We start from the raw sequence: 60,948 nt of genomic DNA on the forward strand, positions 1-60,948 counted from the left end.
TTAAATGCTTGTAAACATTTCTGTTCTTTAAAAATTCCCTGCTGGCCAATTTTTTTTGGAGGGGGGAAGTGGGAGGTGAGAATTGGAGTCAAGTGTCACTGGTGGTCATGTGGCAGCAAAGCTAGGGGTCACAGGGGTCAGATGTCACGACCTAGGTGGGATGTGACCCAAGGCCAAATACTATACCATCAAGGGAAGCAAAGGTTGGGTGGGATGGGTAGGTCGAGGCTCAAAGTCGGTGGCCAGCCACTACATCATCAGGAAAAACAAACAGGCCAGATGAGGGCAGGGAGGCTACAGCTGGAAATGCACCAGGCAGATGCGGGGAGCTCTGCAAACAGGCTGAGATTCCCAGGTACCCTGTTTAGCAAGAAAAAGTGCTGAAAATCAGAATTTTTTGACAATAATCGAGGGGAAAATACCCAAAGTTTAGGTAAAAGAAACAAAATAGCAGGTAGACCTGAGCAACTCGTGCCACAATGTCACGAGCAGCGGGAGGCCTGTAACTACAGCCTTGTGCCACAGCACCACCTAGTGGCTAGAGACTTTGGAAATACAGTGTGACAAATAGTTTTTTCAATTATACAATGTTATTGGCCCAGAAATTCGGGTCGGGGGCTTCCCACGTGTGTAAGCCCCCGACCTGCACTTACCTTGCAGTTGAGCTGTAGGGCCCCGTGGAATTCCGCTCCGGGGCTTGGCCCAGCTGCCGGCGCGCTGTGCTTGCGTGTCCCAGGGGCGTAGTTAGTGCGATGCGTCCACTGGGATCACGTGAGCCATGGGCAGCCAACCGGAGGAGGGAAAAGCCCATTCATAAGATTGACAGGAAGACCTGTCAAAGCTTATGAATACTACGGCCCCAAAATAGCAGTAAACCTTCAAATAAATTTTTTAAAAATCACACTTTTTAAATAAACTATAAATTACATTAAATAACTATTTTAAACAATAATTTAAATTTTTGAAAAAAATAATTTTTTATTCTAACGGGGCTAAAAATAAGCTTACCTTGCTTTAAAGTATTTAAAATAATAAACCTGTGGAAAAAATGTTTTAATTTTAATTAATTGACCACTTACCTTGTAAAAAGCAGGCCTTACGCCTGCTTTTTACATTTCTAAATACTGCAGGCTTACGATACCGGGAAAAGCTGCAAAAAAAACCTAAGTTCAAAGCGCATGCGCAGCCTCTCCGGCGCGCGCATTCGACCTCTGAACCTCTTCATTCAGTGGATCGGAAGTGCCGGTTTCCCGCGCATGCGCAGTGCATGCAGAAAACCAGCACTTCCATTCGGCCTACGGGTGAGTACCCCATGCATAATCACCCGTGGAGACCCGAATTTCTGGGCCATTATATTCCTATGGGGGTTTTCCCCATTATAAATATTGACATGAAGGAGTAACATTCACACCACGCAAGTGCCAGGCAATAACTATCTCCAACAAGAGAAAGTCTAACCACCTCCCCATGACATTCAATGGCATTACCATCGTTGAATCCCGCACCATCAACATACTGGGAGTCACCATTGGCCAGAAACTTAACTGGACAAGCCACATAAATACTGTGGCTACAAGAGCAGGTCAGAGGCTGGGTATTCTGTGGCAACTGTCTCACCTCCTGACTCCCCAAAGCCTTTCCGCCATCTACAAGGCACAAGTAAGGAGTGTGATAGAATACTCTCCACTTGCCTAGATGAGTGCATATCCAACAACACTCAAGAAGCTCGACACCATCCAGGACAAAGCAGCCAGCATGATTGGCACCCCATCCACCACCATAAACATTCACTCCCTTCACCACCGGTGCACCGTGGCTGCAGTGTATACCATCTACAAGATGCACAGCAGCAACTCACCAAGGCTTCTTCGACAGCACCTCTCAAACCCGCGACCTCTACCACCTAGGAGGATAAGGGCAGCAGTCGCATGGGAACACCACCACCTCCAAGTTCCTCTCCAAGTCACACACCAACCTGACTTGGAAATATATCACCGTTCCTTCATCATCGCTGGGTCAGAATCCTGGAACTCCCTCCCTAACAGCACTGTGGAAATCACTACATGGACTGCAGCAGTTCAAGAAGGCGACTCACCACCACCTTCTCAAGGGCAATTAGGGATGGGCAATAAATGCTGGCCTTGCCAGTGACGCCCACATCCCGTGAATGAATAAAAATAAACAAAGATATGACAACAAGAAATCCGGTTGGTGGAGAGGTAATGCAGAATATACGCAAGAATTAAAATTATATATTATTTCATCTCCCACGGCATTGCACACCAGGAGACAAGACAAAAGGGTAGATTTTAACTTTAATGGTGGTAGGAAAATGAGGCGGGATGTTTAACAGGCAGTCAATGGCTACCACCAGTTTCCCACTTGGTGGTGGAAGTAAAAATCTACACCATTGTGTAGTCTTCAGATGAAGCAGGGTTCTAGGCAGGTTGGGGGGGACAGCAGCAGGCGATGGTATTTATACTGTGGCATGCTGATGTAATTCAGTCACTATTTTAAAGTCATTTTTCTGTCATTTTTATTTTTCCATAATACTGTCCATATTTACAATGGAAGCTGCCTATGTCAACTTGTCATAATGTGATCACATACACTGGGGAAGGGTATAATTACAGCTGACAAGTTTAAATATGCAATTTTCATTATAAATGTAGACATAGGAATTTATAACATAAAATGTTGATAGCATGTGAGCAGACATGAAAATATTTAATATACTAAATAGATATATCTATATCTCAATGAAGTTGTCCTTTAGTTGCCTTGTTTCCAGGCTGTGGTGCTTCAACTTTTCTAATCTTCTCAAAATGTTCAACTTCACAAATGGGATCGGTCTTGTTACTGGCTTTATTTGTAAATCAGAATGATTACATCAACTGCAAAGAGTTTTGGAAAATCTGGTTAAGGTAACAGTTCACTACTGCTCAATCACTGGATCTTTACTTTTTCCAGGTTATTTGCTGTAAAATTGGTTGGTAAAATTAGACTGTAAAGTTGCTACAGATGTTAAGTGCACGATAGGTCTTACATAGAAACATAGAAACATAGAAGATAGGAGCAGGAGTAGGCCATTCGGCTCCTCGAGCCTGCTCCGCCATTTCATGAGATCATGGCTGATCATCCAAATTCAGTACCCTGTCCCTGCTTTCTCCCCATATCCCTTGATCCCTTTAGCCTTAAGACAAATATCTAACTCCTTCTTGAATGTATTTAATGAATTGGCCTCAACTGCCTTCTATGGTAGAGAATTCCACAGGTTCACCATAGAAACATATAAGCATAGAAGATAGGAGCAGGAGTAGGCCATTCAGCCCCTCGAGCCTGCTCCGCCATTCAATGCGATCATGGCTGATCATCCAATTTCAGTACCCGGTCCCTGCTTTCTCCCCATACCCCTTGATCCCTTTAGCTTTAAGAAATATATCCAACTCCTTCTTGAATATATTTAATGAATTGGCCTCCACTGCCTTCTGCGGCAGGGAATTCCACAGGTTCACCACTCTCTGGGTGAAGAAATTCCTCCTCATTTCTGTCTTAAATGGCCTACCCCTTATCCTTAGACTGTGACCCCTGGTTCTGGACTCCACGACCGTTGGGAACATCCTTCCTGCATCTAGTCTGTCCAGTCCTGTCAGAATTTTATAAGTTTCAATAAGATCCCCTCTCATTCTTCTAAACTCCAGCGAGTACAAGCCCAATCATCCCAATCTCTCCTCATACGTCATTCCTGCCATCCCAGGTATCAGCCTGGTGAATCTTCGCTGAACTCCTTCCATGGCAAGAACATCCTTCCTCAGATAAGGTGACCAAAACTGCACACAATACTCAAGATGTGGTCTCACCAAGGCCCTGTACAACTGCAGCAAGACATCCTTGTTCCTGTACTCAAACCCTCTCGCTACGAAGGCCAACATACCATTTGCCTTCTTAACTGCCTGCTGCACCTGCAAGCTTACCTTCAGCGACTGGTGCACAAGGACACCCAGGTCTCGTTGCACTTCCCCTTCTCCCAATCTATTGCCGTTCCGATAATAATCTGTCTTCCTGTTTTTGTGGATCACCTCGCATTTATCTGTTGGATCCGTGGTTCAGTGGATATGCTGTTATTAAGTAATCACACGGATGCTGTACATTAACAATAAACAGGTCTTTACTGGAGGAGGGTAGTCTCAAGACTGGGGGTACAGAGGCATGCACAAAGCTTATATACAGGTGTGGTCACTGCCAGTACTACAGTATACAGGAGCTGTAAAAGTAGTTCTGACTTAAAGGCACATACACTACAATTCCTCCCCTTTTAGATTAGTAGTACCCCTAATATTCAAATAACAATTGACATTTCAACATGTACATTAAACAACAAAAGTCCATTTATAGATTCAGTCTTTGGGGCGGCTTCCTGACCCTTTCGGGATAGCGCCTTCCCTGAGGTTCTTGTTCTTGGTGCAGGGGCGATTCTGATCCCTTTTCATCGGGTAGTTCATCGGGTTCCACTGCTACTGGGTCTGAGGTAGATGCTACCGGTATGTCGGGTTCATCCCCAGGTACTCGAGACATGGGGTTGACTCGTTCCTGTGACGCTAAGATCTGATCGACGTGGCGTCTCACAATGTTCTCCCCGACATCCACTGTGTACATTAATGGCCCCTGCCTTGTACATATCATTCCGGGTTGCCATTTCTCTGTTTGATAGTCACGGGCCAAGACTGGTTGCCCTACATTGAAGCTCCTTGTCGGCTTCTCATTGATGTGCTGGAATTGTTTGTCCTCAACATTTCTTCGCACATTTGGTCTGAGCAAGTCCAGACGAGATCTCAACCTTCGGTTAAAGAACATCATGGCTGGGGTCTGGTTGGTAACTGCATGTGTCACGTTTCGGTAGGCTAATAAGAAATTGTCCATCTTATGCTGTAGTGGAATTTCATCGTCGCACATGGCCTTTATCGCCTTCTTAAAGGTTTGTACGAACCTCTCATTTGTGGCTGGATGTTACGGGGCGGATGTGTAATGCCTTACCCCATTCCTTCTCATAAATTTTTGGAACTCGTCGGACACAAATTGTGGTCCATTATCAGAGCAAATCTGCTCTGGCAAACCGTTTCTGGCAAATATGGTCCGTAGGACTGCAATCGTTTTCTCTGTAGTGGTGGAAGACAGTTTTATCACTTCAGGCCACTTTGAATGAGCATCCACTGCTATTAAGAACACTGAGTCCATGAATGGACCAGCAAAATCAATATGCACCCGTTGCCATGCAGAGGAGGGCCACTCCCATGGGTGTAGAGGGGCATGTGGTGGTGCATTTTGGACCTTCTGGCATCCTAAGCAGCTCTTAGTTAGGTCTTCGATTTGTTGATTGATTCCCAGCCACCACACATAAGCCCTAGCAAGGCTTTTCATTTTCACTCCCCCCAGATGACCTTCATGTAGCTAATTTAGCACTCTCTCCCTTAACTTGGGTGGAATCACCACTCTGGATCCACACATCACTGTCCCCTGGCATACTGACAGCTGTTCTCTTCTGGATGAGAATGCTGGCAACAGTGAGTCGCCATGAGTTGGCCATCCCCTCACCGTCAATTCATATACCCGAGACAGCGTCGGATCATTGCGGGTCTCCTTCTCTATATCTGCGTTCGTTACTGGCAAGCGTTCAATTATTGACGAATAAAATATCTCGATAGGGTCCACTGCTGGTGCTTCCTCCACAGTAGGCAGTGGCAGGCGCGATAGCCCATCAGCGTTCCCATGCTGTTTCGTGCCTTTATATTCCATTTCATATTGATTCGCCCCTAGAAACAGGGACCATCTTTGTAACCGTTGTGCAGTCATCACTGGAACGCCCTTCTTAGGATTAAAGATGGAGACAAGTGGTTGGTGGTCAGTCAGCAAGGTGAACTTCTGCCCATGCAGATAGTGGTTGAATTTTTTTACTCCCCATACTAGGCTGAGGGCCTCCCTGTCAACCTGGGCATAGTTGCGCTCGGCTGAGGTTAGTGACCGAGACGCAAAGGCTACTGGCCTCTCCAACCCGTCAGGGAATTTGTGCGACAGCACCGCTCCAATACCATAGGGTGATGCATCACATGCCAAACGAATTGGTAGTGCTGGGTTGAAATGGGCCAACACCTCTTTTGGTGTGATCAATTCTTTACACGTCTGGAAAGCTCGTCTACGTTCATCATCCCACTTCCATGGTACCCCTGTTTGCAGTAGGGTGTTCAGTGGGTGTAATACCATAGACAAATTTGGTAAGAACTTATGGTAGTAGTTTACCGGCCCGAGGAACGACCTCAGTTGTGACACATTTTCCGGTGCTGGAGCCTTGACTACTGCCTCAATCTTGTCAGGGGACTTATGTAACCCCTCTTCATCGATGACGTGGCCACAATACGAGATCTGTTTCTGGAAAAACTCGCACTTGTGGCGATTAGCTCGTAGCCCACACTCCTTTAATCTGGTGAGCACCTTCTCCAAGTTGGCGAGGTGATCACCGTCATTTTCGCCCGTGACCAAGATGTCGTCCAAATAACACTGGGTACTTGGAATCTCTTGCAGGACCTGATCCATCGCCCTTTGCCAGATAGCCGGAGCTGAGGCTACTCCAAACACCAGCCGGTTGTATTGAGAGAGACCTTTATGAGTGTTGATCATAAGGTATTGTTTCGAAGCTTCTTCTACCTCCATTTGCAAGTACGCCTGGGCTAGATCAATTTTGGTGAAGCGTTTACCTCCAGATAGCAAGGTGAAAATATCCTCAATTCGTGGAAGCTGATATTGTACCGTGTGAAGGACTGGGTTCACTGTCACCTTAAAATCCCCACAGATGTGGACCTTCTTTGGTTCCCCAGGCGTATTACTCAACGACCTCTTCATTACAGGAACGATGGGTGTAGCCCACTCGCTCCAGTCCACTTTGGACAGTACTCCTGAACGTTCCAATCCTTCCAGCTCTGCTTCAACAGCTGGTCTGATCGCATAAGGCACTGGTCTGGCCTTCAGAAACTTTGGGCTTGCATTTTCCTCTATTTTAATCATTGCTGTTATTCCTTTTAGTGTTCCTAGTCCCTCCTGGAACACTTCTTTTGCATCAGTTAGCATTTTTGACAGTCGTCCAGGTGTGACGTCGTCATCCTTTTTGGCCTCAACCTTCAGTGCCTGTATGGAATACCAATCTAATTATATCTTCCAGATCCATTCATGTCCTAGCAGTGGTGGTCCTGCATCTGGCAATACATATATATCCATTTTAGGTATTTCCTGGCCTTTATATGTCACTTTCACCCTTATTTTTCCTTTGGGGTAGACTTTTTGCCCCGTATACGTCTTCAAGACAATCTCTGTAGCTTTCAAGGGTATGTGTGAAAATAGCCGCTTGTAGTCTCTTTGATTTATGACTGTTAGAGCTGACCCTGTGTCCAATTCCATTTTCACTTGGACTCCGTCTATCTTGAGTGTAACCCAGATAGTCTGGTGATCCTCCATTTCTGTTACCTTCTGTAGTTTCAGACAACCCAGCTCCTTGATTCCGGAGTCTGTGTCACTTTTCTGTTCGTCGGAACCACTGTCCATCACCTGGTGTACCTTTTTGTACTTCTCCTGTGGAGATTTCTTACTGTTGGTTTTCTTCCCAGACCTGCAGACTCTTGCTATGTGTCCTGCTTTCCCGCACTGTCTGCACACTTGGTCCTTGAACCAACAATCTTTCTGGTCATGTGTTGTTCTGCCGCAGCGATAGCACTTCACTGTTCCATAGGATATTTCATTGGTGCCATATTCTTGCGGTCTCCGTTGTATCTCTGCAGCGCCCCTTGCGGCTGCTTCGTGTGATACTGCCATACTGAAAGCTTTGTCCAGCGTAAGGTCCTTTTCTGATAGAAGCCGTTTCTGGGTTCCTTCACTTTGTAGCCCACACACAAACTTGTCCCTTAACGTATCTGCTAGTCCCGCTCCAAACTGGCAGTGTTTCGATAGCTTGCGCAGTTCCGTTAGGTACTCAGCATTGCTTTCGTCTTTGTGTTGGTTCCTTTTATGGAACTTAAATCATTCTGCTATCAGCAGCGGTGTGGGGTTTAAGTGGTCCTGTAGGATTTCTACTATGCTTTCAAAATTCTTGTTTACCGGCTTCTCTGGGGCAGCACGGTGGCATAGTGGTTAGCACTGTTGCCTCACAGCGCCAGGGACCCGGGTTCGAATCCGGCCTCGGGTGACTGTCTGTGTGGAGTTTGCACATTCTCCCCGTGTTTGCGTGGGTTTCCTCCGGGTGCTCCGGTTTCCTCCCACAGTCCAAAGATGTGCGGGTTAGGTTGATTGGCCATGATAAATTGACCCCTAGTGTTAGTGGGGTTACGGGGATAGGGTGGGATATGTGTTGATGTAGGGGTTACGGGGATCGGGTGGGATATGTGTCGGTGCAGGCTCGAAGGGCCGAAATGGCCTCTATCTGCACTGTGGGGTTTCTGTGATTCTGTGATTAGATTTCGCAGTAACCCATAAGTTTTTGCACCCATGGAATTTAACAGAACCAGTGCTTTATTAGCATCTGGCACTTCATTCGCCCTGCAGTACACCTCAATACGTCCCACATATGTCACCCAATCTTCGACTTCATTGTCGAACGTAGAGATACTGCCACTCTTCGGCATCCTTGGGTGTGAGTTAACTGTCAAAAATGGCGCCTCCCGCGCTTCCCCTTCTTCTCCGCTGGCACAAAATGGCGTCTCCCGCGCTTTCCTTCCTTCCCGCGCTCGCCCTTCTTCTCCGCTGCGGCTTCTAAAAATGGCGTCTCCCGCGCTCTTTCTTCTTTTCCGCAGCTCAATGACGTCTCCCGCGCTCCCCTTTCTTTGCCCCGCGGACCCTGTTCAGCCCATGAGCCCTGGCTGTGCTCTGCGCATTCTTCTTTTTATATTTTTCGACACCGCTCAGTCCAGAACCCGGCTGTTTCTCTACCCTCTCTCTCTCCGGTTTGTTTTCTTTTTCTCGACGCCGCTCGGTGTTCAACCTCCGGCTGCGCCCTACGCTCTTCACCCTCTGTCTTACCCCGTCAACGCTGCTCGGCTTTCCCTCCGCCGTCGGTCGGCTCCAGCCGCCGCTGCTCGGGAAGGGTCTGCGCTGGACCTGTCGTCGGTCTCTTGCTGCTCATCGTGGCTGGGGAACCAAGCCCGGCTCTCCACAGCCTCCCCTGCGAAGTTCAATCTCTGCCTGACTGCTGGGCGGTTGCTCGTGGTCGACACCCGTGTTCCTGGCCTCGACTATTTTTTTTTTTATGTTGCAGGTAGATTCGAATCGACACTCGTCGCCACTGTTGGATCCGTGGTTCAGTGGATATGCTGTTATTAAATAATCACACGGATGCTGTACATTAACAATAAACAGGTCTTTACTGAAGGAGGGTAGTCTCAAGACTGGGGGTACAGAGGCATGCGCAAAGCTTATATACAGGTGTGGTCACTGCCGGTACTACAGTATACAGGAGCTGTAAAAGTAGTTCTGACTTAAAAGCACATACACTACTGATGCGCCATCAATAACTCCAGAAGACTAAGAGTTAAACTTATAACAAGTAGGCTTTTATTAACAAAAGAATACGAGCATGCCTCTGCTGGTAGACCGATCCTTAAAGCCAGGGGGACTGGAGGTCAATCACCTTTATACCTGGGCTTAGGGGTGGAGCCAGGGGCGGAGCCAGCTGAGGCATGCCCAGACATGTTCTGTACAGGCAGATTAGTGGTTTACCACAACTACATTATCCACATTATACTGCATCTGCCATGCATCTGCCCAATCACCCAACCTGTCCAAATCATACTGGAGTTTCTCGGCATCCTCCTCACAGCACACATGCCCACCCAGCTTTGTGTCATCTGCAAACTTGGAGATATTACTTCTAATTCCCTCGTCTAGATCATTAATATATATTGTGAATAGCTGGGGTCCAAGGACCGATCCCTGCGGTACCCCACTAGTCACTGCCTGCCACTCGGAAAAAGACCCGTTTATTCCAACTCTTTGCTTCCTGTCTGCCAACCAGTTCTCTATCCAAGTCAGTACCTTACCCCCCAATCCCATGTCATAGAGTCATAGAGTTTTACAGCACAGAAAGAGGCCCTTCGGCCCATCGTGTCTGCGCCGCCCATCCATCCCTGTCCAGTCTAATCCCATTTTCCAGCATTTGGTCCATAGCCTTGTATGCAATGGCATTTCAAGTGCTCATCCAAATGCTTCTTGAATGTTGTGAGGGTTCCTGCCTCTACCACCCTTTCAGGCATTGAGTTCCACATTCCAACCACCCTCTGGGTGAAAAAGTTCCTCCTCAAATCCCCTCTAAATCTCCTGCCCCTTACCCTGAATCTATGCCCCCTTGTTATTGACCCCCCTACTAAGGGGAAAAGTTCCTCTTTGTCTACCCTATCTATGCCCCTCATCATTTTGTACACCTCAATCAGGTCCCCCCTCAGCCTTCTTTGCTCCAAGGAAAACAACCCCAGCCTGTCCAGCCTCTCTTCATAGCGGAGGCGCTCCATCCCAGGTAACATCCTGGTGAATCTTCTCTGCACCCTCTCCAAAGCAATCACATCCTTCCTATAGTGAGGCGACCAGAACTGCACACAGTACTCCAGCTGTGGCCTCACCAGCGTTTTGTACAGTTCCATCATAACCTCCCTGCTCTTATATTCTATGCCTCGGCTAATGAAGGCAAGTATCCCATATGCCTTTTTAACCACCTTATCTACCTGTTCCACTGCCTTCAGGGATCTATGTACATGTACACCAAGGTCCCTCTGACCCTCTGTACTTCCTAGGGTCCTACCACTCATTGTGTATTCCCTTGCCTTATTTGTCCGTCCAAAATGCATCACCTCGCACTTTTCAGGGTTAAATTCCATTTGCCACTTTTTCGCCCATCTGACCAACCCGTTTATATCGTCCTGTAGCCTGAGGCTTTCCTCCTCACAATTTACCACCCCACCAATTTTCGTGTCATCTGCGAACTTACTGATCATACCTTTTACATTCTCATCCAAATCATTTATGTAGATCACAAACAACAAGGGACCCAGCACCGATCCCTGAGGTACCCCACTGGACACAGGCTTCCAGTCACAAAAGCAACCTTCGACCATCACCCTCTGCCTCCTGCCACTCAGCCAGTTTAGGATCCAACGCGCCAAGGCACCCTGGATCCCATGGGCTCTTACCTTCTTGACCAGTCTCCTATGCGGGACTTTGTCAAAAGCTTTACTGAAGTCCATGTAAACCACATCCACAGCATTTCCCTCATCCACCCCCCTAGTCACCCCCTCGAAAAATTCAATCAGATTTGTCAGACATGATTTACCCTTGACAAAGCCATGCTGACTATCCCCGATTAATCCTTGCCTCTCCAAGTGGAGACTAATTTTGTCCCTCAGAATTTTTTCCAATAATTTCCCTACCACAGATGTTAGGCTCACTGGCCTGTAATTCCCTGGTTTATCCCTGCTACCCTTCTTGAATAATGGTACTACGTTAGCTGTTCTCCAGTCCTCTGGTACATCCCCTGTGGCCAGAGAGGTTCTGAAAATTTGTGTCAGAGCCCCTGCAATCTCCTCCTTTGCCTCCCACAGCAGCCTGGGATACATCTCGTCTGGGCCTGGGGATTTATCCACTTTTTGGCCTGCTAAAACCGCTAGCACCTCCTCCCTCTCGATGCTAATATGTTCAAGTATGTCACAGCCCCCTTGCCCGATTTCTATGTCTGCATCGTCTTTCTCCATAGTGAACACAGATGCAAAAAATTCATTTAAAACCCCGCCTACATCATCTGGCTCTACACACAGATTGCCACTTTGGTCCCTAATGGGCCCTACCCTTTCCCTGGTTATCCTCTTGCCCTTAATATACTTATAAAACATCTTAGGATTTTCCTTTATTTTGCTCGCCAGTGTTATTTCATGGCCCCTCCTCGCCCTCCTAATTTCTTTTTTAAGTATGCCCCTGCATTTTTTATACTCCTCTAGGGCTTCTTCCGTCTTTAGTCTTTTGTAACTGCCAAAAGCCCCCCTTTTATTTCTAATGCATTTTTGTATATCCCTTGTCATCCAAGGTTCCCTTTGCTTGTTGGTCCCACCCTTGACCTTTACAGGAACATGTTGGCGTTGTACTCTCTCTATTTCCCTTCTGAAAGTCTCCCACTGTTTTGATGCGGATTTTCCTATAAGTAGCTGCTCCCAGTCCAATTTGGCCAGATCCTGCCTTATCATATTAAAATCGGCCTTCCCCCAATTTAGAACCCTTTATTAACTTTACACGCTAATCTCTTATGCGGGACCTTATCGAAAGCCTTCTGAAAGTCCAAATACACTGGTTCTCCCTTATCTATTTTATCAGTTACATCCTCAAAAAATTCCAGTAGATTAGTCAAGCACGATTTACCTTTTGTAAATCCATGTTGACTTTGTCCGATCCTGTCACTGTTTTCCAAGTGCTCTGCTATAACATCTTTTATAATGGACTCTAGCATTTTCCCCACTACCGATGTCAGGCTTATAATTCCCCGTCTTCTCTCTACCACCTTTTTTGAATAGTGGGGTAACATTAGCTACCCTCCAATCCATGGGAACTGTGCCAGAGTCTATAGAATTTTTGAAGATGACCAGCAATGCATCTACTATTTCTAGGGCCACTTCCTTAAGTACCCTAGGATGTAGATTATCATGCCCTAGGGATTTATCGGCCTTCAATCCCGTCAATTTCCCTAACACCATTTCCCTACAAATACTGATTTCATTCAATTCCTCCCTCTCATTAGACCCTATGTTCCCCGACATCACTGGGAGGTTATTTGTGTCCTCCTTTGCGAAGACAGAACCAAAGTATGTATTTAATTGGTCAGCCATTTCTTAGTTCCCCATTATAAATTCCCCTGATTCTGACTGCAAGGGACCTATGCTTGACTTCACCAATCGTTTTCTCTTCACATATCTATAGAAGCTTTTACAGTCAGTTTTTATGTTCCCTGAAAGCTTACTCTCATACTCTATTTTTCCCCTCTTAATTAACCCTTTTGTCCTCCTTTGCTGTATCCTAAACTGCTCCCAATCCTCAGGTTTGCTGCTTTTTCTGGCCAATTTATAAGTCCTCCCCTTGGATCTTATGCTATCCCTAATTTCCCTTGTTAGCCACGGTTGCGCCAGCTTTTTTGTTTTATTTTTATGCCAGACAGTGATGAACAAATTCTGTAGCTCATCCATGCAATCTTTAAATGTTTGCCATTGCCTATCCACCATCAACCCTTTAAGTAACGTTCCCCAATCCATCCTAGCCAACTCGTGCCTCATACCATCATTGTTTCCTTTATTTAAATTCAGGACCCTAGTCTCTGAGTCAACTACTTCACTCTCCATCTTAATGAAGAATTCTATCATATTATGATCGCTCCTCCCCAAGGGGCCTCACACAACAAGATTGCTAATTAATCATTTCTCATTACATAATACCCAGTCTAAGATGGCCTGATCTCTAGTTGGTTCCTCGACATATTGGTCCAGGAAACCATCTTCTTCTGCCTCTACCTCACCCACACCAGAATTAAAATTCTATTCCATGCCTTCATCACCTTCGGGTTCAACTTCTCAAATGTTCAGCCTCCCGAACTCCACCATACAAAAACATCCAACTCATCTAGAATCACACTGACTACTTCCTATCTCATGGGGGCAATTTTGCCAGCCCTGGGGAGGTGGGACAGCCGGGAAAATGGCAGAATTTAGGGGCGGGTGCCCAACCCGCCTCCATGTCATCTTCCCAGCAGGCAGGTAGCCGTCTCGCGCCAGGTCCCATCTCCTTGGAGGCAGGAAGGGATTAAAGCCTATTAACTGCCTGTTAACAAGTAGTTAACAGGCAGAAAATAGGATTATCCCCTTTTTGCCCTGTGGTAAACCACTGTTATTGTTGTTCACCGTTGTTGTTGTTGTTGCACACTGTTGTATCTATGCATGCCTCAGCTGGCTCCGCCCCTGGCTCCACCCACATGCCCAGGTATAAAGGTGACTGCTCTGCAGCCCCCTGCCTTCTTGGAAACCAGTCAACCACGAGAGACATGCTCTGTTCTTTGTTAATAAAAAGCCTTTTAGTTACTCTCCTAACTCTCCGTCTTTTATGAGTAATTGATAGCGCATCAATTGTATTAACAAAAACAAAATGTCGGCACCAAACGCTGAGCAGCAGGCGCTGCAGCAAATGACGGCACCAAACGCTGAGCAGCAGGCGCTGCTGCATGCCCTCAGACCAACATGCCTGGACCTAGACCCTCAAGAGGCGGGTTCGTCTACCAAGTTCGCACAATGGCTGCGTTGCTTCGAAGCCTACCTGGAAGCCTCAGCCGTGACACTAGATGGAAACAAACTAAAAATCCTGGCCTCCAAGGTGAGCCACCAAGTCTACACGCTCATCCAGGATGCGACTACCTACGCTGCAGCTATCGATCTGCTAAAAGGACAATACACATGCCCGGTAAATACGGTTTATGCCAGACACCTCCTGAGATCCTGCAAACAGCAGTCCGGGGAATCGGTGGAGGCATTCCTACGGGCACTACAGATACTCGGCCAAGCCTGCGATTGTAAAGAGGTATCGGCCGCGACACACACGGAGGGACTTATCCGAGATGCTTTCGTCACGGGCCTCAAGTCTGACTACTCCCGGCAGAGACTGCTGGAGAAGGGCGAAATCGACCTGAAGAAGGCAGTGTCCCTCGCGCTCTCGCTAGACGCGGCCCACCGGAATATGGACGCATTCTCCCCTAACCGCTCCGCACCGTGGACGCCGCAACCTTGGGTCATGGGACCGCCACCCCGGCACCAACTGCTGCAGCGATGTCCAAGGGCCCGAAATGTTACTTTTGTGGCCAGGCATAACACCCCAGAGCACGCTGCCCGGCGAAAAACGCTACCTGCTCTGGCTGCGGGAAGAAAGGACACTACGTCAGTGCCTGCAAAGGTAAAACCGCTAACGCCAGCAGCGCCGCGTGTGAACCGTGGGGGCAGCCATCTTGTCCGCCATCTTGGACACCTCCAGCCGCGTGGGGATCGGGATCATGGGCGCAGCCATTTTGTCCGCCATCTTGGATGCCTCCAACTCCAATCGCGGGTGACCCAGACTCAACCACCGCCTCGTCTGACGACCACAGCGACTCGCTCGACCATACACTGGCCTCCGTGACGCTGGACCAATCTCTCCCTCACCAACTGTACAGGTCCATGATGGACATTACGGTAAACAGCCGCGCCACTACCTGCCTTTTCGACAGCGGGAGCACGGAGAGCTTTATCCACCCCGACACGGTGCGCAGTTACTCTCTCCCGGTCCTGCCAACGCGCCATCGGATCTCTATGGCTTCCAAATCCCATTCAGCAGACGTCGGTGGCTATTGTGTAGTGACCCTTTCAGTAAGGGGCACAGAATACAAACATTTTAAACTTCTTGTCCTGCCCCATCTCTGCGCTGCCGTTCTACTGGGGTTGGATTTTCAGTGCCACCTTAAAAGTGTCACATTAGCGTACGGCGGACCCCTCCCCCCACTCACAGTCTGCAGCCAGCAGCTTTTAAATCGCCCGCCGCGCACCATTTGCAGCCTCTCCGCGCTTAAAGTCTCCCCCCCCCCCTTGTTCGCTAACCTCACCCGCGACTATAAGCCCATCGCTACCAAAAGCAGGCGGTACAGTGCCGGGGAGAGGAGCTTCATTAAATCCGAAGTAGCAAGACTCCTGAAGGAAGGGATTATTGAGGGTAGCACTAGCCCATGGCGAGCACAAGTGGTGGTAGTGAAGACTGGCGAAAAACAGCGCCTAGTTATTGACTACAGCCAGATGATCAATCGCTACACCCAGTTAGATGCATACCCACTCCCCCGCATATCTGACATGGTCAATCAGATAGCACAATACCGGGTGTTCTCGACGATTGATCTGAAGTCGGCATACCACCAGCTCCCCATCAGGGCTGAGGACCGCCAGTACACAGCTTTTGAAGCTGACGGTCGTCTCTACCACTTCCTCCGAGTCCCCTTCGGCGTCACCAACGGGGTTTCGGTCTTCCAAAGGGAGATGGACCGAATGGTTGACCAGAACGCGCTGCAGGCCACCTTCCCCTATCTAGACAACGTCACCATCTGTGGCCACGACCAGCAGGACCATGACGTTAACCTAGAGAAATTCCTCCGTACGGCCCAGCGGCTGAATCTAACATACAACAAGGACAAATGTATGTTTCGCACCACTCGCCTCGCCATTCTTGGCTGCGTAGTGGAGAACGGAGTCATCGGCCCCGACCCCGACAGAATGCGCCCCCTTATGGAGCTCCCCCTCCCCCACTGCCAAAAAGCACTGAAGAGATGCCTAGGGTTCTTCTCTTACTATGCTCAGTGGGTGCCCAACTATGCGGACAAAGCCAGACCCCTCATCAAGTCCACCTCCTTCCCCCTGACAGCAGAGGCATGTGCAGCCTTCACTCTCATAAAAAGAGATATTGCGAAGGCCACAATGCACGCAGTGGATGAGTCCATCCCTTTCCAAGTGGAGAGCGACGCATCCAACTTCGCCCTAGCTGCAACCCTTAACCAGGCGGGGAGACCCGTGGCCTTTTTCTCAAGGACCCTCCAGGGCCCCGAGATTCGACACTCCTCTGTCGAAAAGGAGGCCCAGGCCATTGTGGAAGCGGTGCGACATTGGAGGCATTACCTGGCCGGAAAACGATTTACCCTGCTCACTGACCAGCGTTCAGTAGCTTTTATGTTTAACAATAAGCAGAGGGGCAAAATCAAGAACAACAAGATCTTGAGGTGGAGAATTGAACTCTCCACCTACAATTACGATATCTTGTACCGGCCCAGGAAACTCAATGAGCCCCCAGATGCCCTATCACGTGGTACATGCGCCAACGCGCAGGTTGATAGACTGCAGACCCTCCACAATGACCTCTGCCACCCGGGGGTCACCAGGTTCTTCCATTTCATCAAATCCCGTAACCTGCCCTACTCCATCGAGGAGGTCAGGACCATGACCAGGAACTGCCAAATCTGTGCCGAGTGCAAACCGCATTTTTATAGGCCAGGCAGAGCAAGCCTGATCAAGGCCACTCGCCCCTTCGAGCGCCTGAGCGTCGATTTCAAAGGGCCCCTCCCCTCCTCTGACCGCAACGTGTACTTCCTCAACATAATTGATGAGTACTCCCGTTTCCCGTTTGCCATCCCTTGCCCAGACATGACCAGTACCACGGTCATTAAAGGTCTGAATGACCTTTTCGCCTTGTTCGGCTTCCCTAGCTATATCCATAGCGACCGGGGCTCATCCTTTATGAGCGATGAACTCCGTCAGTACCTGCTCACGAGAGGTATTGCTACAAGCAGAACCACCAGCTACAACCCCCGGGGGAACGGCCAGGTGGAAAGAGAGAACGCGACGGTTTGGAAGGCCATCCTCTTAAACTTAAAATCTAAGGGCCTTCCGACCTCTCGCTGGCAGGAGGTCCTCCCTGCGGCGCTCCACTCCATTCGGTCACTGCTTTGTACGGCCACCAATGCCACCCCCCATGAAAAAATGTTCACTTTCCCCAGGAAGTCCACATCGGGGACCTCGCTACCAACATGGCTGACGTCTCCAGGACCCGTCCTACTGCGGAAGCACGTGAGGTCCCATAAAACGGACCCCCTGGTCGAGAGGGTGAGCCTCCTCCACACCAACCCCCAGTATGCTTACATGGCGTACCCGGACGGGCGGGAGGACACAGTCTCCATACGAGACCTCGCACCTTCGGGTGCCCCTGAAACACTACCATCCACCACTACCCACAACCCAACCCCTGTAGACGGCATGCCGCAGCCCCAGGACCCGTCATTGACCACCCAACCACTCAATGAGACGCCAGATTCAACGTTGGATGCTGCACCATCACCGCCGCCACCACGACAATCAGGACAGCATACAAGGCCACCTGATAGACTTACTTACACGAACCTTTAGTACACTTCACCCCGCCGGACTCAATTTTAAACAAGGGGTGAATGTGGTAAACCACTGTTATTGTTGTTCACCGTTGTTGTTGTTGCACACTGTTGTATCTATGCATGCCTCAGCTGGCTCGGCCCCTGGCTCCACCCACATGCCCAGGTATAAAGGTGACTGCTCTGCAGCCCCCTGCCTTCTTGGAAACCAGTCAACCACGAGAGGCATGCTCTGTTCTTTGTTAATAAAAGCCTTTTAGTTACTCTCCTAACTCTCCGTCTTTTATGAGTAATTGATAGCGCATCAATGATAGCGCATCATGCCCTCACAAGTGCAGGCTTCCTGAAGGCTCCAAAACCCGCCAGATCAGCGAGGCGAGTACTGGGTCTGCGGGAGTCGGAGAGATGCAAAAGTGTGGTGTGAAGGTAAGTAATGGGTGCAAGAGTGTAGAGGTGAGTATCTGAAGTAAGTGCAAAGTGTTTTTAAAAGAACCTTTGTTTCTTCCTGCAGGCTTCAGTCAGTTTGTATGTGGAGACTCTCGGACCTCCCTGTTGGGATTGACAGGTGGCCGTTGCATTCACAGGTGCAACAACCATCTCAATTCTGTTAAAGAAAGAAGTTTGATGGGGTCTTGTATTCAAGACCTCATCAAACTGCAGAGAATGTCAGTGCTTGACAGCTTCACAGAGCTGTCAAACAATGACAGATGAAACATCATACATTGACGTGCTCTGCAACTGGCTTTCCCTTGATTGGCCTAGTAAGCCTGCTGGGCAATCAAGGGAAAATAGTGTGTGTTGGCCACAAATCGATGGAGGCGGGACATCGACCCAACAAGCAGCAGTCCCGCCTCCAACATGCCCCCAGTCACAAAATCACCCCCCATATTAAGTCTTCTTAGCTATCAACCCTGTTCTCAATGACCACTGTTAGATCCGGGTATCTTAATGTGGTGTCCTTCAATAATCAGACAAAGACTGCAGGGAACGATCAACAGGTGTTTACTGAATGAGGGTTCAAACTGCAACTGACTGTACAGTGCACCACTCAGGGTTTATATACAGGTGTGGTCGCTGCCGGTTCTACAGGATACAGGAGCTGTAAAAAGTAGTTCTCCCCCTTAAAGGTACATACATTACAATACCTCCCCTTTTAGATTAACAGTACCATAACACTCATTTAACAATTAAATATCAAACTAATTACAATTAATACTTTTAACATGCAACATTAACTGGAAATAGTCTATTTATAAATTCAGTCTTTGGGGAGGCTTCCTGATTCTTTCTGGATAACGCCTTTCCCGAGTGTCTCGCTCTTGGTGCGGAGGCGATTCTAACACCCTGTCGTCAGTTGATTCATCAGCTTCCAATGCTATTGTTTCTGAGGTAGATGCGACCTGTACGTCGGGTTCCTCACCAGGTACATATGGCCGAGACATGGGGTTGACTCATTCCTGTGACTCTAGGATCTAGTCAGCATGGCGTCTCACAATGTTCTCCCCAACATCCACTGTGTACATTAATGGCCCCTGCCGTGTGCATATCGTTCCTGGTTGCCATTCCTCTGTTCGGTAGTCGCGGGCCAAGACTGGTTGCCCTGCATTGAAGCTCCTTGTCGGCTTCTCATTGATGTGCTGGAATTGCTTATTCTCAACATCTCTTCGTACATTTGGTCTGAGCAAATCCAGACGAGATCTCAACCTTTGGTTAAAGAACATCATGGCCGGGGCCTGGTTGGTGACTGCATGTGTCCCATTTAACTGGTGTAATTAGAGGGATTGATTTAATTTAAATCCAATTAATGAAAGGGGATACTAGCATCTATAATCGGGCAGAGGGTGTCCATAACTAACAATAAAAAATTTAATTAATTACATAGAATGGAGCAGGTGATGTGTTGCTGTTGCGAGATGTGGGAGCCGGTGGACCCAATTGAGGCTCACGGTGATTACATCTGTGACAAGTGTCTGCTGCTACAGGAACTCCAGCTCCGTGTTGATGAGCTGGAGTCTGAGCTTCAGACACTGCGACACATCAGGGAGGGGGAGAAGTACCTGGACTCTGTGTTTCAGGAGGTGGTCACACCTATGAAGTTAATTAATTCAGATGTAGCCCATGGTCAGGGACAGGACGGTGTGACTACGAGTGAGGCAGGTATGGGGATCCAGGAGGTAGTGTTGGAGGAGCCGCAGCCCTTGCTCTTGTCCAACAGGTTCGAGGTTCTTACTCCCTGTGGGGACAGGAGCAGGGACTGCAGGGAGGATGAGCAACCTGGCCACAGCACCGTGGAATGGGGGGCCATTCAAGAGGGGGGAGTAAATAGAAATGTTGTAATGGTAGGGGATAGTATTATTAGGGGGATAGATAGAGTTCTCTGCAGCCGAGAGCGAGAGTCCTGAAGGCTGTGTTGCCTACCCAGTGCCAGGGTTAAGGACATCTCCTCTGGACTGGAAAGAAATTTGCAGTGGGAGGGGGTGGACCCAGTTGTCGTGGTCCATGTTGGTACAAACGATGTAGATAGGACTAGGAAGCCGATTCTGTTAAAGAAGCATGAGCAGCTAGGGGTCAAATTAAAAAACAGAACCTCAAGGGTTACCTGAGACACGAGCGAATTTGGTTAGGACAAATAAAATTAGAGAGTTAAATGCATGGCTCAAAGACTGGTGTGGGAGAAATGGGTTTTGCTTCCTGGGACACTGGCACCAGTACTGGGGCAGGAGGGAGCTGTTCCGTTGGGACGGGCTTCACTTGGCCAGTGCTGGGACTAGAGTCCTGGCGAATCATATAACTAGGGCTGTAGAGAGGGCTTCAAACTAACTAGTGGGGGGGAGGTTCCTAGAGAGCAAATAATAAAAATGACAACAGAGAAGGTCATAGACTTAGGTAGCAGTGGGGAAATTAAAAACCAGAGCGTGTCAGGAAGGGGCAGAAGGTATGGAGTAAAAGGTAAAGTAATAAAAAGGGCAAAAGCAGGAACTAAGTGTCACAAAACATATTTGAAAGTTCTCTATCTGAATGCACGTAGCATTCGTAGCAAAATAGACAAGTTAATGGCACAAATAACTACATATGGGTATGATCTTGCGGCCATTACAGAAACATGGCTGCAGGGTGACAATGCCTGGGAATTAAACATACCAGGTTATTTAACGATCAGGAAGGACAGGCAGGAAGGAAGGGGAGGTGGGGTGGCTATGTTAATAAAGGAAGGAATCACTGTAATACAGAGAAATGATATTGGGTCAAAAGATCAGGATAATGAAACAGTTTGGGTGGAGGTAAGGAATAATAAGGGGAAAAAAACACTAGTGGACATAGTCTATAGGCCTCCGAACAGTTGCAACTCTGTTGGACGGAGTATCAATCTGGAAATGGTTGAGGCTTGTAACAAGGGAACATCTATAATTATGGGGGATTTTAACTATCATATTAATTGGACAAATCAAATTGGGCAGGGCTGCCTTGAGGATGAGTTCATTGAGTGTATTAGGGATGGGTTTCTTGAGCAGTATGTAACTGAACCGACCAGGGGGCAAGCAACCTTAGATCTGGTCCTGTGTAATGAGACAGGATTAATTAAAAATGTCCTAGTAAAGGATCCCCTTGGAATGAGTGACCATAACATGGTTGAATTCCATATTCAATTAGAGGGTGAGAAGGTTGGATCTCAAACAAGCGTGCTAAGCTTGAATAAAGGAGACTATGAAGGTATGAGAGCGGAATTGAGTAGAGTGGATTGGGAAAATAGATTAAAGGGTAAGACGATACATGATCAGTGGTGTACATTTAAGGAGTTATTTTACAACTTCCAAAAAATATATATTCCACTGAGAAGAAAAGGGTGTAAAAGAAAAGACAGCCATCCGTGGCTAAGTAAAGAAATTAAGGATAGTATTCGACTAAAAACAAGGGCATATAAGGTAGCCAAATCTAGTGGGAGGATAGAGGATTGGGAAAACTTTAAAAGACAGCAAAAAATAACAAAAAGATTGATTAAGAAAGGGAAGATAGATTATGAAAGTAAATTAGCAAAAAATATAAAAACAGATAGTAAGAGTTTTTATAGTTATATAAATAGAGAAAGGGTGGCTAAAGTAAATGTTGGTCCCTTAGAGGATGAGACCGGGAAATTAATGGTGGGAAATATGGAGATGGCAAAAACACGGAATGAATATTTTGTATCAGTCTTTACAGTAGAGGATACTAAGAATATCCCAACACTGGACAAACAGGGGGCTAAAGGGGGGGAGGAGCTAAACACGATCAAAATCACTAAGGAAGTGGTACTTGGTAAAATAATGGGACTCAAGGCAGATAAATCACCTGGACCTGATGGCTTACATCCTAGGGTCTTGAGGGAAGTGACGGTAGGGATTGTGGATGCATTGGTAATAATATTCCAAATCTCCCTGGACTTAGCAAAGGTCCCGGCAGACTGGAAAACTGCTAATGTTACACCCTTATTTAAAAAGGGCAGTAGACAGAAGGCTGGAAACTATAGACCAGTTAGCCTAACATCTGTGGTAGGTAAAATTTTGGAGTCCATTATTAAGGAGACAGTAACAGGACATTTGGATAAACATAATTTAATAGGACAAAGTCAACATGGTTTTATGAAGGGGAAGTCATGTTTGACAAATTTGCTGGAGTTCTTTGAGGAAGTAACATATAGGGTGGATAAAGGGGAACCAGTGGGCGTAGTGTATTTAGACTTCCAAAAGGCATTTGACAAGGTGCCACACAAAAGATTATTGCTTAAGATAAAAAATCACGGGATTGGGGGTAATATTCTGGCATGGATAGAGGATTGGCTATCTAACAGAAGGCAGAGAGTTGGGGTAAATGGTTCATTCTCAGACTGGCAATCAGTAACTAGTGGTGTTCCGCAGGGGTCAGTGCTGGGTCCCTACTCTTTACAATCTATATTAACGATTTGGAGGAGGGGACCGAGTGTAACATATCAAAGTTTGCAGATGATACTAAGATGGGAGGGAAAGTAGTGAGTGAGGAGGACATAAAAAACCTGCAAGGGGACATAGACAGGCTAAGTAAATAGGCAGAGATTTGGCAGATGGAATACAATACTGGAAAGTGTGAGGTTATGCACTTTGGCAGGAAAAATCGTAGAGCAAGTTATTATCTTAATGGCAAGAAACTGGGAAGTACTGACGTGCAAAGGGATCTGGGGGTCCTGGTGCACGAAACTCAAAAGGTTAGTGTAGTGTATGTAACCTGTACCACCTTAAGAGGATACCTTAAGGTGATGGACTACTTTTTGATGGCTCCTGTACATTGTAGTGCCGGTGGTGACCACACCGGTATATAAACCCTGCGGAGCAAAGTGTATCCCAGTTCAGCCCTGACCCTCAATCACTAAAGACCTGCTTACTTACTTCTGTAGTCTGTGTCTGGTTATTGAGTATAACTGCAATTGAAACCATAGACTCAACAGTGGCGACGAGTCTGATCTTACCTTACGGCAGTTTTGCATCAAAGGAAGCTTCGTCCTCAGAAACGGGCGTCGAAAAAGGGCATCCGCCCTCAACATCCTGCATCGCATGGGAGGCCATCAGAAACCCGGGTTGGTTTGCTGACCACGAAGTCAAGCATCAGTGAGCATCCCTTCTGCGACAGCAGCGGATAAGCCCAATCGAGCGGCACGGGGGGAAGTCGGCCGAGTTGTCAGTGGGAGATGGGGAGGGAAAATGACATAAAGGGCGGAGAACACGACCGCAGCCGGTGTCAGGGGCTGGACTGCAATTGGGCAGAGACGCGCAGCAGCCAGAAAAGCGTTTGTAGCCACAAGGACCGCGGGAGCGGCGGGGGGGATCAAGAGCAGCAACGCAGGGGAAAATAAAGGACCGCTGGGAGGCGTGGACGGCAACAGCGTGGAAATCGCCATTTTGAGTCGGCGGGGGAAGAAGACAAGCGCGGGAAAAGCCGCCAAGTGTGGGAAAAGCCGCCATCTTGGAAAAAAAAAAATAATAATAATATCCAAAGGGGAAGGAGAAACTCAGCAAGGATGCCAAAAACGGGTAACATCACTGATTTTGATAATGATGTGGAAGATTGGGCCACTTATGTGGAACGCATCGAAGTTTACTGTACAACGAATGAGGTACCGGATGATAAGAAAGCACTAACCCTATTAAACTCAATGGGTGCGAAGACGTACGGGTTATTAAGGAACCTTGTAACACCAGACAAACCGATAGGAAAGAGTTTCGTGGATATTGTTACTATCCTGCAGGAGCATTTAAACCCCACGCCGCTGCTGATAGCGGAACGATTTAAATTCTACAAAAGAATTCAACTGAAAGCAGAAAGCAACGCTGAATTCCTAACAGAACTGCGCAAGTTATCAAAGTACTGCCAGTTCGGAACAGGACTAGCAGACGCACTGAGAGATAAGTTTGTGTGTGGGCTCCTCAGGGAAGGAACCCAGAAGCGACTGCTAGAGGAAAAAGACCTTACGCTGGACAAAGCTTTCAGCATTGCAGCATCCCACGAGGCAGCAGCACAGGGCGCTGCAGAGATACAGCAAAGGCCATTGGAATTCAGCACCAATGAAATGGCATTGGGCACAGTAAAGTGCTATCGTTGTGGAAGGACAACGTATGACCAGAACCAGTGCTGGTTCAAAGATAAAGAATGCAGGCAATGTGGCAAACTTGGTCACATAGCGAGAGTATGCCGGTCCGGAAAGAAGACCAGCAGCAAGAAGTCACCGCAGGAGGAGTACAAAAAAGTACACAAGGTGACAGAGAACAGTTCGGATGAACAGAAGATGGATTCAGACTCCAGCAGTAAACAACTGGGTTGTCTGAAAATACATAATGTGGGTAACACAGCAGACCACCAAACTATCTGGGTCATGCTTCGGATTGCAGGAGTCCAAGTGAAGATGGAATTGGACACTGGGTCGGCATTAACGGTCATGAATAAGCATGATTACAAAAGGTTATTCTCGCACATTCCCCTGAGGGATACGGAGATTGTATTGAAAACATACACGGGGCAAATAGTATACCCCAAAGGAAAGATAAAAGTAAACGTGGTCTACAATGGTAAGGAAAGTCAGAAAATGGACTTGTATGTGTTACCTGATGGAGGTCCGCCACTACTGGGACGGGAATGGATCCGGAGAATAAATGTGGACTGGCATTCCATACAAGCACTGACTGTAGATGCCTGTAAGGAGGACAACGTCAAACCTAAACGACTGTCCAAAATCTTAGACGATGCTAAGGAGGTGTTCCAACAGGGACTTGGAACACTGAAAGGAATTACAGCAACCATTAAGGTTGAAGAACATGCAAACCCAAAATTTCTCAAAGCCAGACCGGTGTCTTATGCGATACGACCTGCTGTGGAAGCAGAGCTGGAAGGGCTAGAACGTTCAGGGGTGCTGTCCAAGGTGGACTGGAGCGAATGGGCAACACCCATTGTTCCTGTCATGAAGCGTTCATTGAGCAACAAGCCGGGGGAACCTGGGAAGGTTCGCATCTGTGGGGATTTCAAGATCACTGTTAATCCGGTTCTTCACACGGTGCAATATCCGCTTTCGCGGATTGAAGATATCTTCGCTTCACTGTCTGGCGGGAAACACTTCACTAAGATAGACCTGGCGCAGGCGTACCTACAGATGGAAGTTGATGAAGCGTCACGGCAGTATCTCATGATCAACACGCATAAGGGCTTATATCGGTATAATAGACTGGTTTTTGGAGTGGCATCGGCTCCAGCGATTTGGCAAAGGGCCATGGAGCAGGTATTGCAGGGAATTCCAGGCACACAATGCTACCTGGATGACATCCTGATTACAGGAGATAACGATAAGGATCACCTCGCGAATTTGGAGCAGGTGCTCATCAGATTGAAAGAATATGGGCTCAGAGTTAATCGCCAGAAATGCGAGTTCTTTCAAAAGCGAATCTCGTACTGCGGCCACGTCATTGACCAGGAGGGGCTCCATAAGTCACCTGACAAGATCGAAGCTGTTGTAAAAGCTCCTGCACCGGAAAATGTATCCCAGTTGAGGTCGTTCCTCGGGTTGGTTAACTATTACCACAAGTTTCTTCCAAATTTATCCACGGTGTTACACCCGCTAAACACTCTTTTGCAAATGGGAATACCATGGAAGTGGAGCGATGATTGTAAGCGGGTTTTTCAAAAGAGCAAGGCACTGATCACCTCTAAGGAAGTGTTGGCTCACTTTAACCCAACGCTGCCTATTCGCTTAGCTTGTGATGCTTCTCCATATGGTATCGGGGCAGTGCTCTCACATAAGTTTCCAGATGGCTCGGAAAGGCCAGTCGCTTTCGCATCCAGATCATTGACCTCCGCTGAGCACAACTATGCTCAGATAGATAGGGAGGCTCTCAGCCCCGTGTGGGGAGTTAAGAAATTTAACCATTACCTGCAAGGCCAAAAGTTTACGCTGCTGACAGATCACCAGCCGTTGGTTTCCATTTTCAACCCTAAGAAGGGTGTTCCGGTAATGACGGCGCAGAGGCTTCAGAGATGGTCCCTTTTCCTAGGGGCACATCAATATGATATTGAATTCAAAGGTGCAAAGCAACATGGTAATGCTGATGGGCTGTCGCGCCTGCCACTACCTACAGCGGAAGAGACACCGGCAGTTGACCCTGTCGAGATATTTCACTCGACCATCATCGAATGCTTACCAGTCACCAATGCGGGTATTGAGAGAGAGACCCGAAATGACCCGACACTGTCTCGGGTCTACGACTTGACAGTGAAGGGATGGCCAGCACATGGCAAACCACTGTTACCAGCATTCTCAGCCAGACGAGAACAGCTGTCCGTATGTCAAGGAACATTGATGTATGGAACAAGGGTGATTATTCCTCCGAAATTAAGAGAGAGTTCTGAAAGAATTGCACGAAGGTCATCTGGGGGGAGTCAAGATGAAAAGCCTTGCTAGGGCTTATGTGTGGTGGCCAGGTATCGACAAACAAATAGAGGATCTGACTAAAAGCTGCTCAGGGTGCCAAAAAGTTCAAAACGCACCTCCAATTGCACCGCTGCATCCGTGGGAATGGCCTTCAGCCCCATGGCAACGTGTGCATATCGACTTTGCAGGTCCATTCATGGATTCCATGTTTTTGATAGCAGTAGACGCACATTCTAAATGGCCAGAAGTGATTAAGATGTCGACCACTACCTCTGAGAAGACGATCGCAGTTCTAAGAACCATATTTGCAAGGAATGGGTTGCCGGAGCAAATATGTTCAGACAACGGACCACAGTTCGTGTCAGAAGAATTCCAGAAATTCATGAAAAAGAATGGGGTGAAACACTATACATCTGCCCCATATCATCCGGCTACAAATGGGTTGGCCGAGAGATTTGTACAAACGTTCAAAAAGGCAATAAAGGCCATGAGTGAAGACCATATTCCACTACAACACAAGGTGGACAATTTCCTGATGGCGTATCGAAATGCCACGCATGCAGTGACAAATCAAAGCCCTGCCATAATGTTCTATAACAGAAGGTTGCGGTCCCGGTTGGATTTGTTAAAACTCAATGTGCGGAGGGAAGTCGAAAACAAGCAATTCCAGCATGTAAATGACAAGGCCACGCGTAGTTTCGAAATAGGACAACCAGTGTTGGCCAGGGACTATAGGGATGATAAATGGCAACCTGGAACAATTCGTGCATGACAAGACCCCTGATGTACACGGTAGACGTTGGAGAGAACGTAATACGACGTCATGCTGACCAACTTGTGGAATCGAGAACAAGGGTCGACCCCATGTCTACGGCAGAGACACCAGTTGAAGAACTTATTGAGCCTGTAGCATCTACCTCAGACTCGAACGTACCTGATGATGTTCAATCCATAGGAGATCAAGTGGATGAGTCACCCCAGCAACGAGAACCAGGGACCCCTGAAAGGCGTTATCCGGCCCGGATCAGGAGGCCTCCTCAGAGACTGAATCTTTGAACAGTTTTGTGTGTAAATTGTACATATGTTATCCATGTAATGTTTAATTTGGGGTGTACACTGTTAAGCTAAAAGGGGAGGAATTGTAGTGTATGTAACCTGTACCACCTTAAGAGGATACCTTAAGGTGATGGACTACTTTTTGATGGCTCCTGTACATTGTAGTACCGGTGGTGACCACACCGGTATATAAACCCTGCGGAGCAAAGTGTATCCCAGTTCAGCCCTGACTCTCAATCACTAAAGACCTCTTTAGTTACTTCTGTAGTCTGTGTCCGGTTATTCAGTATAACTGCAATTGAAACCACAGACTCAACAGTTAGTATGCAGGTGCAGCAAGTGATTAAGAAGGCCAATGGAATGTTGGCTTTCATTACTAGGGGGATAGAATATAAAAATAGGGAGGTATTGCTTCAGTTGTACAAGGTATTGGTGAGACCACACCTGGAATACTGCATACAGTTTTGGTGTCCATACTTAAGAAAAGACATACTTGCTCTCGAGTCAGTACAAAGAAGGTTCACTCGGTTAATCCCGGGGATGAGGGGATGGACATATGAGGAGAGGTTGAGTAGATTGGGACTCTACTCATTGGAGTTCAGAAGAATGAGAGGCGATCTTATTGAAACATATAAGATTGTGAGGGGGTTGGATCGGGTGGATGTGGGGAGGATGTTCCCAATGATGGGTGAAACTAGAACTAGGGGGCATCGTCTTAGAATAAGGGGCTGCTCTTTCAAAACTGAGATGAGGAGGAACTACTTCACTCAGAGGGTGGTAGGTCCATGGAATATGCTGCCCCAAAAAGCTGTAGAAGCTGCATCATTACATAAATTTAAAACAGAAATAGACAGTTTCCTAGAAGTAAAGGGAATTAAGGGTCACAGGGATCGGGCAGGAATTTGGACATGAGTCTAGGTTCGGATCGGACATGGCCCTGTGGGTAGCGGAGCAGGCCCAGGGGCTGTGTAGCCTGATCCTGCTCCTATTTCATGTGTCTAATTCTGTTAGATTCAGGAGATGGTTCTGTGATAGTAGATTGGCGGTTAGGATCAGATCAGCCATGATCTTATTGAATGGCGGAGCAGGCTCGAGGGGCCGATTGGCCTACTCCTGCTCTTATTTCTTATCTTCTTATGTTCTTATTTCTGTAGGCTAACAGGAAATTGTCCACCTTATGCTGCAGTGGAATGTCGTCATCGCACATGGCCTTTACTGCTTTTTTAAAGGTTTGTACGAACCTCTCAGCCAATCCATTTGTGGCTGGATGATACGGGGCGGATGTGTAATGCCTTACCCCATTCCTTTTCATAAATCTTCGAAACTCTTCGGACACAAACTGTGGTCCGTTATCAGAGCAAATCTGCTCTGGCAAGCCGTTCCTGGCAAAAATGGTCCGTAGGACTGCAATAGTTTTCTCCGTGGTGATGGAGGACATTTTGATCACCTCAGGCCATTTCGAGTGCGCATCCACGGCTATTAAAAACATTGAGTCCATGAATGGACCAGCAAAATCAATATGCACCCGTTGCCATAGAGATGAGGGCCACTCCCATGGGTGTAGAGGGGCATGTGGTGGTGCATTTTGGACCTTCTGGCATCCTGAGCAGCTCTTTGTCAGGTCCTCGATTTGCTGATCGATCCCCGGCCACCACACATAAGCCCTAGCAAGGCTTTTCATTTTCACCCCTCCCAGATGACCTTCGTGAAGCTCATTGAGCGCTCTCTCCCTTAACTTGGGTGGAATTACCACTCGGGATCCACACATCAAGGTCCCCTGGCATACTGACAGCTGTTCTCTTCTGGATGAGAATGCTGGCAACAGTGAGTCGCCATGTGCTGGCCATCCCTTCACCGTCAAATCATATACCTGAGACAGTGTCGGGTCATTTCGGGTCTCCTTCTCTATACCAGCGTCAGTTACTGGCAAGCATTCAATTATAGTCGAATGAAATATTTCGACAGGATCCACTGCTGGTGCTTCCTCCGCAGTAGGCAGTGGCAGGCGTGATAGCCCATCAGCATTTCCATGCTGTTTCGTGCCCTTATACTCGATATATTATTGGTGCGCCCCTAGAAAAAGGGACCATCTTTGTAGCCATTGTGCAGTCATCACTGGAACGCCCTTCTTTGGATTAAAGATGGAGACAAGTAGTTGGTGGTCAGTCAGCAAGGTGAACTTCTGCCCGTGCAGATAGTGATTGAACTTTTTCACTCCCCACACTAGTCTGAGGGCCTCCCTGTCAATCTGGGCGTAGTTACGCTCGGCTGAGGTTAGTGACCGAGACGCAAAGGCTACTGGCCTCTCCAAGCCGTCTGGGAATTTGTGCGACAGCACCGCTCCAATGCCATATGGTGATGCATCACACGCCAACCGAATTGGTAGTGCTGGGTTGAAATGAGCCAACACCTCTTTCGATGTGATCAATGCTTTGCTCTTCTGGAAAGCTCATTTACATTCGTCACTCCACTTCCATGGTACCCCCGTTTGCAGTAGGGTGTTCAGTGGGTATAGTACGGTAGACAATTTCGGCAAGAACTTATGGTAGTAGTTCACCAGCCTGAGGAACGACCTCAGTTGTGACACATTTTCCGGTGCTGGAGCCTTGACTACTGCCTCAATCTTTTCAGGGGACTTATGTAACCCCTCTTTATCAATAACGTGGCCACAATACGAGATCTGCTCCTGGAAAAACTCGCATTTGTGGCGATTAGCTCGGAGCCCATATTCCTTCAATCTAGTGAGCACCTGCTCCAGGTTGGCGAGGTGATCACTGTCATTTTCGCCCGTGACCAGGATGTCATCCAAATAACACTGGGTCCCTGGAATCCCTTGCAGGACTTGTTCCATTGCCCTTTGCCAAATAGCCGGAGCTGATGCTACCCCGAACACCAGCCATTTGTATTGGTAGAGACCTTTATGAGTGTTGATCGTGAAGTACTGTTTCGAGGCTTCTTCTACCTCCATTTGCAAGTACGCCTGGGCCAGATCAATCTTAGTGAAGCATTTCCCTCCAGATAGCGAGGCGAAAATATCTTCAATCCGCGGAAGCGGATATTGTACAGTGTGAAGGACTGGGTTCACTGTCACCTTAAAGTCCCCACAGATGCGAACCTTCTTTGGTTCCCCAGGTGTATTACTCAACGACCTCTTCATTACAGGAACGATGGGTGTAGCCCACTCACTCCAGTCCACTTTGGACAGTACTCCTGAACGTTCCAAACCTTCCAGCTCTGCTTTGACGGCTGGGCGGATCGCATAAGGTACCGGTCTGGCCTTAAAAAACTTTGGGCTTGCATTTTCCTCTATTTTGATCACCGCTGTTATGCCTTTTAGTGTTCCGAGTCCCTCCTGGAACACTTCTTGTGCGTCAGTTAGCATTTTTGACAGTCGTCCAGGTGTGACGTCGTCATCCTTTTTGCATCTACAGTCAGTGCTTGTATGGAATGCCAATCTAGCTGTATCTTCCGGATCCATTCACGTCCTAGTAGTGGTGGTGCTCCATCTGGCAATACATATAGGTCCATTTTTGGTGTTTCCTTGCCGTTATATATAACGTTCACACTTATTTTTCCTTTGGGGTAGACTTTTTGCCCCATGTACGTCTTCAAGACAACCTTTGTATCTCTCAAGGGTATATGTGAGAATAGCCGCTTGTAGTCCCTTCGGTTTATGACTGTTAGGGCTGATCCTGTGTCCAATTCCATTTTCACTTGGACTCCTGCTATCTTGAACGTGACCCAGATAGTTTGGTGATCCTCCGTTTTGATCACATTATGTAGTTTCAGACAACCCAGCTCCTTGCTTCTGGAGTCTGTATCACTCTTCTGTTCATCTGAACTACTCTCCGTCACCTTATGTACCTTCTTGTACTTCTCCTGTGGAGATTTCTTGCTGCTGGTTTTCTTTCCCGACCTGCAGACTCTTGCTATGTGTCCTACTTTTCCACACTCTCTGCGCACTTTGTCCTTGAACCAGCAATCCTTATGGTCGTGTGTTGTTCTGCCGCAGCGATAGCACTTCACTGTTCCGTATGACATTTCATTTGTGCCATATTCTTGCGGTCTCCATTGTATCTCTGCAGCGCCCCGTGCTGCTGCTTCGTGTGATACTGCAATGCTGAAAGCCTTGTCCAGCGTAAGATCCTTTTCTGATAGAAGCCGTTTCTGGGTTCCTTCACTTTGAAGCCCACACACAAACTTGTCCCTTAAAGTATCTGCTAGTCCCGTTCCAAACTGGCAGTGTTTCGATAGCTTGCGCAGTTCCGTTAAATACTCAGCATTACTTTCATCTTTATGCTGGTTCCTTTTGTGAAACTTAAATCTTTCTGCTATCAGCAGCGGTGTGGGGTTTAAGTGGTCCTGTAGGATTGACACTATGTTTTCAAAATCCTTTTCTACTGGCTTCTCTGGGGTTACTAGGTTTCGTAGTAAGCCATACGTTTTTGCACCCATTGAATTCAACAATACCAGCGCTTTCTTGTCATCTGGGACTTCATTCGCCTTGCAGTATACTTCTATGCGTTCAACATATGTCGTCCAATCTTCAACTTCATTGTCGAACGCTGTGATACTGCCACTCTTCGGCATTTTTGGGCGTGGTTAGACTGGCTTAAAATGGCGTCTCCCGCGCTTTCCTTTCTTCCCCGCTGCGGCTTAAAATGGCGTCTCCCGCGCTTTCCTTTCTTCCCCGCTGCAGCTTAAAATGGCATCTCCCGTGCTTTCCTTTCTTCCCCCGCAGCGGCTTAAAATAGCGTCTCCCGCGCTGCTGCCAACGCCGCTCTCGGCAGTCCTCCTGGCAAATGGAGATGCCCTGTGGGCCTCGCGCGCTGCTCCTGCGCTGCTGCCAATGCCGTTCTCTGTGGTCCTCATGGCAATGGCAGCACCTCACGTTTTCCTGCGCGCCTCTCTCCCCTGTTGACGCTGCTCAGCCCCTGAACACCGGCTGCGCTCTGCTCTCTCTCATTGATGCTGCTCGGCCCTTGAACACCGGCTGCGCCCCGTGCACTCTGCCCTCTCTCTGTCCCCCGTCGATGCTGCTCGGCCCTTTCTGTGCCGCTCGATCGGCTCTAGCCGCCGCTGTCCGGGAAGGGTCTGCGCAGTACCTGTTGCCAGCCCGTTTCGCTGGACCACCGTGGCTGGAAAGCCAAGCCTGGCTCTCGACAGCCTCCCCTGCGATGCCCGTGCTTCTGGACTCGACCTCCTTCCACTGTTCTCCAGGAGCGAATCCCTGGGAGGTGATGCAGAGTTGCAGGTAGGTTTGAATCTTTCTCGTCGCCAATGTTAGATCCAGGTATCTTAATGTGGTATCCTTCAATAATCAGACAAAGACTGCAGGGAACGATCAACAGGTGTTTACTGAATGAGGGTTCAAACTGCAACTGACTGTACAGAGCACCACTCAGGGTTTATATACAGGTGTGGTCACTGCCGGTACTACAGGATACAGGAGCTGTAAAAAGTAGTTCCCCCCTTAAAGGTACAAACATTACAACCACCACTGGCTCCCTATCACTCAATTTATTGATTTCAAAATTTTCATCCTGGTTTACAAGTTTCTCCACCTTACATCTGTAACCTCCTCTAGCTCACACTCTCGTTTTTTAGGACTTCCCTCTGCTCCATCAATGGCAGACTCTTTAGACATCAATTCCTGCGCTCTGGCATTTACTTCCTAAATCTTCTTCTTGCCACATCTCTCATCACCTTCGAAAACCTTCTTAAAACTTACCTATTTGGTCACTTTCCCTAAACCTCTTCCAAATCCTGCTCGGTATTTGTTCTCACCCCCCTTGTAAAACACCTTGGTATTTACATGTTAAATAACAACAGCAAATGCTAGAAACACTCAGCAGGTCAGGCAGCATCCGTGAAGAGAGAAACAGAGTTAACGTTTCAGGTCTGTGACCCTGGTGGCTCTTCAAATGGAGTAATTCCCATTAATCTAATTTCTTTACCTTTACCCCCAACTCCCTTTTCAAGAACCTATCCATTTCCTTTTTAAATTACATTATCTTCCAGACTACCTTTCCCACTCATAATTGTTGCAATATTTATATTTATACATATTTGAGACGTGTTTATATATTTTACGTTGGCAAATGTTATGTTTACATATTTTACTCATTTGTACATAAACTTAATCCAACCACACACTCGCTCAAGCAATTTGGCCTTGAACACCTTCACTGCCACAAAGGTTCATGTGTCCGCATCCTGGAAACGCCGAATAAACCAATCACAACCGTAAAGTGTAGAAAACTTAACCAATCAGAACGAGCGCGTTAGAGCGTGGCAAAAAATCTACCTGGCAACCAATGGAAAAACGTGCTATCAGTCTCCGCCCAGACAAGTGCAGAATTAACCAATCAGGGCTGGCAATAAAGTACCGCCTCCAGCGAGGTGATTGGCTAACGCGCGAAAATAGATTTTCTTTTAAAAATCGAAAACAAACGTATTTGTGAGCGGAGCAAGTGAGAGAGAAAAACAAACATAGGCGGAGGATATAGGTGACAAGAGATAGAGTGGGCACAGCAGGATAGCAGACAGATAACAGGAGTTAGAGTGGGCACAGCAGGAGAGCAGACAGATAACAGGAGCTAGAGAGGGCACAGCAGGAGAGCAGACAGATAACAGGAGCTAGAGAGGGCACAGCAGGATAGCAGACAGATAACAGGAGCTAGAGTGGGCACAGCAGGAGAGCAGACAGATAACAGGAGTTAGAGTGGGCACAGCAGGAGAGCAGACAGATAACAGGAGTTAGAGTGGGCGCAGCAGGAGAGCAGACAGATAACAGGAGTTAGAGTGGGCGCAGCAGGAGAGCAGACAGATAACAGGAGTTAGAGTGGGCGCAGCAGGAGAGCAGACAGATAACAGGAGTTAGAGTGGGCACAGCAGGAGAGCAGACAGATAACAGGAGTTAGAGTGGGCACAGCAGGAGAGCAGACAGATAACAGGAGCTAGAGTGGGCACAGCAGGAGAGCAGACAGATAACAGGAGCTAGAGAGGGCACAGCAGGATAGCAGACAGATAACAGGAGTTAGAGAGGGCACAGCAGGAGAGCAGACAGATAACAGGAGTTAGAGTGGGCACAGCAGGAGAGCAGACAGATAACAGGAGTTAGAGAGGGCACAGCAGGAGAGCAGACAGATAACAGGAGTTAGAGTGGGCACAGCAGGAGAGCAGACAGATAACAGGAGCTAGAGAGGGCACAGCAGGATAGCAGACAGATAACAGGAGTTAGAGTGGGCACAGCAGGAGAGCAGACAGATAACAGGAGCTAGAGAGGGCACAGCAGGAGAGCAGACAGATAACAGGAGCTAGAGTGGGCACAGCAGGAGAGCAGACAGATAACAGGAGTTAGAGTGGGCACAGCAGGAGAGCAGACAGATAACAGGAGTTAGAGTGGGCACAGCAGGAGAGCAGACAGATAACAGGAGCTAGAGTGGGCACAGCAGGAGAGCAGACAGATAACAGGAGTTAGAGTGGGCACAGCAGGAGAGCAGACAGATAACAGGAGCTAGAGTGGGCACAGCAGGAGAGCAGACAGATAACAGGAGTTAGAGTGGGCACAGCAGGATAGCAGACAGATAACAGGAGTTAGAGTGGGCACAGCAGGAGAGCAGACAGATAACAGGAGTTAGAGTGGGCACAGCAGGAGAGCAGACAGATAACAGGAGTTAGAGTGGGCACAGCAGGAGAGCAGACAGATAACAGGAGTTAGAGTGGGCACAGCAGGAGAGCAGACAGATAACAGGAGTTAGAGAGGGCGCAGGGCAAAAACAGAAGAGATATAGAAGGGGCACAGCTGGAAAGACAGGGAGATAGCATGAGCACGGGAAGATAGCAGGAGAGGGGGGCACAGCAGGAGAGATGGAAGAGCAGGGAGATAACAAGAGAGTGTAGGGAGACAGCAGGAAAGAGACTCCAAGAGGTAGCGATAGTAGGATCAGAGAGCCAGTCGGATAGTGAGAGATAACAAAGGTGATAAGAAAGTAGGAGCAGAGAGAAAGATTAATCAAAAGCAGGGAAAGTGAAACATCAGAGAGAGAGAGAGAGGAATACAGCACGAGTGGGGAGAGAGAAGTCGGCGCACACAGTCCGTGTCTCCACTCCTGGTGTGTGTTTAAGAGTAGAACGACAGACAGTGACCCGCGCCAGGAGCTGCTGGTGAACCTGGTGAGTGTTGGACATCGGCCAGATGCCCTGGCTCGTGTTCTATGTGGTGGGCGATTTCAGTTACTGACTTTCACATTTTGCGGAGAAGGGTTAAGCAGTTTTCAAGCAGCGGAGAAAAAATCGCAATAGAGGAAGAGAAGCAGTGTTTTTGCTTTGCATTTTTCCCGCTATGAAATCCTGCTGTTCCTGCATTCCAATGTCATACAGCAGCACCATCTGTTCTATTAATCTTCTTCTCAACTTTTTCAGACCTAGTGGGTTGTCCTGTTAAGCTATTTATCTACAAGTATTTTTTCATGCATCTTCATTCCTTCTAAGGACTTGGGTTTACATTTTTAATTTATAGATTAGCTGATGTCCTGTGATGTTGCTTAAATCTAATCTGGGCTCTGGAACAGGATTGTAATATTTAGCTTTTAACTTGGTCTGACCCTTTAAGGCCCGTTCAGCTAACCTCTGTAGGAAAGTAGGCTAAACTCCTCCCATGGTCAATTAAAGATAGTTGTTGTTGGAAGTTTCTCTAATTGGTAGCTGTATGGCTCCTCCCACTGTTTTCTCAACAAACGCTACAGGTTATCTCAAGGTCTGAAATAATAGGGTTCATCTCTCTTTTTTGTAACCTTTTTGGACCAGTTAGTGTGGGTAACTTTTTTTGACCAGTTAGTGTGGGTAACTTTTTTTGACCAGTTAGTGTGGGTAACTTTTCTTGACCAGTTAGTGTGGGTAACTTTTTTTGACCAGTTAGTGTGGGTAACTTATTTTGACCAGTTAGTGTGGGTAACTTTTTTTGACCAGTTAGTGTGGGTAACTTATTTTGACCAGTTAGTGTGGGTAACTTTTTTTGACCAGTTAGTGTGGGTACTATCATTCCACAGAAGCAGGGTGAAACCTATAGCTTCCATGATGCACTTCTCTCATACACAGAATTTGCCAATAGGACCTGGAATTCTTCAGCACCCCAGCCCCAGGTGAAATTTCCTGGGATTGAAGCAGAAGTCAAACCCCGAGAAAGGGGTAGGTGTGTGTGTGTGTCTCGGTTGAGACATTGCTATCATTTTATATTGAGTAAGTTTGGGAGGTTTTTTCCAGAATTCTTGTTATATTAACTCCGTATACTTGATTGAAGAAAGAATGGCAGCCAAAAGCAGTTTTGGAAAAAGTTGCTTGGTCAGTTTGATTTGTTTGTTTTGTCATTGGTTCCTAATTGATGGCATGAAAAAATATGAGTGATTTGATGGGTTGTGTTTGTGCCAGTTGCTGGTTTGGGTAGCTTTTTCTTCCTGTCTACATTTGAATGAATCAGCATGGCTAACTTTACATTTTAGTCAATCTGGTGCAAGTGTGACAGACACTTAACATGTGTGAAGTGTGCTAGCTAACTTTCTACACTACAGATGTAGTAAGCTAAATGTAAAACTATTTTAATTGTAAGGATAATTAGAAGCTGTATTACTCAAGTCTGGTAGAGTGACTGATGTGACATTGAGGCTCTAAGATGATTGGTGTATTGCCTATAGAAAAAGTGTTAGGTTACAGGTGCATAAAGTCTATTCATCTGACTATGTAGCCAACTTAATTTTGAAATGTGATTTGTTTTTAAGTAGAAAGAATGAACTTGCACTTGTATAGTGTCCTTCACATCCTTAAGATATCCCAAAGTACCATGTAACCTACTTTTGAAGGGTAGTCATTGTTATGTCGGCAAATGTGGCAGCCAATTTGCACAGTGCAAGGTCCCAAAAACAGGAAATGAAATTAACGACCAGCGAATCTGTTTTTGGTGGTACTAGTTGAGAAATAAACATTGGTCAGGACAACAGGGGAAATCCCCATGTCTTCTCTGAATAACACTGAGAGATATTTTATATCCACCTGTACAAGTAGACAGGGCCTCTGTTTAACACCTCCCCTGAAGACTGCATCTGCAACAATGGAGTACTGCACTAAAATAACAGCCTAGATCATGTGCTCAATTCCATGTATGGGGCTTGAATGAACTATCTTCTGCCTCTGAGATGAAAATGCTACCAACTGATCTGTTCAGTATACATACAATCTCTTCAGATTATGTGAAGTCAAATATTAACTCTGCTGCCAACTTGACAAGTGTCCATCAGAGAAATGGTTCAAGTACTGGTCTAGCAACTCTGAGTTCAAACCCCATGGCAAGTTATGAAAGTGAATTCAGTAAATATGGTAATTCATGGGCTAATGCCAAAAAAAATACCCTGAAAGCTTTCAGACTGTCATTAAAAATCCAACAGATTAATTTATGTCCTTCAGAGTAAGATTTGCCATCCCTACCAGATCTGGCCTACAGACAGCTCCAGTCCACACTACGTGGATGATACTGAATGCCCTTGGGGCAACTAGGGATGGCCAGTAACTACCACCTTACCAGTGTCTCCCACATCCCAGGAACACATTTTAACCTCTCTGCCTCTCTACCTCTCTTTCCTCCTTAAGACACTCCTTCAAACCCACCTCTTTGACCAAGCTTTTGGTCACCTGCCCTAATTTCTCCTTCTGTGGCTCGGTGTCAGGTTTTGTTTTATAACACTCTTGTGAAGCAACTTGGAACGTTTTACTACGTTAAAGGCACTATATAAATAGTTGTTGTTGTAAAGAAGTAAGAGTAAAAAACATTAGTCAGGCCACAGTTAGAGTACTATGCGCACTTTTGGGTGCTCCATTATAGAAAGGACATTAAAGTACAGGGTAGACTTAACAGAATGATGCCAGGGTTGTGAAACTATAGTTATGAGGAGAGACTTGAGACACTGGGACAATTTTCACTACAGCAGAGAAGACTAAAATAAAATTTAATAGAAGTTTTTTTTAAATTCTGAAAGATTTTGATAAAGTGCATATTTGCTCTGGTTTGGGGTCGGTGATGAGGGGCCATTAATTTAAAATTATCACTAAAAGTGGTTAGGAGAAATTTCCATACACAGTGGATTATTGGAACAAGGAATGTTTTGCCACGGAGTGATTGAGGCAGAGACCATTGCATCTTTTGAGGGAAAACTGGATTAATTGCCAGGACTGGAGAATTTTAGCTATGAGGAAAGATTGGATAGACTGGGGTTGTTTTCTTTGGAACAGAGGAGGCTTAAGGGAGACATAATTGTTAGCTATGAGGAAAGATTGGATAGACTGGGGTTGTTTTCTTTGGAACAGAGGAGGCTTAAGGGAGACATAATTGAAGTATATAAAATTGAGGGGTCTAGATAGAGTGGATAGGAAGGACCTATTTGCCTTAGCAGAGAGGTCAATAACCAGGGGACATAGATTTAAAGTAATTGGTAGAAGGATTAGAGGGATGTTGAGAAGAACTTTTTTAACCCAGAGGGTGGTGGGGGTCTGGAACTCACTGCCTGAAAGGGTGGTAGAGGCAGAAACCCTCATTACATTTTTAAAAGTACTTGGATATGCACTTGAAATGCCATAACCTACAAGGCTACGGACCAAGAGCTGGAAAGTGGGATTAGGCTGGATAGTTCTTTTTTGGCCGGCACAGACGCGATGGGCCGAATGGCCTCCTTCTGTGCTGTAAATTTCTATGATTCTATAAATATTTGAAGCAAAGGGAGAAAGCGCAGCAGTGGGATTATTTTTGGATTGTACTAGCATAAAGCCGGCATAGGCACGGTGGTATGAATATTTGTCTTCTGTGCTGTAAATTTCTATATTTCAAAGAAAGATAGAAACCTGACTTATAGACAATGACTCCTTTCCCCTCAAGCAAGCCTCCCCCCATCAAACTACATGTTTCACCAAGAAGCCTATCCAAACAGCAGCATGGCTTTCATCATCAAACCCCACCAGGATGGGACATGATAGATCGAAGTTGATTTTTTCCAGTAGTTAAGAGGTCAAGAGCGAGGGACATGGATATAGGATTAAATGTAAGAGATTTAGAACAGAGGGCTGGAGATAATTCTTTACACCGAGTTGAGGCTTTGGAATGTCAACGTACATGATTAGATTGGAAGAAAAGGGTTTTAAGGGATATGGCGACAGGGTGGGCAAATGTGATTAGAATTATTTGTTTTCATAGAGAGTAAATGCTGACATGGACTGGTTGGGTTGAATGGCCTGTTTCCGTGTGGTAACTTCTAATATTTATGTATTTCTCCTGCAGAGGCTTTGTACCTGCTCCTTTTTCTTTTTCAAGCATCTTGCAACATTTTTCTATGTTAAGTTCTATTATTGACACTATATACATGCGTGTATTGTTGTATTAAGAGGTATGGGCAAAGAGAATAGAAATTAGATTAAAATAGAGTAATATGGTGAAAGAATCAGAACTAGCACAGGCACAGTAAGCTGACTGGTCTCCTCCTGCTCCATGTGGAAGTTGTTTTGGTAGTCTCTGTCAATGTATACCTAATAACTGAATCTGATCAAAGATATAATTTTAGATTTACCCGTAGCAGTAAATACGGCATACCATACCTACCAGAATGTGTGCCATCACAGAAAATGTTATTCTTTTACACCAGAAAATTAACGTTCAGCCCAGAGCTCAATTTTCAGCAACAGCCTCCTTGTCCGAACACTTAACTTTTATTGATGCAGTGTTCTGTATTAGAAAATAAATGAATGTAGGGAAACAAAATTGTTTTATTACAATATGCAGCATTTAAAACAATCCTGATTATACTATTGCAGGAGATCCTTTTCTGATTGAGGCATTGTGTGGTAGTGTTAGTGTGTGTGAAGTAGAAATATTTTCGTATCTTAGACAATTATTTTTTTCTATTAAGATAAACCTCATTAAATTACATTGCAGTTGACTTCTAGAAAATCATATTTTTATGTTTTTTTTAGTCTGGCACAATGAGAACAAGTGAATTTGACTCTTCAGATGAGGAATCTGAAGAAGAGCACCAATTGCCATTACAGATATCTTGGTAAGTATCTGCAGTAGATTCATTGCTCCTATTTTGCCGCTATCATCATCATCATCTTCTTCTTCTTAGGCAGTCCCTCGGAACCGAGGATGACTTCCTTCCACATTAAAAATGAGTTCGCAGGTGACTGATGAGTCCAATGCGGGACCCACAGTCTCTGTCACAGGTGGGGCAGACGGTGGTTGAAGGGGCGGGTGGGTGGGGTGCTTGGGTTGACGTGCGCTCCTTGCGCTGCCTGTGCTTGGCTTCCGCTTGCTCCTGGCGAGGAGACTCAAGGTGTTCGGCACCTTCCCAGATACTTCTCCACTTGTGCGGTCTTGGGCCAGGGATTCCCAGGTGTCGGTGGGGATGTTGCACTTTTTCAAGGAGGCTTTGAGGGTGTCCTTGAAGCGTTTCCTCTGCCCACCTGGGGCTCTCTTGCCGTGCCGGAGCTCCGAGTAGAGCGCTTGTTTTCGGAGTCTTGTATCGGGCATGTGGACAATATGACCCGTCCATCGGAGCTGATCGAGCATGGTCAAAGCTTTGATGCTGGGGATGTTGGCCTGAGCAAGAACACTGATGTTGGTGCACCTATCCTGCCAATGGATTTGCAGGATCTTGTGGAGGCAGCATTAGTGGTACCTCTCCAGTGCTTTGAGGTGCCTGCTGTACATGGTCCATGTCTCTGAGGCATACAGCAGGGTGGATATCACTGCTGCTCTGTAGATCATGAGCTTAGTGCCGGGTTTGAGGTCCTGGTCTGCAAACACTCTTCCTCAGGTGACCGAAGGCTGCACTGGCACACTGAAGGCGGTGTTGGACTTTGTCGTCAACGTCTGCCCTTGTTGACTGTAGGCTCCCGAGGTATAGAAAGTGGTCCACATTGTCCAAGGCCTTGTCGTGGATTCTGATAATTGGGGGGCAGTACTGTGTGGCGGGGGCAGGTTGGTAGAGGACCTTTGTCTTCCGGATGTTTAGTGCAAGGCCCATGCTCTCATACGCTTCGGTGAAGGTGTTGAAGATGGTTTGGAGTTCGACCTCCGAGTGAGCGCAGACATGCTTATACAGCATGAGGCGGTCTGGCCAGGTCTCCACCCCTGCAGGGAGGCAGCCAGTTTAATTGGCAGTTCTACTGACCAATTCCTGGACAAGGGAGGGGCTGGAGGACGAGCCACAAAAGGACTTCCTGTGGAGTTGGAGAACAAAAGAGTAAAACACATATTCAAATAATTTGCACAAAATGCTACTGAGTGAGGCACAGAGGAAGCAAGTCTCCTGTAAGAAGAAAGCCTTCTATAGAAACTATATTTAAATAGCTGGTTTCAGGGGAAAAAAACTGTCCAAGAAAAGTGAATATTTTTTAGTCCACTAAAAGAATGAATGTGGCATTTTTAAATTATTTGAGGGACTGAAGTTAAGTTGTATTTACTGCAACTATTATTTCATTTGTTCATTTACAGACTGTAAAATAAATGATTCATATCTGGCTTCATCCCACTAAAGTGTTAATCAGTCCGCCTTTCAGAAAATTGGAGAAGCACGTGTAGGGCACGTGTGAGGATAACAATGTACAGTTTGTATAACAAGGAAGTCTAATTGTTACTATCCTGAGACCCCCCGGGTTATGCTATTATACATTTATATATTGGGTAATACAAGTAACTTCTGATACTGAGGCCCACTTACGGGAGAGACTGGTGACAATAATCCAAGGTTAAGAATATCGAAGGCCGATCCAAAATTCATAACACTGGATGAAGGCATTCATAGAGTGGCTGTTTCCTTTTGTGACAATTGTAGTGTATGTACCTTGAAGAAGGAACTATATTCTGCAGCCCCTGTATACTGCAGTACCAGTAGTGACCACCCCTGTATATAAGCCTGTGTAGTAACTTTGTATAGTAGTTCCAGTTTTGTCTCCATTCAGTAAACACCTGTTATAACCAACTCCTGCAATCCGTGTCTCAATTACACACGGACGTTACACTGGTGACGAACAGATCCGAACTTACCTACAGTTCTGCACCACCTCACGGGGATCCATCCCTGAAGCGAAGTTGTTAGAGGTCGAGGCCAGAAGGAAGAAATCCAAAAAGAAGAAAAAAAAACAAACAGAAGAAATGGGCGTCGACCGTGGGCAACCGCCCTCTGATTCATCGAATTCGAAGATTTGCAGGAGAGGCTGTCGAGAGCTGGGCTTGGTTATCCAGTCTATGGTGTTCCAGCTAATCGGGCTGGTGGCAGGTAGTACACTGATCCTTCCTGGGCTGCGGCAGGCTAGAGCTCGATTGGGTGGCTTTTCAACAGGGCCGAACAGCATTGTCGGGAAGAGGAGAGAGAGAGAGAGGGTGGAGCACACAGGGCGCGGCCGGTGCTACGAAGCCGGGCAGCGTACAGACCCGAGAAGAGGGAGGAAAGTGTCCCATAGGGTCTGCTCTGACGACGGGAACAGTAATTAAAATTAAAGAAATTAGAAGCGCAGAAAGCCGCGAGCAGCTGCAGTTTGCCACGGTGACCGCGGAGAGCAGCGTTGGCAGCAGCGCGGGGAGGGAAGTGCGCGAAGACCATAGGGCGTCGCCATCAAGGCATAAAAACGCCTGCAACAGCGCTAGCAGCAGCGGAAAAGACAGAAAACGCGGGAGGCGCCATCTTAATCCAGCGGGGAAGAAGGCAAAGCGCGGGAGGTGCCATTTTGTTCAATCGGGGAAGAAGGCAAAGCGCGGGAGGCACCATCTTAAATCTCCAAGATGCCGAAGACTGGCAATATCACTGCCTTCGATAATGCAATAGAAGACTGGACCACGTATGTGGAAAGAGTCGAAGTATATTGCAAGGAAATGAAGTAGCCAATGAGAAAAAGGCATCGGTACTACTAAACTTAATGGGCGCAAGAACGTACGGCCTATTGCGGAACCTGATCACTCCAGTCAAACCAATGGCGAAGAGTTTTAACGAAATTGTTGATATCCTACAGGAACACCTAAATCCTACACCGCTGCTGATTGCAGAAAGATTTAAATTCCACAAGAGAAATCAGCATAAAGATGAGAGCAATGTTGATTACCTTACGGAACTACGCAAGCTATCAAAGCACTGCCAGTTCGGAGCAGGACTGGCAGATACCCTACGGGACAAATTTGTCTGTGGACTCCTGAGTGAAGGAACCCAGAAGAGGTTACTCTCAGAGAAAGAGCTGACGCTAGATAAGGCTTTCAGCATGGCAGTATCGTACGAAGCAGCAGCAAGGGGAGCTGCGGAAATACAGCAAAAGCCACAGGAATACGGCACCCATGAAATGACACGGGGATTTGAAAAATGTTATCGCTGCGGCAGAACAACCCATGACCAGAAGGACTGCTGGTCCAAGGACAAAACATGCAGGCAATGCGGAAAGATGGGACACATTGCACGAGGTTGCAGGTCCGGGAAGAAGACTAACGACAACAAAAAGACTACTAAGGAAAAGTACAGGAAAGTACAAAAGATGACGGACAGTAGTTCCGAAGACCAGAAGAGCGATAGTGAATCCGGGAACAAGAGACTAAGCTGTCTCAAACTACACAACGTAATCACAAAAGAGGATCACTGAACCATTTGGGTCACCCTCACGATAGCAGGGTCCCAAGTCAAAATGGAATTGGATACAGGATCAGCCCTGACCATCATGAATCGACGAGACTATGAGCGGCTATTCTCACACATACCCTTGAAAGACACATCCATTGTCTTGAAGACATATACGGGGCAGAAAGTATACCCCAGAGGGAAAATAAGGGTGCCTGTCGAATACAACGGCAAGGAAATACAGAAATTGTATCTGTACATATTGCAAGATGGTGGACCACCGTTATTGGGACGTGAATGGATCAGAAAGATAAGTTTAGACTGGCACTCCATTCAGGCACTGACGGTGGCTGGTAAAAAGGATGACGACGTCACACCTGGACGATTGTCAAAAATCTTGGCTAACGCTAAAGAGGTATTTCAACAAGAACTGGGAACTCTTAAAGGCGTAACCGCCTCGATAAAAATAGAAGAGAATGCAATTCCCAAGTTTTTCAAAGCAAGACCGGTACCGTATGCAATTCGCCCAGCCGTCGAGGCAGAGCTGGAGAATCTGGAGAATGCAGGCGTGTTAACTAAGGTAGACTGGAGCGAGTGGGCGACACCCATCGTTCCTGTCATGAAGAAAACGTTAAACAATAAGTCTGAGGAGCCAAGGAAGGTTCGCATCTGTGGGGACTTCAAGGTGACTGTGAACCCAGTCCTTCACACATTACAGTATCCTCTTCCGAGGATAGAAGATATTTTCGCCTCACTATCTGGAGGGAAACGTTTTACAAAAATTGACCTAGCGCAAGCATATTTGCAGATGGAGGTTGAAGAATCCTCTAGGAAATATCTCACGATAAACACTCACAAAGGTCTTTACCAGTATAATCGACTGGTATTCGGAGTTGCATCAGCTCCGGCTATATGGCAAAGAGCGATGGAACAAGTCCTGCAAGGGATTCCGGGGACTCAGTGTTACTTGGACGACATCCTAGTGACGGGTGAAAATGACAGTGAACACCTTGCCAACCTAGAGCAGGTGCTCACTAGACTAAGAGAACATGGGCTACGAGCCAATCGCCCCAAGTGCGAGTTTTTTAAGAAACAAATATCGTATTGTGGCCACGTGATTGATGAAGAGGGGTTACATAAGTCCCCTGACAAAATTGAAGCGGTAGTTAAGGCTCCAGCGCCTGAAAATGTTTCGCAACTGAGGTCATTCCTCGGATTGGTGAATTACTACCATAAGTTTTTGCCGAATTTGTCCACAATTCTGCACCCACTGAATGCCCTGCTACAAACTGGAGTAGCATGGAAATGGAGCGATGAATGTAAGCGGGCCTTTCAGAAGTGTAAAGGCCTGATCACTTCAAGAGAAGTATTGGCTCACTACAACCCATCACTACCGATAAGACTGGCGTGTGATGCGTCTCCCTACGGTGTTGGAGCGGTACTGTCACATAAATCCCTTGATGGTTCGGAGAGGCCGATAGCTTTTGCGTCACGCTCGTTAACTGCAGCCGAGCGTAACTACGCCCAGATTGACAGAGAGGCCCTCAGCCTGGTGTGGGGGGTGAAGAAGTTCAATCACTACCTGCACGGACAGAAATTTACTCTACTAACTGATCATCAACCTCTTGTCTCCATTTTCAACCCTAAGAAGGGCGTCCCGATAATGACAGCACAACGGCTACAGAGGTGGTCCTTTTTCCTAGGGGCACACCAATATGACATCGAGTACAAAGGAACTAAACAGCATGGGAATGCTGATGGATTGTCGCGCCTACCGTTGCCGATGGTGGAAGAAGCACCTGCAGTGGACCCTGTGGAGATATTCCACTCGACCATAGTCGAATGTCTACCTGTGACGAATGCAAACATAGAAAAGGAAACACGAAATGACCCGACACTCTCCAGGGTCTATGATTTAACGGTGAAGGGATGGCCAGCATTCTCGCCGAGAAGAGAACAGCTGTCAGTGTGCCGAGGAACCTTGAGGTATGGATCCAGAGTAGTAATTCCACCCAAATTGAAGGATAGAGTGCTCAATGAACTTCATGAGGGTCATCTGGGAGGGGTAAAAATGAAGAACTTAGCTAGAGCGTTTGTGTGGTGGCCGGGAATCGATAGAGAAATTGAAGAGATGACCAAGAGCTGTACAGGATGCCAGAAGGTCCAAAACGCCCCACCACAAGCCCCTCTACATCCATGGGAGTAGCCCTCATCTCCATGGCAAAGGGTACACATTGATTTTGCTGGTCCATTTATGGACTCGATGTTTTTAATTGCGGTGGATGCACATTCAAAGTGGCCAGAGGTAATAAAAATGTCCTCAACCACCACAGAAAAAACTATCACAGTCTTACGAACCATATTTGCCAGAAATGGGCTGCCTGAACAGATTTGCTCTGACAATGGACCACAGTTTGTGTCTGAAGAGTTCCGGAGATTCTTAAAGAACAATGGTGTTAAGCATTACACATCCGCCCCATATCATCCAGCCACCAATGGATTGGCTGAGAGGTTCGTTCGAACATTCAAGAAGGCTATCAAGGCAATGTGTAATGAAGACATACCCCTACAACACAAGGTGGATAAGAACATAAGAAATAGGAGCAGGAGTAGGCCAATTGGCCCCTCGAGCCTGCTCCTTGTTTGCCTACCGGAATGCGACACATGCGGTTACCAACCAAACTCCAGCCATGATGTTCTTCAATCGAAGACTAAGATGCCGCTTGGATTTGGTTAAGCCAAACATCAGAAGAGATGTGGAAAACAGGCAGTTTCAGAATATGAATGAAAGGCCAACCAGGAGTTTTAAGATAGGTCAACCAGTTTTGGCCCGGGACTACCGCACAGAGAAATGGCAGCCAGGAAAGATCTGCACACGGCAAGGACCTCTAATGTATACCGTGGACGTTGGAGAGAGCATTGTAAGACGCCATGCTGACCAGATTCTAGAGTCACTGGAAAACATCAAATCGACACCACGATCCTATACACCTGGTGATGAAACCGAAGTACCAATTGCATCTACCTCAGAATCGGTGATATTGGAAGCAGACGAACCAAACAACGACGTTGATCCCGAATCAACTTTGTCAGAAGAACCTGATACCCCAAAGAGGCGTTATCCGGACAGAATCAGGAAGCCTCCTCAAAGACTGAATTTATAATTGATTAACTTCAGCTAATATATATAGCAACTGTAATTGTAAATATGTTATTTAATTATTAATCGAATGTTATGTACTGTTTAGCTAAAAGGGGAGGAATTGTAGTGTATGTACCTTGAAGAAGGAACTATATTCTGCAGCCCCTGTATACTGCAGTACCAGTAGTGACCACCCCTGTATATAAGCCTGTGTAGTAACTTTGTATAGTAGTTCCAGTTTTGTCTCCATTCAGTAAACACCTGTTTCTGGGGGGATTGACAGTGGACAGACAATGGCAAGCATTCAAAGATAGAATGGAAGAATTCCAGAACATGTTTATACCGGTTTGGCATAAAAATAAACCTAAAAAGGTGACTCAACCGTGGATAACGAGGGAAATTAGGGACAGCATAAAATCAAAAAAAAGGGCATATCAACTGGCAAAAAAAAGCACCAGACCGGAAGATTGGGGGCAGTACAGGATACAGCAAAAGAGGACAAAGGGATTAATCAGGAAGGGGAAAATAGAATACGAAAGTAAACTTGCAGCAAACATAAAGACAGACTGCAAAAGCTTTTATCGGTATATCAGGAGGAAAAGACTGGTAAAATCCCAAGTCAGTCCCTTGCAGTCCGATTCGGGAGAATATATAATGGAGAATAAGGAAATGGCAGACCAATTAAACTCATACTTTGGCTCTGTATTCACAAAGGAGGACACAAATAACCTCCCAGGAATATCGGCAAACATAGGGACTAATGAGAGGGAGGAGCTGACAGAAATTAGTATCTCTAGGGATATGGTGTTGGGTAAGTTGAGGGGACTGAAGGCCGACAAATCCCCGGGGCCTGATAAACTACATCCTAGGGTACTTAAGGAGGTGGCCCTGGAGATAGCAGATGCTCTAAGGATCATCTTCCGGAACTCCATTGACTCGGGAACAGTACCCGTGGATTGGAGGGTAGCTAATGTTACCCCAATATTTAAAAAGGGGGGTAGAGAGAAAGCAGGGAATTATAGACCAGTAAGCCTTACATCGGTTGTGGGCAAAATGCTAGAGTCCATTATTAAGGATAAAATAGCGGAGCACTTGACAAATGGGGAAAGGATCGGACAGAGTCAACATGGATTTACAAAGGGTAAATCGTGTTTGACTAATCTGCTGGAATTTTTTGAGGAAGTAACTGGTAAAATAGATGGGGGAGAGCCAGTGGATGTGGTGTACCTTGACTTCCAGAAAGCCTTCGATAAGGTTCCACACAAAAGATTATCATGCAAAATTAAGGCTCATGGGATTGGGGGCAAAGTATTAACGTGGATAGAGAACTGGCTGGCGGATAGAAAACAGAGAGTTGGAATAAACGGCTCGTTTTCGGAGTGGCAGGCAGTGACCAGCGGGGTGCCGCAAGGATCTGTCCTGGGACCCCAGCTGTTCACAATATATATAAATGATCTGGATCAGGGAATTGGATGCAATATTTCCAAATTCGCTGACGACACTAAACTAGGAGGAGGGGTGGGCTCTGATGAGGATGTCAGGAGGCTACAGTGCGATTTGGACAGGTTGGGGGAATGGGCGGATACGTGGCAGATGCACTATAATGTGGATAAATGCGAGGTTATCCACTTTGGGGGTAAAAACAGGAGGGTAGATTATTATCTAAATGGCAATAGATTGGGAGATGGGGAAGTGCAGAGGGACCTGGGTGTTCTTGTGCACCAGTCACTGAAGGAGAGCATGCAGGTGCAACAGGTGATTAAGAAGGCAAATGGTATGTTGGCCTTCATATCAAGGGGGTTCGAGTATAGGAATAGGGATACCTTACTACAGCTGTACAAGGTGCTGGTGAGACCGCATCTGGAGTATTGTGTACAGTTTTGGTCGCCCCATCTGCGGAAGGATGTTCTTGCCATGGAAAGAGTGCAACGGCGATTCACCAGGCTGATACCTGGAATGGCGGGAATGACCTACGAAGAGAGATTAAATAGTTTGGGCTTGTACTCACTGGAGTTTAGAAGATTGAGAGGGGATCTCATCGAAACATATAAAATTATGGCAGGCCTGGACAGGCTGAATTCAGAGAGAATGTTTCCAATGGCCGGGGAGCACAGAACCAGGGGCCACAGTCTAAAAATAGCGGGCAAATCATTTAAAACAGAGATGAGGAAGAATTTCTTCACTCAAAGAGTGGTGAGCCTGTGGAATTCCCTGCCACAGAGGGCTGTGAAGGCTAATTCAATAAATATTTTCAAGAGAGAATTGGATATATTTCTGAAGGCTAAGGGGATTAAGGGTTACGGAGAAAAGGCGGGGACGGGGTACTGAACTGGTAAGATCAGCTATGATCTCAGACGAAGATCAGCCATGATCTCATTGAATGGCAGAGCAGGCTCGAAGGGCCGAATGGCCTACTCCTGTTCCTATCTCTATGTTTCTATAACCAACTTCTGCAGCCCATGTCTCAATTACACACGGACATTACAACAATGATCCATTGTCTTATTCTGAATGTTAAAGTACATGCTTAATTTTGGAAGTGCCAGTTTTGTTTGGGCACAGTTAATTTGCTAAAATATAGGTAGAAATGTTTTGCTATATATTTAATAGGTTGGCGTTATCTGTGGTGAACTGCCACCAGTTCCTTGGAATCTGTGCATTGCCAGGTAAGCCATTTTTGTTTTCCCCAATAAATTATGGAAATTTAACTTCCAAATTTTAACGAATTTGCAGTAATGGTTCTGTATTTCAGCTTGTGACGAAACATCTATAATCTCCCGCAATTCCTCTTCTACGATAAAACATTTTTAAGAGTAAGAGCAGCTCCTTTGCCACCATGTTGATTAAACAACTTGATCAACAACCCTTTTAACCAGGTTTCATTAGTGGCTGCAAGCTGTACTGGGTATTCAGATGGTATCAGCAACCACCTCCACATTGGGCTGTGCGGAGAGTTGGATAAGAAAGAGTCTACTTATGGCTTTCTTTTTCTGGTGGATTGGGGAAGGGAAGAAAGTGAGAGATGTGGCAGGAAAATGTGTTTCACTGGGTGTTTTGAATGATCTGCATAGAGGGCCTGCAGTGATTCAGAAGGCGAGGCTACATCAGTCTGTCAAACAGGCATATTTTAAATAAAGCTGCTCAGCAAGCTAGTCTGTTTTTTTTTAATTGAATTTTGAGATATTGGCCCAGATTTTCCTGCAACGGTGAGATCGGCGATTATACACTGTAAATCTCACCATCCAGCACTCCAATCTCACCATTGTTAACTTGCTCCAAATTTTGCTGTTTTCTAATTAGAATATGCCACAACGAGCATAGCGGTGGATCAGGCACTCCGCACCATTCTAAGAGCTGAAATGACAGCACATTCACCATCCAGAGCTGCAGAAGGGTTTAAGTGAATGGAAGTGTCAGTCTTTGCTCAGTGGTAGCACCTTCTTCTGAGTCAGAAGGTTGTGGGTTCAAGTACCACTCCAGAGACTTAAGCGCACCATCTAGGCTGACACTCCAGGGCGTACTCCACTATCGGGTGCCGTCTTTCGATTGAGACATTAAACCGAGGCCCCAAGTGCCCTCTCAGGTGGACATAAAAGATCCCATGGCAGTATTTGAAGAAGTTCGCCCCAGTGTCCTAGCCAATATTTGCCCTAAGTTCTGGAATTCCCTCCGTAAACCTCTCTGCCTCGCTACCTCTCTTTCCGCCTTTAAGACACTCCTTAAAGCCTACCTCTTTGACCAAGCTTTTGGTCATCTGCCCTAATAGCTCCTTGTGGCTTGGTGTCAAATTTTGTTTTATAATGCTCCCGTGAAGGTGCGTTCAAGGCGCTATTTAAATACAAGTTGTTGTTGTCATTATCTCATTGCTGTTTGGGCCTTGGTGTATGTAAATTGGTTGTCACGTTTCCCTACATTATTATAGTTATTACACTTTACTAGCACTTCATTGACTAAAGCATTTTGGGACTTCCAAGGTCGCGAAAGGCGCTATATAAATGTAAGTTCTTTCTTTCTGTCTAAAGTTTATTTAAGAAGTTACACTTAATCTACAATCGTGCTTTGTATTAAACACTTGAGGTCCTGCTAAAATACTCGTGCCTATGACAGAAAGATTAAGAAAAATTACTCTGTTAAATAACCGAATGAGTAAAAGCTGCCTTGCTTTCTTTGTGATTTGAGGCAGGTGAAATGTTTCCAGGATCGCAAAATTAGAGCATCACACCTTTTGATTAAAGGATAAATAACTATGAAATATAAATTGATTTTGGCTGTCCATTTTTCATACCAATCTTGGAGCAATAAATCAGGCCGCTGGCACCTTTATTGTTAAGTCTAAGTGGAAGCGGCATGAAAACTGGCCTAAATGCAGGAAAATAATGATCACCATTGATTTTAATGGGTGTGCTGTTATAATTACCTTCTAATTGGCAAGGGTAAGTCCCAAGAAACTATGGAGTTCATTTAACAATGTAAGTCCCTAGGAAAATCTGGGGCATTGAGGTGGAGTATGACTGGGAAGAAGCAGAGAGATAGGCTAGATGTGCTACTCTGACCCAATGATGTACAATACATCCGAACACCTTCACTTGTGTGCATTTTCCAAGTTTACAAAGCTACCTTTTGAAGTATATCTGAGTGAGCTTGCAAGATTGTGTGGGGAGTTTTACGCGGTGGACTTGCACAGATAGATTGCCCATATGACCTTTACAACTGATGGAGAGAGCAGGCTTTCATCCCATCACTTTTGGCTCAATTCAAACATGGGTGTTAATCCATGGACACCCTGTGCCCTTGCCTCAATCCCATTTTTTCAATCACTGACGCATACCATGATTGTGATATGAAAGGTACCTGCGAATGCTGGCATTCAAGGGCAGCTAGTGCACACTTATGGAACTTTTGTATACAAATCTTTCAACATGGTTCAGCAGCAGTTTATCATAACAAATAAGCACGGGGCGGGCGGGGGGCTATTAAAACTTAAGTGGGTAGATTTTAATCCCCCCTGCCTGGGAATGGTGTAGGTGGGGGAGTAAGATGGTGGGGGTGTCACACCAGGTGTGCCCCCCCCCCCACCATCTTTACTTGCCTTAATTCAGTCATGGGAAGGGCTGCCCACCCCCCGGCATGTGGGGGCTACTTTGCATCAAACGCCTGGATTCTGGAGACCAGCACTGGGCCAACCCCAATAGCAGAGTCAAGGCAGGAGTCGCGGAGTGGCCAAAAGAGGCCAAAGTAAGTTTATATTTTAAAAACTCATGATTGTTCAGCCTCCCCGGCCCCAACCTTGTCGCTCCGTCCTAGCGCTGGCATCGGCTTCCAAAGCCCCAGACCAGCTACACAATACAAGAATTGAACAGGAAGCTCACTTTTTAGTGGTCAAAAAAGATTTGCTACCCCATAGTTACAGCAGTGCAGCATGCAACAGAAGGGACAAGAAACTAGATGCTTTGGCTTATGGGTGAACCTAACCAGGTTTTAATGGAAAAATATAATGCTATATTTTAGTAGATGGAATTACTGGTAATCATTAAGGCTGTTGCAACAATGACATTGTAGTTATTATTTTCTTTTCTTTGGGACAGGCCTTTTTTGGTCTGACTCTCCTGAAAGAAAATAATGTACAGCCATTGGAATGTCCTACATTATAATATTGCTTCCATTTTAATAGTCCTAGATTCACTCATTATTAAATACTACTTTATTTAAACAGGTTGTAAATTTAAAGATGTAAGAAGAAACCTTCAGAAAGATTTAGGTAATGCATATTTATATATACGTACGGCATGTGCCTGTTTTTTGGGTTCAAGGAATCATAATCATAATCATAATCAACTTTTATTGTCATTGTTAGTGCACAAGTGCAGTACAACGAAATGTAGGCTTGCGGCTCCCGAGAGTGTACATTTAGATTAAGACATTTAAACATTCAACATTCATTTGGCTTGTAATACATTAACATAAACATAACCATAATAAAGTGCATTGGCAGATGTGCAGGCTTTAGAGTTTATTTGTGGAGTTCAGTAGGATGACAGCCCTGGGAAAGAAGCTGTTCCTAAATCTGGTCGTTCGGGTGTGAATGCATCTGTAGCATCTCCCAGATGGCAGGAGGGCGAACAGACTGTGGCTGGGGTGGGTAGGGTCTTTGATGATGGACCGTGACCTCCGTAAACAGCGTTTCTGGTATATGTGCTCTATGGTCGGTAGCCGTTTTGGATAATAACACTTATCCAAAAATTTTGGGGTTTGGAGATGACCAGAAATTCAAACTTTTCCTATACTTCTTTGCCATTTCCTTTACATTTATTTGGGGACTTTTTTTCCTGTCCTGGTGCAGGTGATTTGCTCACAGACTGCTGCTAATGCTGCTTGTAACCCAGTGTTACATGATGCAGGAGAACAGGTCATATTTGACTTGCGTTTTTTTTTCAGCCAACAATGGGAGCTGAAATAAGAAACTTGCCTTTGTGGGGAATAGCAGATACAAGTGTGTGACTGTTGTGTGCATTGACACAATAGAGCTCCACCAGACTGCGGCATTATTTTACTTGTTTAAATTAATATTTTAGATAAGGCAATTGCTCCTGCAATCTGCACTGTCTATTCCATTTAGATTACAGTGGCTGTAACATGTATAACTTATGTAGAGTTAATAGAGCATATAATTCATAGTATCCATCTTCTTCAACTATTGACAGAGGAGCTCAAGAGCCACAACATACAAGATGTATTTGTGTTCTGTACCAAAGGAGAGATGGTGAAATACAGGGTTCCAGGCTTGTTGGAATCGTACCAGCAACAGGGATTCACGGTGTATCATTATCCTTTCCCTGATGGAAGTATTCCAGATATTGCTAGCTGTTGGAAAATTCTGGAAGAGTTGAGAATGTGCTTGGAAAATGACAAAAAGACCCTTATCCAGTAGGTGGCATTTCAGTTGTTAATTGTGAACTTGTATAAAATTTAGTCTTTTATGGCAAATCAATTGCAAGTTGCTGTGTGTCTCAGTAAGGAATAAGTACAGTGATTGCCTAAGCCAGATTTTCCTCTGCGACATCAGAATTGTAGCGAGGCATGACTTGCACCCACAATTACACAAGCACTAACCCCATCCAAAGTTTCCAGCGTTGGCCTAATTAGAATATTCTGGGGGAGCTCCTGTGTTGTTAGTGCCTCTGATTGGCAGCTTGCCTGCTTGGGGATGGGAAATGGCATGCTGCTGTAGGATTGGGATGGGAAATGGCACGCTGCTGTAGGATTGGGATGGGAAATGGCACGCTGCTGTAGGATTGGGATGGGAAATGGCACGCTGCTGTAGGATTGGGATGGGAAATGGCACACTGCTGTAGGATTGGGATGGGAAATGGCACGCTGCTGTAGGATTGGGATGGGAAATGGCACGCTGCTGTAGGATTGGGATGGGAAATGGCACGCTGCTGTAGGATTGGGATGGGAAATGGCACGCTGCTGTAGGATTTGAATGACCGTGCCAGTTTCATCAAACAATGTTTTCACAGAATCACAGAAACCCCACAGTGCAGATAGAGGCCATTTCGGCCCATCGAGCCTGCACCGACACATATCCCACCCGATCCCCGTAACCCCTACACCAACACATATCCCACCCTATCCCCGTAACCCCACGTATTTAATCCCCCTAACACTAAGGGTCAATTTATCATAGCCAATCAAACTTACCCGCACATCTTTGGATGTTAAAGTTGTTGCACAGTGTCACACAGGTCTGCTGCAGGGCACAGAGCCCCCACATTTTCAGAGTGGCATGCTACTGGTCAAAGCAGGCAGGAGAGGAAGGTTCTATCTGGGCCCGAGCAGAGATGGCCCTCAAAATGTACATTTCTTCCAGCCTCTAAGCGATTTGGGGCTGAAGTATAAACAAGTCTCTCTTAGATATTCACTTATTTGTTAGTCAGTGCAAACTTCACTAGCCCAAGAGCTGTGTCACAGTGCAGCAACAGGTTCAATAATCTCTCATGTGTCCAAGGTAAGTCAAGGCTCTGTTGCCAGTCCACATCCTTTACCATTGATAGGTAAGGAGGTGAGTGAAGGCACAATCATACACTTTCTCTGTCAGCATCTGGGTGTCACTTATGCAAAGGGAAAGGTATGCAAACACTCGCATAACATCTTCACTCAAAACCACTGTCCACTCGCATTACCTGCCAGAAGATTGAATGCTTGTCTTCAAGGACACCTCATTGAAAAGGACAGTGTACCTTCACCACTCATCATTTGAGGGAAGTGTCCATGCCACTCACTGGCCTTTAACATTGGGGAGGAGCACCTTTTGTAGAAGTAGTAGAGTAGGAGCAAGTAAGCTAGCTGGTGCAAATGGAGATGCGATGGTAAGAAATAGTTAGTGAACATTTTTGTGCAATGTACTACTTCTGGGTCAGCTGGAAGTAGAGGTGCTTTGGTCTATATAGTGTCAGTGAGATGCTGCTTGACCAGTCTGTCCTCATTTTGTTGCTCCTCTTCATCGTCCTCTAAAAAGCAAGGATATTCCCAATGGAAAACCCATCTTTTAAAAGGATGTGGGACAAGATGAAGGTGAAGCAGTTGTTAGTTTCAAGAAACTACAAATCATTTGCGAAATAAATTTTATGAATGAATCCTTCCATATTGAGTAGATTGGACCTATACTCTTTGGAGTTTAGAAGGAGAGGTGATCCCATTGAAACATACAAGATTCTGAGGAGGATTGACAGGGTAGATGCTGATCAGTTGTTTCCCCTAGCTGGAGAGCCTAGGGCATAGTCTCAGGGTAAGGGGTCAGCCATTTAAGACTGAGATGAGGAGGAATTTCTTCATTCAGAGGGTTGTGAATCTTTGGAATTCTCTACCCCAAAGGGCTGTGGATGCTGAGTCGTTGAGTATATTCAAGGCTGGGATATAGATTTTTGGACTCATGGGGAATCAAGGGATATGGGGTTGGGTGGGAAACTGGAGTTGAGGTCAAAGATCAGCCATGATCTAATTGAATGACGGAGTAGGTTCGAGGGGGCGTATGGCCTACTTATGTTCTTTATAGTACCAGCTGGGTCGGTAGAATCTATTTCCACCTTTACCTTACTGCCCAGCAAAACTGGATGCGTGTTTTATATGGGCATGATGTTAACTCAGTCATAATAATGTAAAATGTGACACATGAATCACCATCTCATTTAAATAGGCCTACCCATTTTAGGACAGTAACTTCCAGCACCAACCAGAATTTGCTGCCGTATTTTCCACCCACACTGGTCAGAATCCCACCCCAAAGTTGCGCAATATTAAGGGGAAACTTTGGGCTTGAATCTGTAAGTCTTGATAACTGAATTCATAATATTGGAGTTGGAATTATCCATGTTCTCTCTGCACCAAACAATTGCAAATGTAGGCGTGTTCTTGACTGTTGCTTAAAGCACCCTGACAAACTTATTAGAATGCTTTATGCCAAGAGTAATCTTTGATGGTATTGATGCAGTGCATGAAGAAATTTTAAATCTGAACCTGAATCATCATCTTGCAACACTCTCTGTAATTATCTTTGCAGGTGTTACGGAGGCCTTGGGTGCTCGTGTCTAAGTAAGTGCAGAATTTTGCTTCTCTGTTTTTCCATTTCTGTAAACTTCTTTTCCTCCAGAATAAGCAAAATTGAAGAGTGCTTGTTCAACTCTGGGGTATGTCATTTAATCAGATTAGTAACACAATTTGAAAGTGTTTCCTTCCTAAATTGTGTCTCCTAGTTGCAGCCTGTCTTCTACTTCAGCTGTCTGACACCATGCTGCCAGAAGAAGCAATTGACCTTCTTCGTGAACTAAGAGGAGCTGGAGCGATACAAACAGTGAAGGTAAAGTTGAACTATGTCTCAAACTGTTCATTTGAGCTTTATATTTTCTTCTTTTTAACCAGTTTTCTCCCCTCCTTTCCTAAAGTCATGGGGGTAGAAATTGGTCCTCATGCCCATTTTCCAGGCAGAAAACAGAGTTAAAATGACCAAGATTGCAGGGTCATGATGCCCTGCACCCCAAGACACCTGAAATTCATTCAACACCATATTAGCCTCTGATGATTTTCAGGCATCCCGGGCAGTCACCTTAAACAGGTATTAGACCCTTTGCATATGCTAATGAGGGTCCTAAAGCCTGTTTAAGGATCCCTTACAAAAATTAGTCAGCGATGAGCCAGCTCCGCCTAACCTTTATGGGAGAAAATGACATATAATGCCCGCAAAAGGCAGGCCACTGTGGGGTTCCCCAACTTTTAAACCCCTAAGCACCTTCAAGGAAAAGGCCAGGCACGTGGGAAGGCACACAGCTCTTGCATGGGAGATAGTGAGGTTGGCAGCATCTTGCTGGCGGCAGGTTACTGACTTCAGTGCATGCACTGGCATCCCTATGAAGCATCAATAAGCCACAACCTTCCACCTCTCTTTCTCTCTCTCTCTCTCAATCCCAAGGGGGTAATGCTCACCCATTCTTGCCTTCCACCCTCCCTTTTCTGCAGATCTACCGCAGCAGCAGGTGACACAGGAAAAGCAAGATGGTGACGAGGATAACCAAGCCACCCAAGAATGGGTGAGCATTGTCTCCTTAATCCCAGGGGAGTAGAGAAAGAGGTGAAAGGTTGTGGCTTATTGATTCTTCATAGGAATCACAGCCGCATGATACTGCCATCCCTCAGAACAGTAGCACGTGCTATGCCAGTGGAATGTGGCAGGCGAGACCAGGCTGCCCAGGAACACCCTCCAGAGATCCAGCAGCAGCTCCATGCCAGGAGACAGTTGCCATGGGACGAGGCCCACCTCTGTGCCATGACCCTTCAGTGCAGCATGAGGAGCCAACCACTTCCCATAATCCTAACACAGTTGGCACCTAGAAGCACGACAAAAGTTGCCTGCAGGGAATTTCATACCTATTCCCAAGTAGCCCTGACATTGGGTAGGGAGTGGGGGTGGTAGTGTGGTGTGAAAATCTGCCTGCACTCCAACCTTCTGAGAAGCAGTCAGAAACGATGTTAGGTGTCTGTAGACGGAATGCAATGCAAAAAACCTTTTTCTACCTTCAGATATCTTCATTGAAGCATTTGTCAGCTCTTCTCTGGCAGGAACGCCTCATTTCCACCTTTAACAGCTGATCCTGACATCTGCTGAACTAAATACAAACAGGCGTAACTTGCCCTGAAAGCAGTAATAGGGTATGTCCAGGAAACATTCCCCCCACAGCACAGTAAATGAGACCAGTGGTGACTCGGAAGTGCAGTGTGGAACGGTTCCAGAAACACACAAATATTTGGAGCAGCCCTTTAAAAGCGCCCGAGTGACCGAAGCAGCTTCCATGTGAATTTCCTCACTGAGACCATTTCCTGTGCCATTCCAGCGAGGCGAAAGGGCCAGAAACGGCAAGGAAATTCGCTCCTGTTGGGGTATGGTTCCACTGGTGCAGGTTACCCTTCAGTACCTTGGCAAAGTGGCCATTCGTTGTGTTAGCTTAGTTAGCTGGTGTTGATACACTATTCCATCTGTGATGGCATCCCAGCAGAGCCTGATCCCAGTAAGAGCATATATGGACTTTCATCAGGGTTTGCTCGAGTGGGATAAGCACCAGGCGATCAAAGATTTCATGTACTCAGTTAATACTGTACTTTACTAAGGAAAGCTGGAAAATGAATGACAGTTTTTGTAATTATTTTGTTTGTTTGACAGCAATACAACTACTTACACGATTTTCGGGATAATGTGGCAACATACCTGGCAACAAAAGAAGACTCTGCCGCCCGATCAGTGTCGAGATAAAAAAAAATAATTGCAGAAATTTCTGGCTGTAAATTGTAATTGTTTGTAAATTGATTGGACAATTGTAATATTTATCTGTTTAAAAATAACAGAACGGCAATGTGCAAATATATTGTTACTTTTTTTTTTTAAAGGTGTCATTCTCAACAAAAAATTATTTTAAAAGGATGTTGTGCACTGAAACTGAAGATTATTATCAAAATGTTTGTGTGATCTAGAGACTAATTGAAAGTTGGTTAGTACACTTTCTGAGAGGGTTTGAATTCAGCCGATTTTGGATTGTTATTCTTTGCCAGTTTTGATTGTTTTCTGATGTGAACTTGGCCAATTCTGAATTGCAGTATACTGGCAACAAGAAGCTGCTTGTACATTACCAGTCTATCTAGATGATCTTACTGACGGCTAATAGAGGGGGGGGGGAATGCCCTGCTGGTACAATAGAGTTCTTCTGAGGTTGAAGTTTGCAAAGTATAGGGAGTTTTACTCTCCATCTGGCCCTGGGTCTATTTGCTGCTGAGAGTGAGTGGAATTTTCCATAGCCCCACACCAGCAATGGGGCCTCACATGTAACTTCTCAGAGCATTGCAGTGCTTTGCCTGGGACTTTCCATCCATTACATTAATGGGAGGAAAATTGTGGGCATTGAATACGCCAATTTCTGAGACTCCACATGTGCCACTTATGTGTAGTGTTAAGGGAGTGGAGGTGCCATTTTTGGATGAATGTTAAACCAAAGCTCCATGAGCCTATGTTTCCATGGCACTATTTGAAAATCAGCAAGGGCATTCTCCTGGTGTCCAAGCCAACATTTATCCCTCAGCCACCATCACTAAAACATATCTGGTTATTTACCTAATTACTGTGTACAAATTGGTCTATGTTATAACAGTTACTGTACTTGAAATGAAAAAGTATTGCACTGGCTATAAATTTCTTGATGATGCATTAAGAGGAAGTTCTTTCTTTCACGGGGAGGCATGAGAATAGGCTGGGTATTCTGCAGCGAGTGGCTCACCCGTCTTCCCACAGCACCGCTTAACTACAAGGTACAAGCCAGGACTGTGGTGGAATTTTCTCCACTTGCCTTGATTGGTGCAGCTCCAACAATGCTGAGGCCAATGCACTTTGCTTGATTGGCACCCACTTAAGTATGCACTCCCTCCACCATCAGCATACCATAGCTGAAGTATGTACTATCTTAGAGCACAGAACGTGGCCATTTAGCCCATCATGCTTGTGCTGGCTCTTTCAGTTATCCAATTAGTCCAACTCCCCTGCTCTTTCTCCATAGCCATGCAAATTTTTTCCCCTTTAAGTATTCAATTCCCTATTGAATCTGCTTCTGCTACCCTTTCAGGCAGTACATTCCAGATCCTAACTCTGTGTAAAAAAATT

At 46.2% G+C, this 60,948-nt stretch overlaps 1 protein-coding gene across 3 annotated transcripts; it reads left to right on the forward strand.

Moving 5' to 3' along the window:
* Positions 1-36,064: 36,064 nt before the first annotated feature.
* Positions 36,065-60,496, forward strand: cdkn3 (cyclin dependent kinase inhibitor 3). Of its 3 annotated transcripts, XM_086003207.1 has the most exons (9): positions 36,065-36,152; positions 37,077-37,166; positions 40,986-41,068; positions 50,364-50,419; positions 53,467-53,511; positions 54,455-54,677; positions 57,313-57,344; positions 57,506-57,609; positions 59,464-60,496. In XM_086003207.1, exons 3-9 carry the CDS (start codon positions 40,995-40,997, stop codon positions 59,551-59,553), a joined length of 624 nt encoding a protein of 207 aa, XP_085859333.1. In that variant the 5' UTR covers positions 36,065-36,152; positions 37,077-37,166; positions 40,986-40,994; the 3' UTR covers positions 59,554-60,496. The 3 variants fall into 3 exon arrangements, with proteins under 3 accessions (XP_085859333.1, XP_085859332.1, XP_085859334.1); XM_086003206.1 differs by lacking the exon at positions 37,077-37,166 and having other exon boundaries at positions 36,068-36,152; XM_086003208.1 differs by lacking the exons at positions 37,077-37,166; positions 53,467-53,511 and having other exon boundaries at positions 36,068-36,152.
* Positions 60,497-60,948: the final 452 nt, after the last annotated feature.

This window comes from Somniosus microcephalus, chromosome 12, assembly GCF_052327205.1.
Source record: "Somniosus microcephalus isolate GS21.2 chromosome 12, FLI_Smic_1.0, whole genome shotgun sequence".
Taxonomy (NCBI): Eukaryota; Metazoa; Chordata; class Chondrichthyes; order Squaliformes; family Somniosidae; genus Somniosus; species Somniosus microcephalus.

Excerpts from the sequence above, each read along its gene's own strand:
- cdkn3 (XM_086003207.1), top strand. The coding sequence starts at position 40,995 with ATGAGAACAAGTGAATTTGACTCTTCAGATGAGGAATCTGAAGAAGAG. Across the intron at positions 41,069-50,363 it reads TTGCCATTACAGATATCTTG|GTTGGCGTTATCTGTGGTGA; the intron begins GTAAGTATCTGC and ends TATATTTAATAG. Across the intron at positions 57,345-57,505 it reads CCTTGGGTGCTCGTGTCTAA|TTGCAGCCTGTCTTCTACTT; the intron begins GTAAGTGCAGAA and ends TGTGTCTCCTAG.